The sequence below is a fragment of the Cataglyphis hispanica genome, chromosome 14, assembly GCF_021464435.1.
Source record: "Cataglyphis hispanica isolate Lineage 1 chromosome 14, ULB_Chis1_1.0, whole genome shotgun sequence".
In the NCBI taxonomy this organism is placed as follows: domain Eukaryota; kingdom Metazoa; phylum Arthropoda; class Insecta; order Hymenoptera; family Formicidae; genus Cataglyphis; species Cataglyphis hispanica.
Window position 1 is genome coordinate 6905923 of NC_065967.1, and position 72089 is coordinate 6978011.

Sequence of the window (72089 nt, forward strand, 5' to 3'; positions counted from 1 at the left end):
TTACACATGCGGTATGAAGGGATTTTTTTCTAGGAAGAGTCAAAGAGACGTTTATCATGGGAGCGGACATGTTTAAACCGGCGCATATATACAAAGGCGAGCGCCAATGTCTGGCTGCTTTATAAACATTATAAACAAATAGCGTATATTGCACGTGCGGTCTGGACGTTGAGAATTTTTTTCCTAGGAAGAACCGTTTATCGGCGCAGGTATAAACAAAAGACGAGAAAAGGAAAGAAGGAGACGTAGAAATAAGTTTAAATCGGCGCATATATACAAAGACGAGTGCCGATGTCCATCTGCTATAATTTATAAATACTATAAACAAAATAGACGTCGCATCTTTACAAACTCTCGAACGTTAGAAACTTAAAACTGCGTGGACGCGAAGATAAATAAACGGATCGAATATTCGAACTTTAAGGTCTACACAGCAGACTTAGGAATTTCTAAACAAAAGATAAGGAGAAGAACGACGCATTCACAGATGATCTGTAGCCGAATGGAACATATAACAAAAAAAGAAAGACGTCAAAACCGCAGTATGCGATTTAAGACGGTATACATTGGTCGAAGAAAGTATAGCAGATACTGTGTTATGTGCCAAGTGTTCAATATAGACATGGAACATCTTGAGCAAACTGAACGCGACCTGTTGGAGCTGTCGCACCAAGTCGCTACCATAGGCGAATATTTCGCGTGGGCACAGCGGTGCGAAGAATTTATCAAACAGCTTGAAGAAAGTAGTCATATCAAGCGTCCGTAACTCTCGATCGGAGTTCGACAATCTTTAGTGGCCAGAATCGCACGACTCGAAGACGTAAAGACTCGATTACAGAGACAGTTTATACCTAGTGGTGGTGATTATAGTGGTAACAATATCGCGTTCGAAAACCGCGTATTGACCGATGCGGTGATTAACACAAACTATATCGAACTGCGTCAATTTCTTGAAGACGTCAAAGACATTGTGCTCGAATACGTGCAAAACGTGATAAAAAACATTTTAATGTGAAAGTGAATACTGTGTTCAACGGCGAGTTTGTGACAGGTGACAAGGGCGCAAATAAAAGCATAAATACGAAAAACTATGAACTATTTCGCACATCAGATTTATGCGAATGGTACAAGCGGCGCGTTATCGAGCTCACTCTAGCATCGCTCGACGAATTTCAAGAACGCGACAGTGGGTGGGCTTTGTCGCAAATACTTGATTTAACTATAAACATAAACAAGCATAATCCAATGCGCGCGGAATGTCACGTAAAATTACCGCAAGAAATAATGAAGAAGAAAGTGATGATAAACGTGCAGTCTAATGACAATGCGTGTTTCGCGTGATCAGTGGTTGCTGCTCTACATCCAGCTAAATTGAAAGTGGATTAAGAATCATCGTATCCACATTATACGACAGTACTGAATCTCCAGGACATTGAGTCATTCCAGTGACTGTTAACCAAATTAAAAAATTCGAACGTGCCAATGATATCTCCATAAATGTATATTACCTAGAGGAAAAGAACATTGTCCCGATTCGACTGAGCGAGCTAAAGAGAGATAAACACGTCAATTTATTTTACGTGCAAGATTCACAGGACGATAACGTCAGACATTTTGCGTGGATCCAGAATTTATCCCGGCTCGTGAGCTCGCAATTGAGCAAACATAATGGTCAAAAATACACTTGCGATAGGTACGTATATTTAATAATAAAAAAATGCAACATATATAAAATATATATAAAAGAAAAATTAATTAATTATTTCTATTTTTTTTTACATATATTTACACTATTTTGAATCCGACAACAAGTTGTAGCCGCATACGGTGGATTGTCGAGAAATGAACGAGTGCGCCATCTGTTTATGGAATGAGAAGGCTAAATGGCTCAGCTTCGGCAATTATACAGAATTAACCCTCTATGGGCCGAATTTTTGTTTTAAATCCTGTCCTGATGTTAATTAAATTTAAATAAATTTTGTTTTAAATTAAAAAAAAAAATTTGTTTTAAATATTTAAATTGTTTTAAATATTCACTATGTGACTTTCAAGTCACGCGGCCTATAATGTTCGCATAATTATTTGGTAAAATATCGATAAATTGAAATGTGACCTGAAAGTTACACGGGCCCATAGAGGGTTAACAAAAAGGAACGGCTCCCATTCATTGTTTACGCTGATTTGGAGTGTGTGCTAAAGAAGACCAACAGTGATCCGACGACGTCACATATTTCAATATCATGAGGTATTTAGCGTTGGATACTACATGCAGTGTTTGTATGACAAAACATTATCCGCGTACAGCTCTTATCGCGGCGCTGATTGTATCGCATGGTTCGCCGAACTCGAAAAATTAGCGCACCGCATAAAAAATATAATATCCACGAATGTCCCTATGGTAACTCTCTCGCACGAACAGTGGGAGACATTTCGCAGCGCGACGCACATTTGCGAGAAACCATTCGCGCCGGACGATACACGAGTACGCGATCATTGCCATCTGACCGGGCGGTACCGAGATCCCACGCATTCAAATTGCAATTTAAATTATAAGGACTCTTTACATTCCAATAGTTTTTCATAATTTATCCGGTTACGATTCATTTTATTATCAAGGAAATAGCTACAGCGTGCAAAGGGAGAATCGATGTATTACCGATAACGAAAGAAAAATATATATCTTTTACAAAAAATGTTAAACTTGCGGAAGAGGAATCAAAAAATCATATCAAATTGCGTTTTATAGATTCATATAAATTTTTTTCAACCAGTCTTGACAAATTGGCATCTTTTTTAAATAAAGACAAACTCAAAATTTTAAAATCAAAATTTCAAAATGTACAAGAAGACAATTTCAATTTATTAACATGAAAGGGCGTCTTTCCGTACAAATATATTGACTGCGTCGACAGACTGGAAGATATGTGTTTATCACTGCTCGATTCATTTCACAGTTCTTTGACCGGTGACACTGTATCCGAAAGCGATTACGCACACGCTGAGACTATCTGGAAGCATTTCTCCATTCGAACGCCAAGCGAATATTTAATCTATATTTAAAAACAGCGATCTATATTTAAAAACAGATGTCTTGTTATTATCAGATATTTTTAAAAATTTCCGCGAAAGTTACATTAAAAGTTATGGCCTCGATCCCGCGTATTACTTTACTCTTCCCGGTTACACGTGGGATGCCATGTTGAAACATACAAATATCACGTTCGAATTACTTACTGATATCGACATGGTTATGTTTATCGAACGGGGGATATGCGGCGGTTTGAGTCAATATTCCGGCAGATACGCGCATGCTAATAACAAGTATATGCAGTCGTACGATCCATCGAAATCTTCATCGTATTTGATGTATTTCGATGTAAATAACTTATACGATTGGGCAATGTGTCAACCGTTACTTTACAGCGAATTTCGATGGGTGGATGACATCTTTGATTTTAGCGCGATCGCTTCGGATTTGCCTACAAGTTATATTCTTGAGGTTGATCTGGAGTATCCGCAATATTTTCATGATGCGCACGCTGACCTACCGCTGCTCGATACGCGATAAACCTCCAGGTAAGCGAGAGGACAAGCTCCTGCGATATTATACGATAAGAAGCATTACGTGATATACTATCGTAACCTGCAGCAGTGTACGCGTCTTCGCGTCACAAAAATACATCGCGTATTGCAATTTATTCAATCCGCATGGCTCCGCGATTATATCGAACTCAATACAAAATTTCAAACACTCGCGAGAAATGATTTCGAAAAAAATTTAAATAAATTAATGAATAACGCGGTATTCGGTAAAACTATGGAAAACGTGCGCAATCACGGTGATGTAAAATTATTAACAAAGTGGGACGGACGATACGATGCAGAGGCAATGATCACAAAACCGAATTTTCATAGTAGAAGCGTATTTTCTGAGAATCTGATCGCCGCAAACTTGAGGTAAAATTTAATAAACCGATTTACGTCGGTATGTGCATACTTGATATATTGAAAGTGTGTTTGTACGAATTGTGTGTTTGTATGAATTTCATCATCAATACATGGTACCATTATATCGCGACAATTGTAAAGTCATGTACACCGATATAGATAGTTTAATTTATTACATTAAATGCGACAATATATATGAGAATATGAAACGCAATATTGATAGATTCGATACGAACGATTATCCGGCTAACAACGTGTACAATATACAGCTTAAGAACAAGAAAGAATGGAATTTAATGAAAGATGAAAATAATGGCGCGATCATAACCGAATTCGTTGGACTTAAAGCAAAAATGTCCGCGTTGCGAGTAGATGGTAAAAAGGATATGAAAAAGGTTAAAGGCGTCAAGAGTAACGTCGTTGCGAGAACGATAACGGTTGACGATTACACGCGCTGTTTGAACGAAGAAATTGAAATGACACGTCAACAATCGTGTATAAGGTCAAAATTACATGAAATATATACCATCTGCGAGACAAAAATTGCTCTGAGTCCATACGATGACAAGCGACATATCGTACTCGAAACGACCGACACGTTACCATGGGGACATTATCGGCTATCTTTATAAAATGAAATACAATGTAGCGTAATGTAATGTAACGTATTATAATGCATGTATGTATGTGTGTATGTATCAACTTATCGATGGATCGAGGAAAACAAGAAATATATATATATATATATATATATCTATTTTTTCTTTTTTATATTTTATATGTCATCTTACATATGTGTATATATATTATATTATATTTTAGATATTTTATATGTATTTCATATTTTGCATATGTAAAAATGAATACAGTTTGTATTCATTAAACGACATTGTCCTTGTGTATCCAAGAATTGTGCGATCCATCGAATTCCAGCCATTTCACGTAAACCTCATCACCCCTCCTGCGCAGTACTTTCTCCATGAGGTACTTTCACACATCCGGATAATTAGCGCAATGCAACTCGTACTCGTAGAACGCTCCAGCGATGGATTTTCCGCGGTTGTCCTCGAGTAGATAGGTTACGGGATTAGTACGCTGCACTTTAACGATCTTAAACACCTCGGTGGCCCAATTCAGTGTATAACTTTTTCGAAAATCGTCTTGTATTTGCTAACGCGTACCGAGTCATCTATTTTGAACTTTGCTGAACCCGCTATCTTTATCGCGCTGTATACCGTAGCCAAGAGTTTTTCGGCGATCGCGGATGTAATGTCGACGGGTCGCATACTGATCGTTCGATGCTTGCGCGCGTTGTAATCCGACACGAGCCGCGGCAACTCATCCATCCATTTGTAAAATCCGTTGAACGTAACCATCTTCCACATATCGTTTTTCAGTGTACGATTGAATCGTTCGACGATCGATGCCTTCAACCGAATACGTGGAATAATGATTGATGTCATGTTTTTTCATGAAGCGTTGCATATCGGTGTTGTAAAATTTCTTCTCCATATCGGTTTGCATGTTCCTCGGACATCTTTTACTATCTCGAATTATCTCAGCGATAGCATTAACCGTCTCGCTTCCATCTTTACTTTTGAGAGGTACGGCCCACGCGTACTTGCTCAGCACATTGATGACTGTAAGTAGTGATGGCCTTTGTTGAAACGCGAGTACGAACGCATCTTGACGATGTTAGCTTGCCACAGGTCATCGTAACCTCGCACTATGATATGTCTTCGGGAAATATTTCTTCTCGCTGGAGCATGCAGTTCCTCGACGAGTTGTAGCTTCTCGATATTTTTATCACATTTTAACGCTGTCACTTTTTTTTTTAGCGATGCGAATGGTTTCTCGGCGCGTAATAATATGTATGAAAAAATTAAATTATCATTATATCGCAAAATTTTTTTTTAACCATTCAGTTGTTTATTTCCGTTTCAATAGCGGTTCTTTATCCTCCGTATGCCAATAGCGGTCCATTAGCCGTTTGTAGCCGTTTCTGAGCCGTTCTACAACCGTCCGACAGCCGTTCCTATACCGTTCATTGCCGTTCGTTGTCGTCCATCGTAGCTAACCGTTCGTAGCCGATCTTGGATCGGTTGTTACTGTCCATTGTTATTCGTTGACGTTTTGTTAGCGTTCGCTACTCATTTCTAATCTAGCGATATTCGCACGCCAAAACTCGTTTATCACAATTTGTAATCCTCGCACATCTTTCTCGAACGCAGCAAACTCGTCTGACTCTTTTTGTTGATTCCTCAACGTTTTAACACATTGATCCACGTATAGTTTGTTGACGGCATCGATATCGGCTTCAGGTTGCGCTACATAGCGAATCTTGCGCCACCTCGCGTCATAGTCCGTAGAGACGCAACATAGAGAGTTTTCGCGAACGTAACTTTTCACCAATCTATTATCACTTGTATCATATTGTTATACCGTTCAAATAATCCAAATTTGATATGCATCATCGATGTAAGTGGCGCCGATCGATTGATTAGTTTTGTCGAGGCACCGTTTAATTTATAATAAATCCAGCTTCGCAAAATTCCTCGATGATCGACAAGATTTCGTCGTGACCGTTGTGACCTGCGCGAAGCGTCGAGCAATCGTATACGAACCACCAATTCGTTAGGATCGTCTCAATGCACGTAATCAATCTTATTGTTGATTAGCGACATTCGCGAGACATGAATATTCTTCTTCCAGATTTGTTCTTTTTCGGTTCGATCAACATCAACGGTGCGATTATTTCTTTGTACTTGTATCCTCTGTTGCCCCGTTTTCGACCGTGCGCATCGTGATTGCCTTTATGCGCGCTCAACAGCATGCTCTTGTACGTTTGCTTGTCATCATCTGTATAGATGACGTCATCAGGAGTTCTCTTGAAGATCAACTCGTAAAGACTAGGAGTGCCGGCGTATCGTACGCCGTCGATAATTATGTTATCCGCGTTGTCCACGTCAAAACGTTTATTACCGAACATCATTCCATCTTGACCGAGATAAACACCAAACATGTTGTCTATACCGCTATTTTGATCACCGCTCAGGACAGGCCAGATGTACTTTTGATCCAGTGGACCTAACTGATCTCGCAACATTTCTTGACTTTCCGGCGTTTGCAATTGATTTCGGATGGACGTTACGAGCGAGTCGTCGATGGTTTCGAAAACATCCTCGCGAGCAAGTAATTCAGGCATCGTAGGTACGATTCTCGTTGTTGCGGACGATGTAGAGGTTATCGGCGGTTCGTCCAGTGCAGCGTCCAATCGTTTTGATTTATGCGGTGTCGCTGAGTGATTCGACCAGACGTCAGATTGTTTTTCTATCTTTTTCGGTGTCGCATCCTTCTGACGCTTCTGGATGATTAACGGTTCGATCTCCGCATCGATTTTACTCTCCGGCTTCTTTACCACGATCGAACTAGAGTTGTCGACAATTTTTTGTAGCAGTCCGATGAGAGGTCTAAAGGGTCTATCTAATACGATATCCTCCTCGATTTTATCGGTTTTCAAAGCACGATGTTTCTTGCGAATCGATTCGCTTGTTTTCGCAATCTTCTCGCGTTCACGAATATCCTCGCTGCCAGCCATGTCGGTAGAGTGTCAATTTCTCATATTTTACCACGACGTATCGGGAACGATTAATCGCTTTGCAGTATCGTAAACACGTTAAATCCTTTTCTGTACCGACCTCGTTGAACGAGCTGTCGTTGTCTATCACTACAAATTCATACTTGTGCTGCCAACAATCGCGACACAACGCGCAAAATTCATCGTGCGACATATCAGTATTCACTTGAATGTTATACACATGCTTCAGGTTGGTACATCCTGTTTGAACAAAATCAGCAAGTTCGCATTGTCACGTATCAGATATTTAGGTATTCTCGCGTACGTCTGACAGAGATAAAAGCAGTCGACGCTCGAGTGTCGATCCATTGAAAAGTACTCTCTCATCGCATCTTGCTTATCGCATGCCACATCATCAAACATGAAAATGGAATTTGCACGCATCTCGTTCGGCGGAATGATGTCACTGTTGGTGGAGAATGTAAAATAACCAATTTCGTCGATCGATGTCAGGTAGATATCGATATTTCGGCTGTTGAAGCGATTTTGAATACACGTACACGTTCTCGAAATGTACACCGTGTGGACTTTCTATCGAACTTATCAACACGTTGGTTTTACCACAATTCGAAGGACTGCAAATGATACCACGTATAGTAGTCAATAACATTGTACCATGCTTGCTCATCTCCGCGTTGTCCCCCATCGACCGTAATTTGTCGTTACAATTCGTCACTTTGATTATCGCCAACGTTTGTCGCACGAATTTCATTTTCACACTGCCGACTGAGAGGGCAGTTGGATCGAACGCCTATTTATAGGTATGCGGAACCGCGAATCGCTCAGTAGCAAAAATGTTCATCTTGCTATCGAGATTTTCCGATATTTGAACGCCGAACAATTACAATTGTGCCGAAAATCGTTTTGCTGCGAACATCACATCCATCTGTGGGACAAATTTCCGAAACATATGAAGGCGGATTTGGAGGTTCAACAATATCGTCGCTGTTACGAACATTACAATCAACCGTGGCAACGAATGCACATCGACGGGCCAGCGCCGTTGATAAAAGGTTGCAGCGAATGTCAACGAAAATAGGTAGAGGCCTATTAAATCGCGCGATAAACGCATTTCCTATCGTATTACATATTCCTAGCTACCAATTTTGCGGCCCGGATACTCATTTGAAAAAACGATTGGCGAGAGGTGATCAGGGTATAAATCCATTGGACGCAGCGTTCCGCGAGCACGACATTGCGTATTCTCGGAGCACCGATCTCACCGAGAGACACGCGGCTGACAGGATACTCGCTGAAAGAGCGCAAAAACGCATCATCGCGAAAGATTCGACTCTAAGTGAGAGAGCCGCAGCTACAGCTGTTTGGACAGCGATGAAAATTAAGACAAAGATCAGTATGGGTATGAAGACGAAGACGAAGGCGAAGACAAAGAAAAAGACGGTGAAGAAACGGATACTTCCAACAGCGAAACGAGGCGGTGTATTGCCGATTTTACCGATATTGGCGCTCGGGTTCTTAATCGGTGAAGCGGCCGGCGTGGCAAAAGCGGTGAACGATAACAAAACCGCGCGGCATCAGCTGGAGGAACTACAACGCCACAATCGCGCGATGGAAGGTCACGGGCTTTATCTCACTCCTTACAAATATGGACAGGGATTGTATTTCGGCCCGTACAAACGTGGACAGGGCATGGTAACAAAGAAAAAATAAAAACGTCAAAGAGATGGTAAATATGCCTATGGGCGTGACATACAATTAGAACAACTAGCAAAACGTATGCGTATACATTCTTTAGAGTTTTTATGCGTGATTCTTTACTAATCGGTGAGATACGTCGAAACTTGGCATCGTAAATTTGGATAACATCAAAGGTCCAGGTACTCATTGGATGGCTTATGCAAAGAGAGAGAATCGCGTTATATATTCCGACAGTTTTGGCAATCTTTGACCACCAAATGAATTGGTGCGATATTTCGGGCGGAACGTGACGAATATACAGTACAATCACACACCTGTTCAAACTTACGATCAGAATATCTGCGGACAATTGCGTCTGCAGTTTCTTCGTACTGTTGACGACGATCGGTATGAATTTAAAACATGACGATGCGCCGTTAAGACTCAGTATTTGTTAAATAGTTTTCCCGACATGTCTATGACATTCACGCTGACTGGGAAAAGTAGCGTCCTCGCGGCACACTACCATCCAGCCATAGATTTGAACGACAGTGACTACGAGCTCGGTCTAACAAATTTTGAGACTTATCATACGATGCCGAACGTCAATTCCTCGAATAATAAATTTTATTTCGATGAAAATGACACGGAAATTACGATTCCCGAAGAATCGTACAAGATACATGCCATACATGAGTTTTTGAAACGTGCAATTTTACGGAAATGCCCGCGACGCGTGTTTCGCTCCGGCAATCGTGTTGATAAACGCGGTGATATCCCAGAAGAGGAGACCGTTCGAGCGAACAACGACAAGGACGAAACTGTAGAATACCCGATAGTACTCCGTGCTAATTATAATATGATGAATAGCGTGATTAGGTACGCTTTCAGAATAAACTTTAACAAACCCAACAACATTGGATCGTTATTGGGATTCTCGAATCGCATATTGAAGTCAAGACAGTGGCATCAATCGGACGTACCGATTAATATCATTAACGTAAACATTATCCGCATAGAGAATAACGTGACCGCGAGTGCGTACAGTAAGAACAAACGCGTTCATACGGTACATGAATTTTCACCGAGCGTGCCACCAGGATATAAGATATCGGAAACGCCTGCGCAGATCATTTACCTGCCGATCATTGCGCGGAGCATTACGGATCTAACGATACGCATCGCGGATCAAGAAGGATGATTGCTCGATTTTCGAGGAGAAGAGATCACCATCAAATTGCACGTACGACGGCGACAAAATTAGCATGCGATACATGAGATGCTCGTGTTGAACGACTCGAAGAAGAACGTGAGAGATAATAATATCTTTACGGTATCGATTGATGATACCATCCGATCATCATCATTATCACCATCATCATCATCATCACCATTAAGTTGCTCTAAAAAGACGAGAAAGAAGCTCATTGCTTTGAACATTAAATTTTTACAATCTTTGGGCTTCGCGGTACGAAATATTTGAGAAAACATGACCGACATCCTTAACATTGGAGACGAGCCGATCTTTGATGATCGTATCGTCAAAATCGAGACTCACACGTACAATCTGTACGCCAACACAACGTTTGAACACAGCGACGAATACCCATACAACAACAGGATCTGCATTGCCGTATGAGAGTTTTCTATACATTGAAGGAAAACTAACGCTAAACAAACCAGCTGAAGTTGTAACGGGCCGCTTCACGAGCGGTTCCGAATACGCGCGCGGACAGCGCAATCGGGATCAGGATTCGTGAAGTGGGTTGAAACGCAACAGACGTGAGTTGTTAGGTACGTCGTTTATTTGTCACTCTAGGCAATGGTCAACTTTACAATCGATGCGTGATTACAATAAATCGTGTTACGATGATAATAATACGAGCGTGTGTTATGACGCGAGTCGAGACGGTGTTTTTGCGCGTCTAGTTAAAGGGCCCGGCTCGTGGCGCGAGGTGTGCGCGGTGAGACGGCGCGTGTTGTCACCGCGTGTCGTTATTTCGATATCTCGCAGCGCGAGATATGCTAATTAATACGCGTATGGTGTTCGGCGCGGACTGCAGGGTGCCAGGCCTGCAGTCAGGTAGATGCGTCGATGACGCGGTGCAAGTTCCCAGCGATAATCGCGGGAGTGCAGTTCGGACGTTCGGATAGTCGGAGCGTCAGGTCTCGAGAATACTCGAGGAAAGCGGCGAACTCGTCCACTCTCTTGTCCTGTACGGAGGGTTGGATGGTCAGGTGATAGGACCGTAATGGCTCGAGAATTCTCGAGGAAAGCGGCGAACTCGTCCACTCTCTTTCTTATACGGACGGTTTTTAGACTGGAGTCGTTTCTAGAGCAGATGGTCGAGAATGCTCGACGGAGGCTGCGAACTCGTCAACCTCCGGGCCACTGTCTATAGACGTTGAGGATCGGTTTCTGGATTTGTCTCGGAGCGTACCGCTCAAGCGGATTCAGGTGCCGGTCTGGTGGCGTCTGGTGTTCGGTAGGGCTTTTTATACCCTACCGAAGCGAGCGTGACACCCGCACCGTTCGCATCCCCCTCGGGGTGGGGGAGACGACGCGGGCCTCCGGTAGCGCGCGTTTCGGCGATCGGCATTCGCCGGAAACGTTCGGTGCCGTTCGGCGCTCGCTTTGTTTATGACAAACACTAACGGCTGTGTTTGTCATAAACATCGTGTACGCATGTTTAAAAATGGGCGCTAAGCGCCTCTGCCTCTGCCCGGCTGGTGTTCGCCGGGCGGCAGACTTCCGACGGGTGACGTGTCGGGAACGATGGGGGGATGCATCGTTACAAAGTATCTGATGTAACTCTGGGAAATAATTGCATCGCGTTTATGTTCGATGAGATTCGATACGAACTCGACGGTATGGAGATTGATCGTAACAGAAATGTGGGAATAACTAGCGAGAAGCCTTCACTTGCGCACAGTACAATTGGACACATTGCAATTGCACACTGTGTTATTAGACACATAAAGTTGCGCACCGTTCGATTGGACACATTTCATTTGCGCACAGTTCGTTTGGACATATTTTATTTGCGCACTGTTCAATTGGACACCGTTGCTTTTGGACACAACACATATTTTTGTATAATTTGAAATACACTCACACGCATGTATATGTATAATTTTGAAATTTATTGACATTTATTATTAATTTCATTTGGTTAATAAACGTTTCTTACAGTTCGTTTACACACAGTTCCTTTGCGCACATATCTTTTGCGCACATTTCTTAAGCACGCACACACACACACACATACATACACACACGGAGGGGTGCAAGGAAGCCTTCGGCCCCCCTCCCGCACCTACCCAAACGGTAGGCTGGATGGACCACGATTTACAACTTACAAAGTACATACTACAGTGTCCGATCGGACCAGAAATGTGTGCAAAAGAAATGTGCGCAAAAGAACTGTGCGCAGAAGAAATGTGCGCAAAAGAGATGTGCGCAAAAGAAATGTGCGCAGAAGAAATGTGCGCAGAAGAAATGTGCGCAAAAGAGATGTGCGCAAAAGAAATGTGCGCAAAGGAAATGTGCGCAAAAGAAATGTGCGTAAAAGAAATGTGCGTAAAAGAATTGTGCGTAAAAGAATTGTGCGTAAAAGAAATGTGCGCAAAAGAACTGTGTGTAAACGAACTGTAACAAATATTTATTTACAAAATGGAGTTAATAATAAATGTCAAAAAATTTCAAAATTATACATGTATACATGCGTGTGTATGTATATATTTTAATTTATACAAAAACATGTGATGTGTCCAAAAACAACGTGTCCGATTGAACGGTGCGCAAATGAAATGTGTTCAAACGAATTGTGCGCAATTGAAATGTGTCCAATCGAACGGTGCGCAACTTTATGTTTCTAATATCACAGTGCGCAATTGCAACGTGTTTAATTGTACTGTGCGCAAGTGAGCCGCTCCCATAACTAGCACACTCAAGAATTATGTAACAATATCATCCGATAGAACCGATAGATAAGTGATTATAAGGAACGCCGGTTGAGATGTGCAAATTAATGCGAATGGATACTTTAATTTTTGCGTACCACTCTACGTGTTATTGGGATTTTGAGAAGATTACAAACGCGTAGTGATTAACGCTCGTCACGAATTGATTTTAATACGATCGCGCAACGACAACAATTATCTGATTGGAAATTTGACGTTGGAGCCTGTAATTAACATATTCAAGATACAATGGCGATTGCCACACGTTATATTGAATGAGATCAACAAGCTTTCGATGCTGCATGCCTTGGAAAGCGGACGATATCTCAGCATGGGTTTTTGCTCGTGGGATCTGTACGAATTTCCGCTATTGCAGCGTACAACCAAACATTCGTGGGCCATTAAGACCGCAACTCAGCTGAAGAAACCGCGATACTTTGTCTTCGCTCTGCAGACGAAAAAACGTCATGTCCGAGAATACAAGTCGATTCGACGACTGGAAATTAAACAACGTGAAACTTTATCTGAACTCGGAACGGAATGTTATCCTCACGACGATATAAACTTGGATTTCGATAAAAACAGATGATCGATTCTGTACGACACATACCAGCGTTTCTGCAAAAATTATTACGGATATGAGTATCTCGAGCCAAGTCTCACCGTCACGCAGTTTCTACGCAACAGTCCATTCGTGATCATCGATTGTTCTCGACAAAACGAATCGGTCAAGAGCGCAACCGTGGATGTGAGATTGGAATTTAAATGTAAAAAGAACTTGCCGATGAATACTACTGCGTACTGTCTCATCATACACGATCGTGTAATTTAATTCGTTGACCAATGTAATGCGCAAAATCATCTAAGTGGGGGATGAGACGATATAAAACCTATAATTCATCAAGATCAATCGCAGTTTTCTTCTCGACGTGCTGATATAAAAACGTTATGTCTGTACCAACGTTCGTGGACGTGCAAGGATTCTTTGTCGGAATGAAATTTGTCGTAAAGGAGGTGGCGGTGCTGAGAAAGGGAACCGTTTTGACGCATTACATATTTACATGCCCCATACCATGGAATCTTCTCACGATCCGACAAATCATGTGTTTCCTGGCTGCGAATTACCATGGATTACGATGGGAAGACGGAAACGTGCCGTACAACATGGCTAAACGTTTGATTACATCGGCCGTGCTTGGTACAGAAGAGGATGACGAGATGCCGACTCTCGTGTATGTCAAGGGATGTCAGAAACGAGAATGGTTGGTGGATTTGCTTGAAAATTATGCAAGAGAAAACCTGATTAGAGACTTTGAATTCTGATTATGAAGATATTGATTCTTTAAATAATCTAGATGTTGCTAATACTATAAGATGTGGAAAACATGTTAAGAATTGCGCATTACAGAATGTATTAAAAATATTTAACTAGTGGTCGCAACGTCAAAAAAAATTGCGATATTTTTAAAAATAAAAATATGCAAACATTATTAATATGTTTTGTCTTTTATTCTTCCCACTCTTTTCCTTGCAAATCGTTTCTAAGAATTGTTTTCAATTGGCTGCCTCTCCCTTCTTCTAAATTTCAAAGCATTAATCTCCCCATCACATTATATTTTTAAAAAATAAGCGGCACTTATACTCGGTTTTATACGATCGCGTCAACCGCTCTACTTCTCATAATCTAGAGAAATGTGCCCTACTGAAAGAAGCAATATGAATTATTATGTTCCGATTGAGAACGTGGCGATCGTGGCGCAAAGAGATGTGTGTTTACTTTCTTCTATGCCAAAGATCTCAAGTTCAAATCCAGCCCGAGCTATAAAAATATCGTAGGATTTCACGGTCGCCACCTCTCGGCAGGCAATGGCAAAAACCTGCTGAGAGTATCTTGCCTGCAACGGATGGAGGATGAATTAATTCACTATCTAACGCAGCCGGTCCCAAGCCCGGATTAAAAAAGAAGGGTTCGGGACAAGGCCAGCAACCTACCCCCGATAAAAAGCATTTGACGCTCACAGGACCGATAATGTGCCTCGGAATGGGACGGATACAAAGACGACGACACTGGTCACGAACAGGAACATGCATAAAGACCACAGGGGAAGGAAGGGAAACAAGAAGCAAATCTGGAGGAAGAGCTTACTGAGATGCGGATACTGGAATATCATGAGCTGGAATGGAAGAGAGCAGGAGGTACTGACGGAAATGGAAGAACATAAAATAGACATATGCGCCCTATCAGAGACCAAAAAGAAGGGAAAAGGAGACAAAAGCTATTGTAACGTCCTGCCAATTTTAAAAACTATATTTTAGCTAGTAATTAAGTACCGCTTTTATCCCTACAAAATACCTATAGAATAATTATGTAATCCATTTGCTTTTATTTTAATTGTTAACTAATTTCATTAATCGCTTATTATTTTAGTTCCATATGGTTATTTAGCCTAAAACCTGAATATATTTTAATCCTTTTAGTAATAATAATCGATGGCGCAAGGAATTGAGAATTCCTTGGATTGACGAATCAGGAAGCATTATTTAGAACTAGCTAGTTGTACAGCAGTGACTTTCTAGAACTAACCTGCTGATTACTTTAAGAACGAACTTGCGAGCGAGTTTCATACTCGATAATATCGATACTAATATCTAACTTTTAAGATTTTAATACTTAATCATACAGACAAATATATATAATAATTACTCACTCTTAAATTGAGGAATAAATGCGCCGTACTTTATGGAATCATAAAACGTATATAATAATAATTTGTTGACTATAATTTGAATATTTATAATTATTTTATCCAAAACATCACATATAAAACTTTCAATACTATATCCAATACAATTATACTTTATAAATAATTAAAATCATATTAATTAAAACAGGTTATTATATAATGCGCGAATGCTTCCATAAAGAAATGATTTTAATAAAATTAATATGCTTTATTGTAGTATCGATCAAGCGACCATAAATATAAATTTAAGAGGCTTATATTCTATGGAATCATAAATTATATACATTGCATATTATACAAATAAATTATCTAAAATATCTATATTTTTAAACTATAGAATGCCATAACTTTAATTAAATTGCCAACTTATTATCAGAACTGAAATAAATAGAACAAATGATTCCATAAATTAATAAGCATAAATATTAACCATATTATTAAGGATTTTATATTATAAAATATTAATTAAGCTTAAGAAGAGAATGCGCATAAGAGGCCTCATATCAGTGAAACCTGATATTGCGAGCGATAAGTCGAACGGACATGCGACGGCTACGACCACGAGCGCCGAAACTCAATAGTCAGATAAACATATCGATCGACAATTCTCAGAAGAATTGTTGTTAAAAATCTTTCTTCTCGGAAGTCCTCCACTGAATCATTTTAAGAACCTTCCAGAGCGCAACGCGTGATCTGCACACGCCCCGAAGACCCTTTGTTTCGACAGTATATAAGCCGGCGATTTCGAACCTTCGGGGCATTTAGTTCGGGGCATTGCATTGCATTCAATTCAGTTCAGTCAGTCAATTCAGTTTGGTCAGTCAATTAAGAGATCTTTAAGCATTCGAATCATTTATTCTTAGCTAACATTATTCATTACTAATTCATTACTATTTCGTACAAGTATTTGCTCCAAATTATTCGTTCATTGTTCGTGTACTATTCACTATACCATTTCAATTAATATATTAATTATTATTACTGTCGATTCAGTGTTAAGTTGTGTAAAACTAAGGAAATAATAAAAAACTTTGTGCATACATCTGTGTAATTTTATCCGGCCTACTTCATCCACGACCGAGGTCTTAAAAGACGAGAGAAGGGCTTAACAGAGTACGACCAGAACTTGAACAGAAGTAAGAATTTTCCTGCCACATCACGGTAAGTACTTACAATTACTATAAATCCTCATCTTTCCATAAATATTAGAAACTTTATTTGAATTGACTGACAATCCCTAATATCATTTAATTACCTTTTCATCCTTTAAATAATAAGAAATCCCCTGTCAAGCATAGCATGTGGCTGACAGTTTCCAGTCAGTCAACTTTAATCTATTATCCTACTATTATTTAAACACACCCATAATATCAATACTAAGTAAGATTTATAAATTCCATGCAAAATATATACTACTGTTGTCATTTGAACCCAACTTAATCTTGCAACACTTTGCTCTTTTTCCCGAAAATCCATCGTTGCCGAGCGCTTATGGTGCCCCTGGCGACTCCCTCCTTTCTTCCTAAATTCCGAATATAATTCTTAAACCTCGTTGCCGAGCGCTTATGATGCCCCTGGCGACTCCCTTTTTCCTAAATTTTGACCTCGTTGCCGAGCGCTTATGGTGCCCCTGGCGACTCCTTTTTCCTAAATTTTGACCTCGTTGCCGAGCGCTTATGGTGCCCCTGGCGACTCCCTCCTTTCTTCTTGAATTCTTTATATAACCCTTAAACCTAGTTGCCGAGCGCTGATCGAGGTGCCCTGGCGGCGTTTCCTATCAATTTAAAAATCTCCCACAAGAAATGACAACAGGAGATTAAATTATAATCAAATTTATTATCTAATTTTCTGAACACAACCCAACCCTTGAACCTAGTTGCCGAGCGCTAATTACGGTGCCCTGGCGACATTCGACCTCTTTTCTAAACCTTCTCTTCCTATCAGAAATTTAGAGTCATAATATAATCAAGTATTGATATTAAATAAAAGACCTTATTCCTTAGACAATTCTCATAATAAATTAATTCGATCTAACTACCTCTCTATTATTTAGTGTCCACAATTTGTTAACTATCCTTAATTTCTATCATAATGTTCCTTTTCAAATCTTAATTCTCTAACTCTTACGGTTTCTAATTAATATATATATATCTTAAGTAACAAGCCCCTTGCATATGGTGAACCCGCAATATAAGCGGACTTGCCGCTAAAACGCAACCATAATCGATATCTTTCTTTTATTATAATATTAAAGGTCTATTCTTTAAATCTGATTAACCTTCGAATTACGTATACCTAGTTGCGTCCATATCCCTAAAATACCTAGTGAAACTTCCTAGTAACCAAATAGTTCCGCGCCTACATCATTCCCCTAGATCCACTAGATTAGTCCTAGCTCTCGGCGTCCCTGGGGTATAGCCGGTGGAAGCAGGTTGCCCTATAAAAGTAGAGAGCAATCTTTTTCTCACTAACTGAGGTATAGAGAGAGAAAGAGCGTCGCTGAGACGTAACACTATCCTGGATACATCCTTAAATACAGCGGACCTGAGAAACATAGACGGGCAACAGCAGGAGTGGAAATGTTAATTAAGGACAAATATAAGTACAGCATAGAGGAGACCAGCTATACAAGCGAGAGAATAATGAGAGTGACGCTAGACATAGGCAGAGAAAAAATCCATCTTATCAGCGTTTACGCACCCGACAGCAATAAGAGTAAAGAAGAAATAGACGACTTCTACGAAACTCTACAAGAAGAAATAGATAAAATACCGGAAGAACACAAAATCTCGATAATGGGAGACCTAAACGCGAGAATTGGCAACGCAGTCGTGGACGGGGTAAAACAAAGATTTAATGAAGCACACATCAACGACAACGGGGAAAAGCTAGTTGCTTTCTGTGCGCAAAACAGATTAAGAATAAACAACACTTATTATGATCACAAGGACCAACACAAGATAACCTGGGCAAATACGCGAGGCCAAACATCTATGATAGACTTCATAATCTCGAACAGAGCGGTCCATCCAACACAGGTCGTCGACGTACGATCGCTATCCTCGGCGGACGTAGGATCAGACTACCACCTCGTCCTCGGAAAGATCCGGCTCACCGCACAGTTCAAGAGGAGACCGCCACCCGTGATGGTAGAAAAACTTAACATAGAGTCGATCCAGGATGATACTATAAAGGCTCTGTACGAGTGGCAGCTGAGACAGAAGATAGGGGAGAACAGCATCACAGACGAGGACGATATGGAAGCTGGATGGAAGAAGATCAAGAGCCATATGACTATGGCAGCAGAAGAGGCACTAGGAAAAAGGAGAGTAAACAAAAATGCCGATACACAACACAAGACGTGGTTCACAAAGAGGCAAAGCAACTGGCAAAAGAGAAGAGGAAGGCATACCTCAATTATCTCAACAACAGGACCCCCGAAGAACGACAGAGATATAAGATCATAAGAAACCTTGCAAAGGCGGGAATGCGGAGAATCGAGGAAGAATACTGGGCGACCTTCACTGCTAATATGGAACATGATCTATACGGAGCCCAAAGGAAGGTGTGGGGAATGCTAAGACGCAGAAAACAGGAAGTGAATGAATATGTCCAGTCACAAAAAATCTCCAAAGAAGACTGGATGGAACACTTCAGACGGCTGTTCCGGGAGGATGACGACCGTTTACCGGCGACACCGCCAGAACGGACCGCGGTAAACACACAGATCGACGTCAAACTTGTGGAATCCCTCGCCAAGACACTAAAGAACAGAAGGGCGCCTGGCCTCGATGGACTGCACAACGAGTTGGTGAAATATGGAGGGAAAGACTTTCACTCGGAACTAGCCAAGCTATTCCAGAAAGTTCTCACCAACAGGACCGTACTCTCTGACTGGAAAAAGAGCATAACCATCCCAATATTCAAAAAAGGAGACAAGAAGAAGCCAGAGAACTACCGCGGGGTGACTCTCCTTAGCGCGGCAATGAAACTCTTCACACGGATCCTGGCAAATAAGATATCAGAAAAAATCCCAATGAGTGAAGAGCAGCAAGGATTTAGGAGGAATAGGTCCACAATAGACGCAATATTCATAGTGCGCCAGATAGCCGAGAAGGCCATCGAATTCGATAAACCCGCCTATATGTGCTTTGTCGATCTGACCAAGGCCTTTGACCGAGTCAGGCTCAGCGACGTCACAGATATCCTGACGGAGGAGGACGTACCTGAGGAAATAACATCATACAAGCCATCAAATCCCTGAACTCCAACACCACGACACAGATCCACGTCAGCGGTAGCCTGACAGAGGAAATCCCAATTTCAACAGGAATAAGGCAAGGCGACTCTCTCAGCCCGCTACTTTTCAACCTTGTAATGGACAAGATAATAGCCGACGAAGGAGGGCGGGCTGCGGATTCAGAACAGACAAAGGAGAATTGACCATACTGTGCTATGCCGACGACGCAGTGATAATCTCCGAAAACGAGGGTGAGCTGCAAAAACTGCTACACCAATTCTATTTGATGGCGACACGATATAACATGATGATCTCAGTGCCGAAGACTAAATCCCTCGTCATCGCAAAGGAACCCATCAGGTGTAAGCTGACCATAAACGATGAAATCATAGAGCAGGTCATGTCGTTCAAATATCTGGGAGTAGAAATATCCTCTAATCAGGACAGAAAGAAGGAGGTCCAGGGCCAGATCGACAAGGCGGCAAGAATATCTGGGTACCTAAAAGAAATCATTTGGCGGAACAAACACATGAAGAGGGAAGCCAAAGTAAAGATCTATAAAACCTGCGTCCGACCAATTATGACGTATGCTGCGGAGACCAGAGCAGACATCAGAAAAACCAAAAGCATGGTCCGCACGACAGAGATGCGGACTCTCCGAGCCATCGCAGGGTACACACTCAGGGACAGAGTACCCAACGTGACGATCAGGGAAACCTGCGGCGTCCAAGACATTATCCGATGGGCAAGGCAGAGGAGACGAGGATGGAATGAACATGTATCCAGGATAGGGGAGGAAAGGATGGCGAGAATAGCGAGAGATGGGAAACCGAGCTCCAGAAAACCTCTAGGAAGGCCCCCAAAAAGATGGATGGACAGTTGGACATCTAGGTCACAGGAGGCGAAATGATCGGAAAGACAGGCTCTAAGCCTAATTCAAGAGGAAGAAGAAGAAGAAGACGATTGAAAACGTTAAAATTCCGCCGTGTAAGAAGGAACGTGACAAGTAAGTTTTGATTAACTTAAAACATTTTATATTTTTCTTAAATAAATTTATTAAAATATTCTTTTATTTTCATAGTATTTCATCCGAGCCTCGTCGCGCAGTTACGCAGTATATTTGGAAGATACGCCTTAACCTCGACATTTTACAAATATCTGGAAATTGTAATAAGCGTTGGGGCTATGTCTTGCGTGCAATTGGCTCTTGACGATAACCGGGGCAATCAAATAGTATTGCCTTTTGAAACATGGTAATCGCTGATGCAGAAACGTGCGAACATTGAATGACTTCTACAGACAACCTTCATTGCAGATTCGAGATTTGACAATCAAACTTATTAAAATATCTGATTCGGATATTATAAAAATAACTTTATATATAATAATTTTTTATATATGAATCCATGCACTCTAATACATTTATTCGACTTTGAAAAATGTATAGAGCATATGTATTATTGGTTGTGCGAAAATACGCATATTGTGAACAAAAAATTTAAACAATTTGTTCGATTTTTACAGTGTAATAATATTCATAATGCGATGCTGTAAAAGCGATACATGAAAATGATATATTTGACAGCAAATCTCTCATAGATTGTAAATTATTAAAGTGCGCTATAAATGATTATAAGTATTTTACGATACTTGTAATAAGTGAAAAATACACATATACTTATTAATAAACATTTATATATTAAAATGCTTATCTATTTTTTTTGCTTCCCTTCCTTGCATATAAGATAGATATATATATCCGCGGCGCGACCGGTGGACGAGGGATAGCGTGAGGCGTTCGTAAAGCAGTGCGATAAAGAGGGATAGCGCGAGGCGTTCGTAAGGCGATGCGTTAGAGAGAGATAGCGTTAATGGTTGCATGCATGTGAAAAATTGTATTAATATTAAAAAGGTATTAATTATTTTTACATCTCCTTCTTTCCTTTTTTCGTCTTTTATACCTGCGCCGATAAACGGTTCTTCCTAAAAAAAAAATTCTCAACGTTCAGACCGCACGTGAAATATACGCTATTTGTTTATAATGTTTATAAAGCAGCCGGACATCGGCGCTCGCCTTTGTATATATGCACCGGTTTAAACATGTTCGTCTTTGTATATACACACCGGTCATAAATATGCCCGCTGCCGCGATAAGCATCTCTTCGGCTTTTCCTAGAAAAAAATTCCCTTCATACCGCACGTGTAATAGATGCTATTTGTTTACAATAAATATAGCAGCCGGACATCGGCACTCGTCTTTGAAATATGTCCGCTCCCGCAATAAGCATCCTCTGCCCGCGCGACGTCATATCACCCCGCGCCAACAAGTTCCCCGTGCGGCTTCCTCTCGATCCGCACTCCCCTTAGAGGACCAGGATTAGAACTCTCATAGTATTCCTACGACAAATAACATTTAAATAAAAAAAATATAAAAAGATACATATCTTAGGCTTTTGAAGCTAAAAATAAACTAAAAATATTTAACACTGTGGGAAGAAGAGAGAGTTCAATATAGACAATTAATTGTCGGCAACTTACTGAATAAAAACAAAATTATTACAAGCAATTTTTTAAAAAATATTGTGTGTGTGTGAATTCAATAAAATTTCATGGAAAAATTCAATAGAATATGATAAGTTTTATGATTTCTCATTATATATAATATCAGCAATTATATATTTCTTATTTTGAAGATGATTTTCTTCATCATTACTACTATCTATAGATGTACAATCTCAAAAAGGCATTTTAAAACATTTTATATGAACTTCACTAATAGGAATAAAGGAAATATCATTACTCAATGAAATACATTTAAAAATATGTAAGGCTGAAGATGTAACACCATCATAAAATTTTTTTACATTTAAAAATTTTTTTATTGCTAGATAATATAAATTTTCTGTCATAAATATATTCATATCAATAACAATGCAAACAGATCCATTTTGTAAAATGCAACAATTATCTCGTACATTTAAGGCAATTAAAATGTTATTAAATATAATTTTACGATATTGAAGATAATTATTAGAAGTACATGGATCGGGATCGTCCCATTTGCGCAAATTATGGATCGGACACACAAAATTTCCCGATCGGACACAGGCCCGATCGGACACAGGCCCTATCGGATACGGGTCCGATCGGACACGAGTCCGATTGGACACTGTAGCATGTACTTTGTAAGTTGTAAAGCGAGGTCCATCCTGCCCGGCGGGTGCGTGAAGGGAGCCGAAGGCCCCCTTGCATATATGTGTGCGCACGCGCTCGAGCTTCCTGTTCTTACATGTATTTTGGTATAGCGTCTGTGTCCGATCGGGTCTATGTCCGATCAAATCTGTGTCCGATCGAGTCTGTGTCCGATCAGGCCGGGGTCCGATCGAGTCTGTGTCCGATCGGGCCTGTGTCCATTTGCAACCATATGTGTCCAATCGGGCCTGTGTCCGATCGGGGCCTGTGTCCGATCGGGGCCTGTGTCCGATCGGGTCCTGTGTTCGATCGGGTCTGTGTCCGATCGGGAAATTTTGTCGTGTCCGATCGGTAATGTGCGCAATCGAAACTCACCCAAAGGATCTGCATTATGCTTCATTGATATATGAATAGAAGACTCGATCTTATATAATTTAGCTGTGCCATGAGTTCTTCTATCTGCAAGTCTATTAGAGATTTGTTGGAGAGGAAGACCAGGTTTCCTACAATACTTCCTGAAAATTGTCATATTATTTTCATATCAGGAAAGCTTTCATTCAGGAAAGCAGAAAATGTATCGAGAGGACCAAACCGTTGCATATCATTGATAAGGTGCGAAAAACCATGCACATTATAAGAATAAAATGTTGAAATATAAAAATGTTCTCATCTATCTAAAAATTTTTTTAATGAAAGATCTGCAAAATCCAAATAATACTGTGACGATGAGGGAGAAACTAAAATTCTAGTAGCAGCATGTAAGAATAAAAAATGCGTGTATATCTGTTGATCCAAAATACCATACATTACAACTGGACCTGTATATAAAAGAAATTGACGAAATTCCGTAGCTTTATATTTTGAATATATATAAAGTGATCTGGAACGCTTTACAAAATCAGATGGGCAATACATTGCGAGAATTTCTAACCGTGAAGATATAATAAAAATAGATCTTGCCGATAATTTTGAAAGCTGTGAATACTTTCTGCATGAGTGGCCTTCACTTGGACACAGTCCAAATGGATACGTCTCAAATAGACACGAGATTTTGCACACGGTCCAATTGCACACGGTCCAATTGGACACAGTGCATTTGGACACAGTAATTTTGGATACAGTAGCTTTTGGACACGTAAGAAAATATGCATCGTCTACTTGGACACCGCTCACTTGGACACTGTTCATTTGGACACCGTTTACTTGGACACCGTTTATTTGCCCACCATTTGTTTGGACACCGTTCATTTGCCCACCGTTCGTTTGAACATTGTTCATTTGCCGACCGTTTGTTTGGACACCGTTCCTTTGCCTACCATTCGTATACACGCACGCGCACGCGCGCACACACACACACACGGGAAGGGGGTGCCAGCTTTCGGCCCTCTCCCGCACCCAGCCGCTGGTAAGCAAGGTAAATTTCTTAACACTTACAAAGTACATGCTACATTGTGTGTGTCAAATGAACGGTGTCCAAATGAACGGTGGGCAAATGAGCGATTTCCAAACGAACTGTGAGCAAATGAAGTGTCCAAATGAACGGTGGGCAAATGAACGGTGTCCAAATAAACGATGGGCAAATGAACGATGTCCAAACGAACGGTAGGCAAATGAACGGTGCCCAAACGAACGGTGAGCAAATGAACGGTGCCCAAACGAACGGTGGGCAAATGAACAGTGACCAAATGAACGATGCGCGTCTTTCTGCGTCCAAACGAACAGTGTCCAAATAAACGGTATCCAAATGAACAGTGTCCAAGTGAGCGGTGTCCAAGTAAATGATGCGTATTTTCTTACGTGTCCAAAAGCTACTTTGTCTAAAATTACTGTGTCCAATTGAACTGTGTGTAAAATCTCGTGTCCATTTGTAACCTGTCCATTTTCCGTGTCCAATTGTACTGTCCAAGTGTGTCGCTCCCTTCTGCATACCCAAGCAGATAACAATTTTTTCATTACTCTAAGACAAACCAAATGCATATATTCAAAAGACATTTGAGAAATCATTCCTATCCCTAGGTTACAATGACAATGAACTTGTACCTTCTTTATGATGCTCTTCATCTAAACCTCTAATATATTCCTCGTCCGTAGAGAATGATTACTACCAGAAAAAATATAACGCCTTTCACATCGTATTCCACAAACTATACATTTAGAACATGGGTGGCAAGATAAGTGACTTGTATGATTGAGAATAAAAGCACGAGCTGGTGCATTAGTTATAAAATACCTAAGACGTATAAATAATTTCTTTTTCTTGAAGATTATTTCTCCACTAATAGTTTTTTAATATATGCAATAAATTTCTCAAAAAATAAATTTGAGTTGTATGGTTTTGCAGAACTTTTATATACCCCTACTTTTATTGGTTTAATGTGTTTTATATTAGCAAGTCTACATTGGATTGGCTAAATATGCACTTCCTGACCTATCTAAGTTGCATCCATCTATATTAAAATCTATGTCTATTTGATTTGGAAGAAAATCAATTGGAAAATACGAAAGAACGTCAATAATACTTGCTTCTAGATCGAAATGAATCTAGTTGCACTTTTGACACAATAGTCTTAGCTCGTGAAGTATTTAAAAGTGTTTCAACATCTTTAGGCAAATTATGAAAACAAGAATGACTTCGTAAAAGATAAAATATTATTACTTTGAACATGAGTAAAATTATTATCTATGAAACATGCCAATCTTTCTTGGAATGATATGGCTCAATGGAAGAAGTACTAAGAAAGGAAGCAACATCACTATCAGAATAAAGATGATCAAAATTCTTATATTGAGTAGATATATTAGAAATATTATTTTCAAGACTGGCAGTAAAAAAATTAGATGAGTGCGATGTAGATGTATGTGATGGGCCTGATATTTCTTCAATATTATTAATTGAATGTAACTGTCTCCCAAAATTTTGTGATGAAATATGTAAATTCTTTTTAATTTCGGCAATCATTCTTTTACGTTGTCGCAAACATATATTATTATAGCATATATTAATATTATTATTATAGCATATATAACATATATTATTAGACCTTTTTCGCGAAATAGAACGTTTTAAAATAAATAGTTCCATTATTGTCAATGCGTGTATATGTTATGTACTTGTTACCTTTATATATATCTTTTGTGTCTTATTTTCTGTCTCTACTTTCTGTTCTCTGGATCTGGATTATCTCTGGATTCTCTTTGGATCCTCTCTGGATCCTCTCTTTTCTTCTCGGGAATCTTTAAATACGATTTTTCTTTATATATTATACATATTCTGATTTCGTAGTTAAAATTTTCAAACTTTTTCAAACTCAGCTAAAATGAAATAAATATGTATATATTAATAATTATATATTATATATATATATATATATATATATATATATATATTAATAATATATATTGGATGATTTCCAGCAACGACACAGTGCACAAAGTATCATTCTATTTTCTTTCAATCAATGAACAACAAAGATGAAATAATATTTGTGTCGTACTGTGTCGTTGCTGAAAAGTACCCGTTATAATAATAAAATATATATTTAGGCGTTAAAGAAAGAAAAAGTGATTATTCCATCCAAGTATAAAAAATGCATAAGATAGAGCTCGTGTTTTCTAACCTCTGTATTCTGCATTCTCTGCTTTCTCCCTCTTCTTCTTTTTCTTCTTATATATAGTATCAAAAACACTTGTACAATTTTTGATCTTGATGACACTATAATAATAAAAATTATTGGAGGCAAAGAATAATGTGCACGATAATGTCGTTACTGATTCTCTCACACTCAATTCACGTTTTTTACTTAACAGAAAAATCTTATTATTGGCTATTGAACGCAGCAAAAGCGACACAGTAGCCAATCAACAATTTGCTTTTATGAAGTGACGGGAAGTTTCGGAATAGATGAAAATCATGATTTATGACTTTATTCTGCTGTATTTTTGCTGTTATTTTTTGAGACAGACAACACATGCTCAATTTTTGCCGCATTTCTGCCGTCATGCCATGCCTGCAGATGAGTTCGATTTCTGACGATATTATGACGATATAGCTGATATGTCATGTTATGTTCAATTTTAATTTAATTTTTATTGACGTATTGTGTCAACACGCAATGTTTAAAATCTAATGTTTTATGAATGATGGATGCTGAGGACTTTTGCTTAAATTTTGCAGCATTTTTGTAGCACATCATGATGCAAAGACTATTTATTTTCTATTGTATTTCTCGCCGGGACTAACTGAGACAGCAGATCATGCATGACTATTGCTAGAGTGCTGCCGAGATAATGTGTATCACATTATTCGCAATACATGATTTTGGCAGACTTGGCTAGTAGTAATAAAATCAATGACAAATATAATAATAAGGTTTTAAATGCTAAAAAGATGTAATGAAAGATAAAAAGATAATGGCAGACTAGTTGTGTATCTGCATATTGTCGAAGTTTGTTTGTCTTTAGAGTTAATTATTATTATTTCTTTTTTCAGTGATAAGAATGATGATGAAGAAACTGGCAATAAGATATTGGACTTTTTCGAGTTATTATTTAGCACACCTGTCATTTGAGCCAAAAGTAGGTCATTCTATTTTTACAAAGATCACTCTTGTTACCGTATAATATATATATATATATATATATATATATATATATATATATTTATTAGAAAAAATGATTCCTTAGGTAGCACTGTTCTCTTGCATCAAATCAATATATTTGCTGCTTGTCTAATATTTGAAGATGTTTTTTATTGTCCATCTTGGATGATATCCTAACATAGCTATAACAGATATAGATTTATTTCAATTTTTTTATCTGTTTTAATTGTTTCAAACATCTGATAATTTATGTTATTATGTATACTGATTTATTGAGTTTAATATACACTTCTACAAAGGAATTTCATTTGCATTTATTTAAGGAGTTCCTCTACGCATTTTCAAGCAGTTCTCTCTATCTTCTGTCTATTTACACCACACAAGTCTGAACAAGTATAAAATAGTTCAAAATAGATTCAGATTTTAGTAGTAACATAATGATTAGATTACTTATTTTAATAATAATAATGACTAGAAAACTTATTTTTTCTAAAATATATTTTTAATTTGATTTACGCAAAGAATAACTTATGATTTAACTTGATACCAGATAAGAGATAAATTTAAGAGATGTTTCTTTTCTTTTAAAAATTGTAAATTTTTTATATTTTGACTTAATTTTTCCTTATCAATATAAATTATCACTTTTCTAATTTTTAAAATTATATATAAAATGATATATATTATATGAGTATTTTGTCACGTAAAATCTATTTAAAAATTTATTTTTTAATTGAATATATTATATCTATTTGTTCTTTTAGATTGAGTTATTAAAATTTTAGTTTTAATTTAAACTTACAACTTTAAATACTAATATTTTTCTTTATATAAATAAAGTACATTTTTCAATATATTTATTCACTAATGTAAATGTACATATTATCCACAAGAGCTGTGACTTATGCAAAGGAAAAAACACCTGATTGCACCATTGCATTAATTATAAAACACATTAGGAATTGGTTGCAACATATAGGTGATAAAATACGACATCGGATAAGAAAGATGCAGGAAGAAGGAAGAAACAATGAAAATCAACATTAAATATATTATATATATATATACATATATATATATATATATATATATATATATATATATATATAATATGGCTTTTCTTAGAATCCATTCTCCATAGATGTTAAAGAGAAGAGATGAGAGCACACAGCCTTGACGAACACCCTTTCCAACACTGAACCCCGCCAAGAGGTCGTCATCGTATGAAGGCAGCATTGTTATTGTATAGGGATTCGATCAAGTAAACAAGATAGTCTGGGATCGCCATTTCCTACAATACTTGCCACATTAACGTCTCATCTCACATTGTCGAACGTCTTGGAATAGTCGAGAAAACAAAAGATCGCAGGAACATTGTACTCATAAAGTTTTTCTATCATTTGTTTGATGTTAATGAGCTGGTCTCTCGTTCCGCGCCCGGGAACAAATCCTAACTGTTCCGGAGAAATTTGCGATAGTAGATAATATTTGAGACGGTCTTCTAGGATGTAAAGCATAACCTTACTCGCATGATTAATGAGGGCGATCGTCCTGTAGTTACCGCAATCTTTTTTACATCCTTTCTTGTGGTACATATATAGTCTCTTTCCATTCGCTTGGCCAGCATCCACTTTCCCAGATCTTGTTGCATATTTCATGGAATACATCGATTCCGCTCCTCCCCGCTCCCAGCGACTATGCCATCCGTTCCCGCTGATTTTTGGTTTCTAAGTTTCCCCATAGCATTTATGACTTTGCTCCTCAGTATTGAGGCTCAGTATTTTCCATCCCTGTCTGTGTCGGTTCTCCAACTCTTGTATCTTCATTGGTCATCAGTGTTTGGCAATATTGATGCCATCTTTCCATTATTTTAGATTTATCAGTCAGTATGACGCTCTTATTCTTGACGGGAAGAAAGCGGGGATGATAGTCTTTTGTCAACAGTTGACCTTATGGAAAAGATCTCTGAGTTCAGCTCTGTCATAATGGGCTTCTATCTCTTGACATATTGATGTATATGCGTTTTTTGTGCTTTCTACTTCCGGCATTGATGTTCCTTGTTAATTGTTGATAACTAAGTTGTCTATCTGCATTTAATCCTTGCTCTTTGACCTTCTTTCGCCTATCTACAAGCCGCCAGGTTTCTTCACTTTCATGGTTTTCTCCTGATGATTGGTCCCGCCCAAACGGTGTTCTTAGCTGCCTTCTCCAAAGCCGATTTCGTTTTAAGCCACAGTTCATCCGAATTCAAGGATTCCATTCGTTGGCTCCTGATACTCACCAAGGCGGATGAGACCTCATTTCTGAAGGCCATGCTGTTTCCTAGATGCCACCTATTTGTTAGTCTTGATCTTTTGTTGGTATCTTTAATCTCTTTAAGGCATATTTCGGTTACAAGAGCATTGTGGTCACTTCCACAATCCATATCTGGATATGTTTCCACATCTCTTACAAATATTCTCCAGCGTGATCTTACCAGCATGTAGTCAATCTGATTCCGAGTTCTTCCATCCGGGGATAGCCAGGTGTATAACCGGCGTTTGTGATGTTAATAATTTGTGTTTTCTATGAACAAGCTGTTTTCTGTGCAAAATTCCAGTAACAGCTCCCCCCTTTCATTTCTTGTTCCAATACCATATCTTCCCGCAACTGGTCTCAGGTATTCTTCTTCGTCGGTGTTTCCGATCTTTGCGTTGAAATCTCCGCATATGACTAGTATTTTCCGATTGGGTATCTTCCTGATTGTCTCTCTTAATCTGTCGTAGAAGTTTTCTATGTCTTGTTGTGAAGAGGTTGAAGTGGGTGCATAAACCTGAATAATGTTCAGCCGAACTGGTGTTGCATCAAATCTTAGGATTTGGCAGGATTCTGTCATAACCCAAGATACTATCTTTCACTCTGTTGTTGACTATAATGGCTATTCCATTTGCGAACTATTCATTACTTGAGCATATTATTAGGTTCCCATTTGAGGACAGAAAATGGCCGCTCCTTCTCCAGTGCGTCTCCGCGATTCTCGCTATACCTATCCTTTCCAAAGATTTCCCTAGTATTTGTAATTTTCCCACGATATTGAAACCTCGGATGTTCCACGTGCATAGTCTTAGCATAGATGACTTAGATTTTCCACCATCGGATGTATATTTTCTGTGGAGGGCCCGGTTTTCCACCTCTCCATGGCCAATAGTCCATTTCACACTTATGGTCTTGGAGCCACAGTGCCGATTGCAAATCGGATTGCATGGCGGATCATTCCTATCTCGAAGCTGCATTATGGGTTTTCTTGGGATAAAAATTTCATGGTAGGGTTCCGCTCCTTTCCATGCGCAGTACTCTAGCTGTTTAGATCATTCCGATGTGAAAAAATATTATATTTAAATAATAACATTTTAAATAAATATATTTTTGTATAAAATAATTATTTAAATTTTTTATAAAAATAATATCAAAAAATGCGCCAAAAGCATAAAAATTTATGCTATAAAAAATTTTTATTTTATTGTTTTCAATATAATATAAACGTAAATGTATTTATAATAATAAATTTGTATATATGCTATTTGTATAAAACTTAATAAAATTTAATATATTATATAAATATTTAATATAATAATATTTTTAAAATATGATTGATGCAACTAATTTTCACATAATATGAAATGTTGTACAACACAAATAAATTTAAGACAATATGTTTTAATGCGACCCGGGCACTCCAAGTTTTTATACCTTGCTTTGATGTAAGTTTGTCTTATCGATTTAGAATTTATGAGAAATTTTTTTTCAATAATTATATCCTAAAGCCTTAGATGCGTATATTGTGCATTTAGTTATTTAGAAAATAACTTTTATTTTAGTTATATACTACTTATATTATATTATATATTATACTATATTATACTTATATTATACAATATATACTACTTTAATTATAATGCGAACTATTAAATATAATTTTTCTTAATATTAAAAACAATAAAATAAAAATATTTTATAGAATAAATTTTTATGCTTTTGGCGCATTATTTGATATCATTATTTTTATAGGAAACTTAAATAATTATTTTATATAAAGGTATATTTATTTAAAATGTTATTATTTAAATATAATATTTTTTCACAAAGCGTGTGTATTTGGCGCCTTTTTTTACTTTTTTTTAAAAAGGTAATTTTTTTAGGGATATCATTCTTTTTTTTTCATCAAAATACAATAATTCTTTTTGCTTATATTTATTTTTACATTATATATATTTATTGATTTATTTTTATATTTATTTTTACATTTTTGTTACATATTTTTATATATTTTTTTATAGTTTTTATATTTTTTTTGTTGCGGTACTTTTACACAATGCGTCTCACCGTTACAACGCGTGATCTTTGCTTCGCGCGAGATAAAGAATTTTTTTTTATGTTTCACTATTTGCGATATATCAATATCTCTTATATTAATATCTCTTAATATTATTCCACGATATTTTTATTTCATCTATTGCATTCTTGTATTAAAAATTATTAATGTCAATTATCAATTAAATTAATCTTGCCTAATAAATCATCTTGTCAAATTAACCTGTCATTCATTAATTTCAAAATTTTGTCAAAAGCAAGTACGAACAGTAACATCATGAAGCATCATTAATGCAATCTTATGGCAAACGCTCCAACCGTACAAATTTTCGTACATGCGCATTGAGGACTTAGGCCGGCGATGATGATGGAGACGTATCTTAAATAAAATTTTAGACATTTTGACTTTTCATTATATTATCTTCGTTTATGATATAGGTAGAAAAAAATAATGACATTTTTATTACATATAATTCAAATCCAAGCTATCAATTAAGCACACTAAAAATATGATCGATGCAGCTGTTATTAAGATCCGATAATTTAATATACTCACACTTTTCGCGTGAAGATACCCGGAGTACCTCGCTGCTTCGCATTGAACTTGTCGCGAGATATTACCATGTCTCTTGATTAATTATATAAATTAGAAAATTACGGCAGTCCGTACTTTTTTATAAATTTTTAAATTAAAGAATAAAAAAATTAACTTAAATATAATAATAATATAACTATATTTAATATAATATTTTAAGAATAATATTTTTAATAATAATATAACAATATTATAACTTTTTAACTTTTTAACATTATTTTTTTAAATTTATATTGCATGGCCATTGTTTTGCTACTTTATATTAATTTGATTAGTAGGCTTTTGGTACATTTTATTCTATGTGAAATAAATCATCTAATAATTTTCAAACTTGATTGATAATAATTGTTAATAAGACTTGCATAAGAAACATTTTTAATAACAATTATAACTACAATGCACTACACTCGTTCATGTATACTAGAGTTCTTCTTGCCGCATGACAAAATATCTAATCAACTTATAACTTTTCTATTTCGCTATCGCGTCACTTTTTGCTACGTTATATGTGCAGAAGCCAATATATCTAATAAAGGAGTGAAGGACTTTACACTTGTGTTATACATATTTAATAAAGTGAATTTATTACACTAAACATCTGTTCTTTATCTGGACATCATAACTAAAATATGACTGATTTTACGTGTTACTATAACATTTATTTATACTTCTAAAAGCGATCTACAATATGCTGCTCAGAATACGGGCCAATGTCTCTTAAGTCTCTAGCAGATCAAAGTCTCTACAGATCAAAAATGAAGATTGATGATTAAAGATTGAAATTTGGTTTAATCAGAACAAAAAAGAATTAATAAATTTTTTTGTTTTAATTGATCAAATTTTAATCTTGAACCTTCAATCTCAATCTTCAATACGTAGTCTGATACGAGCTTTAGGGTGTGAATCCATGCAGCGGAATAGCGTAATGCAAAATAAACGAGAGCGAAATAAATTGCGAGCATGACGAAAACTGCGGAACACTCGCAATTGTTCCGCTTTTGTTCCACGTTTACTATCCCACTGCATGAGTTTGCATCCTTAGCTAAAGATATAAATGTTGGATGAAGGTATATAGGTGAGATTATTAAAGAACCGGATTGAATTTTTTTATTTTTTGTGTAACTGGTAATTATCAACAAGTGCTTGTTTTAAAGCTTCAAGACGGATTTATCAATTGTAAAAATTTCATTATTGGATATATGCATCATAAAATGTAGCTCTTGGAGTAAAAGTTATAGTAAAAATTTGATGTTGCCGCAAAAACATAATAAAAATATTAAGTACTAAAATTTACGAATGTAAAATATAAATATAAATGTTGAAAGAAGTTTTTCAAAATGATTCCCTATTGTGTACATAAGTTTTTGAATGATTTGAAAAAATTTAGAGACGAATGGAAAAAGCAATCAGCAATCGAGGCGTTTAAAAACAGTTTCGTAATCGAATCTCGACAAAAAGTATGCAAATTACTAAAAATTGATACAAATGTGACTGTGAAAATGTTAGCTGAAGAATCAGAATATCTCAAAAGATATGATCCGCATTTTATACAAGGATTTGAACGAGTAGAAGATCTGTTCTCAATTTGTCGCTAATAAATGACTAAAAAATTACTCGCTTGAAACATTAATAGTATTCGATTATCTGCCATATTTGCTTAATTTGGTATCTTGTTTTCAAAAATCCATTTTGAGAATATCAATTAAAAAAATTCATTACAATAACATTTTAAAAGGATCCAAGCGGTTTTGACAAGAATGCTTAAAACAATTCTAAAAGAGAATCTCCAGAAATTAATTCACTTAATGTTTGACTGAAAAAACATATTTTGAACAAAACAAATTCAATTTGTCATTATAATTGTCGTTTCAGTTTATACAGCTTCAGTCCGATTATTTAATAGTCACACTGTATAATATTCATCTACATGTATCTAAAATTGTAAAAAAATAATTAAAAGAAGAACAATACGTACATACATATTTATTTTAATAATTAAAGAAGCCAACAAGCCAACATTTACCTGATCAATTATTTTTAATCGTTGAAAATATTTCTAAGAAAAAAATATATTAATGAAGGATAAAGTAAAAGTTAACGCGTTTTGCGTTATTATAATTAAATAATTGTTGGTAATACAACAACAATATCACTACAAACAATCTACTAATATTTTGGAATAAATCTCATAATTTTTATATAATTATTACTTAAGTCATAAATGCGAAATTGGATTAAAAAATTATTGCAGATTAAAAACTTATACAGATATAATTATTATGTAATGCTAATTATCAGTTATGAAGTGTATTCCTGCAGCAAGACGCTTAAACATATAACGTGGATTTAAAAATGTATAAATTGAGAAGCAGAAACCCATTACGAAAACATTGATTATACAAATGAGACTTGAGTCTTGACGTAATCTGAAAATACATAAATTGATCAAGCTGGACTGTGAATACATATTAAGCTCGCATACAATAGGATTACACATATGCTTTTATATAAGATAATTTTTCAAGACACTCTTGTATGTAATTGGTGTACATACAATTTTATGAAATAACTTAATTTGTTAAAAAACAGCAAGCCCACTTTTATGCAATTTAACTTAAGGCATTCAATGAAATAAATATATTGATAATATAGCATATAGTAATATAGCTTATATAAAATTCAATTATATTGTATAATAATTATATGTTTTCAATAAAGAATATTTTATTTTGACATAAGGAACAAAATATAAGTCATCGGCATTTTTTTTTAACGAAATTAGCTGCTTTGCAATAAATGTATATAATAAATGTATTTGCAATAAATGTATGTATGATTCTCTCTCTCTCTCTATCTCCCTCCCTCTCTTTCCCTCTCTCTCTCTTATTTCTTTTATAGATATGTTAATTTCCAAATTATATGAAAATTTAATTAGATATACTTACTCAGCACTTTCAAATTCAAACTTTTATCTAATTCTATTTCTAAATCTGTCGGAAACATATATATATATGCATTCCTCTGAAAAATAATAATATATACACAAATTATAAATAAACTTATTAAGTGTATTTTTTTTATGATGTTTTGTCTTTGTATTTCTTAATTTATATATTTTATAAATATGTACTTGTAATGTAAAACTGTGTTGTGCAAATATGTTGTTCCAATAAAACAGAGCTTCGTATCAACATATATTCAAATTATAAACAATTTATTAAATAAAACATTTTTTGTGTTCATTCTAGATTTGTCATTGATTAACTTCTTGATCGATTTTTGCATCTTATGTTAGATTATACTTTGTAAAGTTACCTCAAGCATACAGTCTATAAGAAGATTTCTAATGATTAAAAAAAAAATATAACATGATACATTAAAATAACTTGTATGAATAAAGACTAATTTCTTTTACTGTATAAATTGAATGTTTTGAAAAGATTAATACCATGGCTCTTATTCTGAGCTCACATTTATCAGCACATTTATAGCGTCACTTTCAGAGGCGTAGATAAATGTAACACGATTAAAATCAATCGTGTTCTCATCGCACATTTATAGCGCCTTTAATTTAGAGGTACATTTATGACTACCGTGTTGTATTATGGCGCTTCAAAAGCGTCTATTTTATATCACTAACTGGCGTATAGACAAATTCTATATAGAAACTAATATAAAATTTATAGAATCATAAAAAAGAAGAAAAAGAAGAAAAAGAAGAAGTTTATTCTATTTTTAAATAATCACAGGCTATCATTTATTTTTCAAACTTTGATTGCATGATCAATATTGTCTAAAGCATCAATGATATTGCACTTAAAATGGGCTTGAAGCTTTTTTTTTAGTTTTACTTTAAAATACAAGATTCTTCTAATCCTAATCAAATAAATAGAATTGTGCTCAGATTTTGGACAGATATTCAGAAAAAATAGTATAAATTAGTATAAATAGAAGAAACAGTCTACGAAATTTTTTGAAGCTTTTTTCAATATTTCGACACATGACATATACAACCTTAATTCAATCATTGTTATACAATTGATTTCATAAATAAAATTACTATAGATCAAGTTTCTGTAAATAATAAAAATTAATAATAGAAAATAATAAAAACTTTTTATAACAATATTAATGATATTTGATCGATTCTGAAATTTCTTCTAAAAATATAGTTGCATAAAGTCCAATAAAAATACATTTCATTACACTATTTTTATTTTGAAGGATTAATTAGGATGAATCTTGCACTTTGAAGTAAAACTAGCTTGAATGGATATATTCAACTGCAATATCATTTGACGATTATGGCCTAATCGATATACTTTAATATGTACTACACTGGCCAATCATAGCCATTCTAAAGAATGGAACTGAACAGTATATAGTATTTATTTTATATATTAAAATATATCTTAATCATAATTTAAACAAGGCCACTTGATCACGCGATCGAAGTTTAGGAAATAAATGCAGTACGTCGCGGCCTGCGAGTATTTCGAAATAGAATATATATTTTTGAAATTTATAATGATCGACAAAAATATCGGTTAATAAAAAAAAAATGTTACAATTATATGAGCATTTGCGTTTTGTGTTGCGTTGAAAGAAAAAAATTTATAACTCATGTCGCATGATATAATGGACCTTTGACAGCCAATTGCACGTAATAAGCATGATATACAACACGATAGTCATAAATGTACCTCTAAGTTAAAGGTGCTATAAATGTGCAATGAGAATACGACTGACTTTAGTCTTGTGACTGTACATTTATCTGCGCCACTAAATGCGGCACTCTAAATATAATATAAATGTGCCGATAAATGTGAGCTCAAAATAAGAGCCAATGTTTTTAGTACAATAGCAGAAATTTTCATTGATCATCAATTATAAATAAAAATTAAACTAATGTTACGTCCAGACCCTTTAGAGTCGGAGTCAGCGGGAGGGCGTAACCTGTTTAACTCCACTAGACAAACGTTAGACAACGAGTGTCTCGAAGTCGAACGAATTGACCTGGGCCTGCGACAGGTCAACGACCGGAAGGGTCGCTTGTACTCGGTCAGTAGGCCGTTCGTTCGATGGTCCCTTTTTCGGTAAAGGAATTAAATCCTTATTACCCGGGACGGGACCTTGTGCGATCTCGGGATACGAGACAGGAAAAGGATTAAGCAAAAAAAAAAAATATTATTGTTTACATATCAAATTTTCACATTTATTGTGTAATAAAAGAAAAATGAGAGCAAGGAACAAATTATTAGGTTTATCTAGTTAAACATTTAGCTTAGTATATATCGCTTATTAACTATTATTTTGTATTTATATGTTTTGTATGTATATGTGTGTGTGTGTGTGTGTGTGTGTGTGTTATGGGATCTCCTCTAGGATACATGTAGAAGGGGGGAATTGCCTCCAGAGGACTTCTATAGGAACAGCGACAGGATAGTTACATCCAGGGACGAACCACGGGATTACGGTGTCTGGTAGGCCTTCCGTCAGTGCAGTCAGCAACTCCTCGAGGTCCACCGGGCCGGGCCCTATGCAAATAGCTCCGTCCGAAAGTGGGTCGTAAATCGAGGGGAACTGGGCCAATATCCGGAAGCAGAAGTAGTCTTCGGAAAAGTTTGGCCAGTGGGATGACGGCTCCCGTTCGGACCGAGACGAGTCTTCGGTCTCTGTGGATACTTCCTCTGCTTCGTAGTCAGTACCCCGTAGTTCGAGGGGGTCTTCCTGGTGAGGGGGGCGATGAGGGGAAGAATAGGGGGAGTCACCCAAAATAATGATCGAGGGGGTGGGCGACTCCGATCTTGAATGGGTAGAGAGGGGTGGAGGAGAAGTAACGGGGGTAGGGGAGCGAGGAGTGTCGGTAGTGGATATGTTTATGTTGATATTAACGTTAACGTCGGTTGATGAATTAGTTTCCGCCTGAGCCCGAGCCAACCTCTTCCTAAGCCGCCTATTCCGACGGTTACGCGCACGCTTCACCGACGCACGGGAAGAACGTTTTCGATTTACTCCTTCCACTGAAGGAGGATATAATAATAAATAAAAATAATAAAAAAAAACGGTTTGGCTATATAAAGAAATCTGAAATAATTCTTGGGGTTTGCAACGAACTTGATAGTTGATAGAAAGGGAGAGTGAGAGAGTGAGAGGATCACGGGTAGCTCCGCGAAACGCGGACGACCCTGGGTGACTTATAAAGAGAGTGAGAGAGTGAGAGAATCACGGGTAGCTCCGCAAAATGCGAACGACCTTTGGTGATTGATAAAGAGAATGAGTGAGAGAGTAAGAGAATCACGGGTAGCTCCGCAAAACGCGAACGACCCTGGGTAACTGAATAATAAGAGAGAGAGATTATGAGAGAGTCACGGGTAGTTCCGCAAAACGCGGACGACCTTTGGTGATTGACAAAGAGAGAGAGATTATGAGAGAGTCACGGGTAGCTCCGCAAAACGCGGGCGACCCTTGGTAACTGTATAAGAGAGAGAGATTATAAGAGAGTCACGGGTAGCTCCGCAAAACGCGGGCGACCCTTGGTAACTGTATAATAAGAGAGAGAGATAATGAGAGAGTCACGGATAGCTCCGCAAACGCGGACGACCCCTGGTAACTGAATAATAAGAGAGAGAGATTATGAGAGAGTCACGGGTAGCTACGCAAAACGCGAACGACCCTGGGTAACTGAATAATAAGAGAGAGAGAGATTATGAGAGAGTCACGGGTAGCTCCGCAAAACGCGAACGACCCTGAGTAACTGAATAATAAGAGAGAGAGATTATGAGAGAGTCACGGGTAGCTCCGCAAAACGCGGACGACCCTTGGTGATTGATAAAGAGAGAGATATTATGAGAGAGTCACGGGTAGCTACGCAAAACGCGAACGACCCTGGGTAACTGTATAAGAGAGCGAGATTATGAGAGAGTCACGGGTAGCTCCGCAAAACGCGAACGACCCTGAGTAACTGAATAATAAGAGAGAGAGATAATGAGAGAGTCACGGGTAGCTCCGCAAAACGCGAACGACCCTAGGTGACTGATAAAGAGTTTCGGAAGTATGAGAAGTAGAATAGAAACGTAATAATAATAATTTAATTTTAATAATAATTCTAAATTGTTGACGATTGATAGGATTCCGAGAATATTCAATAAGATTTTTAGTTGGATGGTTAACCAAGAATTATTTTGGACTATCTAATTGAAGAGTTTAAGCACTTACTATTTATTGAGTGCGATGATACTTGGTTTACAAAACGTAATCCGGTAGACCGTGGCTCTTGAGCTCGTCGAGGGGGAAGGTTGATTCTCTCAGCGCTCACGGTAAAGTTCTTGATTGGTTCACAAAGTCTTAATGACACCAGATGCACTATGATAAATGTTGCCTTGGAATACACTGTGGCGCAAAGTGATTTCGCGAGCACACGATGCACTTTTGAATAATTCTGACCAAGTATCTCGAGGTATGTAGTCGGAAGACTGATAAACTTTTAGAGAACGTTAGAGAGTGTGTCGCGTGGTCTTGTCCGACGTTTATTAAGCCCTTTTGCTCCTCCTCTTCATTGGTTTGTTAATCTATTTTAACGAATAGTTGTTTCTAATCACGCCCTCCGATTTTTCCTAGGGCGTTGCTCTAGATTCTTAGATCATAGGTATTGGTGAAGATCTTCGCTGAGTTTTGACCAATGGAGAGTAGTTGCTATCGGGTGAGGGTGAGGCTTTCATTTTACGGATTGAGTCATGCCCAGTTCGCTTTGATCTCCTAGGTTGACATTTTACTTTTAATTTATGATAAATAGATAACATAAGAGGGTGGTCTGGCAGGCAAGCATGTGGTGTCAAGTGTCGCGAGTTTTTCGACTCCGGATCGTCTATGCATTGTTCTGGACCTCGCTCTACTTTTTGCTTAGAGTTCTTGGGTCTGATATTTGAGCTTAAGCTTGCATATCTCGCTGTCTGTTTGTCGTTCGCTTCCACATGGTTTTATATTTCTAACGCTTGACCGTCTGTTATCTTTTGTTTAAAATTCTCGAACCTTCAGAATTGTAACGTTAAATTTATAGATCCGCTGATTTTCGACAGCGAGATTACACAGTCCTGCTTCCCAGACTTCGCCTGCTTATTTTTTCTGTCGGACGTAGTATTTCTTAGAACGTAAATTTATGTCGCTAACGGATTTTCTATGAAAGAAAACAACCATGCGGTCTGCAGGACCCAATAATTTATATATTAGAGAAGGAAAAAAAAGGAATATTCGTGAAGTCTACCGGACGTAACACTAAATTAAAATGAGTTTTTTTTTTCAATGCTATAAAAAGCTATTTTTTAAGAATTATAAGAATTATATTTTATAATTATAATTATATCTTTCGCAAAGCGTTTTGACATTCCACTTAACAAAATTTTTTATTGCCTCAAAAGATTTCTTTGTATAAAATTATTGAAATGTTTATGTTCTTTTTTATCTTACTGATTCTAAAAAAAGCATCTCTTAAAATCTCACTTATATTAAAATTAAAATATCATATAATCATATAAAATCACTTTTACAAAACTAAGTTGATTTTAATCATCGAAAAAAATATTTTTGTTATATTTTATGAAAAATTAACAATAAGTCATACTATACTTCACTAATTTCGGAGAAATTTCCGATTCGGGCACCAATCCGTCGATACAGCTTCTCCAGAGACTTATGTGTTTATAAAGCAATCTTCTGCCAACAGCACCTCCCAGAGATAAACCTTGATCATCTGGTGATAGTATTGAGAACCAATGAGTTCATCAGTTCCTATAGCCACGGACCATATGCATATCGAGAACCCCACAAGAGCAGTACAACCCAGAAGAAGTCGTCTTTCAAAAATAACCTAGCAAAAATATTAATATAATATTTATATATTTTTTCTTACTTTAAATAATAGATATTTATGAGTAAATTAAATTAGCACAATTCGGAAATATCTCAGAAATTTTTTGAAATATTTAAAATATTTTAATTGGTAAATAAAAATTTAAGAAGAAGATAAGACACAAATATATATTTATATCAAATAAAAAAAATAATGAAAGAAATGCAAAGTATAAATTAAAATAACATAATATAAAAATGTGTGTATATATATATATATATATATATATATATATATATATATATGTACTATATATGTATACGTGCGTCACTTTGTACACTTCGGGTTCGCAGTTACAATGATCAGGCGCGATATGTACGATAATTCAATAGCGAATAATGATAATAAGCAAGTAATAATAATAAAACATAATAATAAGCGCCGGTTTGTCTCGCGTTTGGTTTAATATTAATTAATTAAGTTAAGAGAAGTGAGTGCGGTGACTCTAGTCGGAGCACAGATCGTGCTTTGCTTGTTTAGTCTGTCTCTTATTCAGCTTCCGAGAACTTGGCCATGACTTTTTTTTCTTTGTCACATCTTGCTTCATATTGTTAATATTCTTTTGTTAATTTTATTTTTCTTAATCTAATTTTCCTCCTGTGCTATTTCTTGTTTTAATTGTTCTTGCTCTTGTTTTCAGCTAATCGTTAGCATCAAAGTATTCTATAGAACCTTTTTTTATAAGAATTTTTTTTATCAATATTAACTCATGAATGTAAATATTTTATAAAATACAAAAATTTTTATTTTATTTCATTTTATTGTATTTATTTTTCTGAAAATAATTGTAATAGATTAATAACATTTTTGCATTTAATGTAATATTATATATATCAGATACGAAATAATTTGGATAATTTATAATTAAATGCATAATACAATTTTTTATTATGTGTTTTATAAAAATTTATTTAAATTATATCAGTTTAATGTTTTATTAACCGCAAATATCTCATTAATTCATTACAATTATTTTCAAAGAAACATAAAATAGGAAGTATAAAAATTTTTATTTTTGTGTAAACAAACCGCGTCTGTTAGATAAGAAAAACAATAGACAATAAATCTTGACAGATTGACGCTCGTTTGAAAGATAGGGACTGCGTTATGATATTCGCTGTAAGTACTGATGATGTGATTCAATAGAGCTGCAAGATCGATAGAGATGTTTTTAGTAGAATCCTTAGAAAATATAAAGAAAAATACAATCATTTTTATTTTTGCATGTTTATATTTTTTATTAAAATAATTGAATGTTCATAAAATAAATATTATATTATATTTTGTCTTTTTTGTTTTAAATGCTTAAATATATTCATTGCAACATTATAATACTAATCAAAAATATTGCTTTAATTTGTATTTATTACAGTCATACATATGCTATAAATTAAAAAAAAATATTATAAATTCTGTTTAATAAGCTGAACTTAATGAACTATATATGTTTTTATTAAAATAATAAAACAAAAAAAGAAATGATTCAAAAACTAAAATAAATTTTATCACCTTTACATAACATAATATTTTAATTATCAAATTTTATAATATAAAACAAAAACTTTTATTATTTTTTTTCTTTGTGACCTCACATAACACAATTAATTTTTTTTCTAATCAAATACAGGTCAACAAAAAAAAATTTTGTTATCAGAGTAATCAGTAATTTTAATTTTGAATTTTAAGATAAGAAATCAGCGATTTTTCATTTTAAACTTTAAAATCTGATATGATAGAGCAATTTGGATTGTTAGTATTGTTTTTTATAGCCGAAAATCTATAAAAAACATCTACTATGATTAGAGTTACTTAACAAAAATTTTTTTGTCGACCTGTGTAATCTTTTCATAAATTCTCAATTTACTTAATCATTCTCAATCCGCAATCATTTTTTTATATTATGTTGTTTTTTTCGAATCTTCTTTTCTTTTGTTCTTTCTTATCCGCTACATATTGCGCTATAAGTGTGTTTAACTTTTTTCTTTTAATTATAATTATATAAAATTATAATTATATAAAATGTTTACTTATAATAAATTTACTTTACATGTATATATAAAGTATATTTAATCTTACATTTTTCTGATAGATTGTCCACTTTTTCTTTTTTAATTTCATTAACATGAGTCTAGCCACTGCCAATGATTGCATCCACGGCTCATCCGCAAATAATTCCTAAAGCAAAGAGAGAGAGAGAGAGAGAGGAAGAGGGTACATTTATTTTTATAATTAAATCAACAAAATTAATCTATAATTAATCTCTAATTAAATATAATTTTTATAATAAAATTTTTAAGTGTACAAATATATAACAACATGCAAATGCTTTTTTACATAAAAATAAGTTTTAAAAATATACAAAATATGCCTTAAAATATTCCCAAAATATTTCTTAGAATTTTTACGACTCATGTCATTGTGATAATTCACAATTTCTTTGTACGTATGTTTCAAAGCTTGAAATTTTGTTGAACATTTTAAGCCTGTTACGTCATTTCATATTCTTTGTCTTGCATAATCTTTGCTATTTTCTCTCAGTAGTGTCTCACAGTACATCTGCCGTTATCAAACTCATCTTTATATTCACTATAATACATTCATATTTACTTAAAAGTACCTAGTATCAACTAAATAAATTGATATTACTCATTTTATATGCATTTATATTTAATAACTCTTATGATATTCACTTTCGTTAATAGTCAGCGATGCATTGCAAGGTTGTACATTGTAGGTCGCATAGTATTCCTTTTTTCAGCCTCTTGTAGTAATAATGTTGCAAAAACCATGTCTATAAAATAAGTAACAGTGATGTTTTTATCTTTATAAAAATATCGAAATTATTTATTATTATATTAATGGTATTTGGATACCTTATCCTGCTTTTTCCGCATCTTCACGACTTAGAACTATTTTATATATTCATTGTTGCCCTCTGTGTCTATAAGGCACAACTTTTCCGCCATGTTTTTACTGCAACTGCCTCACTTCGAGTACCGTAGTAGTGAAAATAAGAGACGACAATCTATGAGTCAGTCATGTATAAATACGAAAACTTTGAAAGCTTATTGCCATGTACATCGGAACGGACTCACAGTGCTGCCAGTAATCAGTGAATACCGAAACGCAGCCAGGGAGATCTTATTATAAAAGTGTTCGTAAATTTGAGCAATATTAATATAAAAATATATTAAAATTATAAAAATTGTATTCTGTCAGTAGGTGACCCGGAATCCTCTTTTAAAAATTTGCGATGTTTTTTTTTTTGATAAATTTTGTGAAATTCATACATAAACCCATATATATATACACAGGGTGAACGGTCGATGAGTTGCGCGCCTGGTAGTGTGCGTAAGCGCTCAGATGTATGACAGCTCACCGATGTGCGTTCGGCTGAAGATCGGCGATGATAGGCCAGACTTCACTCAATAATCTCACTCACTCTTTTATTAAGCGTTGTAGAAAAAAATGGTATAGGACTTTTCTGTTCAGAATAACACTTTCTACCTTTCCTTAAAAGGTGTTGCGTGAATTTTCGGACACCCTGTATATGAACATACATAAGCCTTATATAGATTTTAATTTTATGAATATTGATGTAACATCTTAAATATGTAGTGTCTTAGTGTTTAGTTAATTTCTTTATTATCTGTTATTAACATTTATCATTGCTTCTTAACTTCTAAGTAAATCTCTATTTGTTGTCGCAAATTTTAACTGTTATTTTAATCTAAATTTAAAATATCATAAAACATATAAATATAGAGTAATTATCCTAGCGTTTAGTTAAATGTTTAAGATCTCTGTCAAATTTAAATGATATGTGCAACCCTACATAAATAGATTCTTATTCATGTATAATACCTAATTGTACAATGCCTTCATTCGACTTGCCATGTCGTTTTCTGTTTCTCCTTTCTGTTTCTTGGTAGCAATTCAAGAATGCGTATCTGGCACATACGATAAATCGATAATGTCTGCTGCGACGTTCATCACTAGTCGGTATTTAACTTAACTTGGACCAACAACCTGGCAAGATAGAAAAAGGTTAGATGCATAAGATTATATTCTTATATTTATGGGATAAGCGCAAAAGGTTTATCATATTATAGAATATTCCGTTTGTTTATCAAACTAATAAACTTGTAAGGGAAGTCTGCCAAACATTTTAACTTTGAGATAAGATCTAGTTTATTAAGTTAATTTTCTTAAATTAAAACATCATATTTTAAGCAAATTCTTCAATCTTAGTCGTTTTGATAATAAAGGAAAGAAAGAGAAATAATGTTTCTAAAAAATTGTTAAATTGTTAAACTGATGTTTTAACCAGTATCTCGATGCAATTCTAACAAAATTTTAGAAAATTTTGTTGTTTAAAATGGATTCCTACAAAAATACTATAATTAATAATGTATTAATAATTAATAATTAAGAATTAATAATTAATAATTTGAAAAAAAAGTCGGATTAAGAGAAAAAAAAGTTCTGTTGTTTTTACATTTCTCATTATCGTTGTATAAAAAAAGGAAAATAATTTTTAAGTTTTAAAACATTTCTGATGTTACATTACAATTTTTTGTACATATTTTTCTGCAAAATTATAGTTTTTATGGAAGTATAATTGCAATAAAAATCAAATAATCATATTAAACAATAGTTCGTATATAAAAAATAATAAAAACAATCGAGCATGCTGTGTAGATCACAATTATGCGAAAGTTATTTTATAATGTACAATATGATAATGTCGGAATGATTATAAAATATAATTTATTATAAAATATTTATTATAAAATATGGTGGATTATTTTTTCTCGCCGCACGTTTGTATTTTCGTCGAAAAAATTAATTAAATTTCTTTTAACTAATTTCTCAACACTTATTTGCATTATCATTTTTAACTGTTAATAATTTTTTAATAAAGTATGAGCAATAATTAAAATCTTTTCAAAATTGCTCAGGATCATTATCTTAATAATTGTCAAGAATAAGAGGGAATATATATCTTGTGTATCTTATATACTCTCTATTTAAATACTCTCAATGCAATTTAAAAATTATTTGCTTTTTAACATATAATATAATAAAAAATTATCGATGAAATTATAAGCAAAGGTTCTTTTTAATATCCTCTTTTTTTAATACATATTAGGATGGATCAAATATAAACGAGATTCGTTCGAAAATTATTTATTCAACATATATGACATATACGATAAATTAATAAAGGTCGTTTAGTCGTTCTCAGTATTCCAAACATAGTGGTTGACACAATGTCAGTTTGACATTTCGATTTTTCTCTTTTTACTTTTTAATTATAACGTAGGTGCATAATTCTATTTATTTCATTGTAACTTGACTATCATTATTTATAGTATTGTTATTTTAGTTTCACTTCATAAGGACCAAAACCATATGGTCGAAACGTTGTGATAGAACAATCAAACAATAAATTGCCAGTTTGGTCGTATAAACACTTGTCTATTATTTATTCAATTAATACATATAAAAATTAATATAAAATTATTTTTCTACATAGCATCCACTAATGTTCACACATTTTTGCTATCGCAATGACAGTTTCTTTCTTTATCTCTGCTTCATAAAAAGCAGCAGGACGAATATACGAAGTCAATTGCGAGCAAAATTTTCCACCTCATCGTCATTGGAGAAATTTTCTTTCTCTAAGATTTTTTTTAAAAAGTTCAAACTAATCCATCATATGTGAGAATGCACATCAAAAATGCGTCTTCTTCTGCTGCATGACGATCTAAAAATCTTTGAGAGATTTTAGCTCTTATGGCCTTCTAATTTGCATTCAAAATTTGAGGCACTTATTGTGCAGTGATGTTTCATCAAATCATAACTCATTCCCAATCATTATTTGCACACTTCTATAACTTATACCAATCCCTTTATTAAATTCACGAATAGTTATTTCTCGGTCATTTTTAATAAGAAATCGCGAATTTATTCTCAAACATAATTCTTGGATGACGCGCTTGAGTCAAATTTGCAACTTCTTCACGACCTTCACGAAAGCTTATGCCATTTGCATACTCGGAACTTTGATAATGTGTTCTTACCGAATTGTACGCATAATCTGCACAAAAACTTCAGCTGGTTTAGCATGTTTGTTCAAAATTGCGTTCTTTAAAAATTTAATAATTATGCGTTGCGCAACCGAGACAAGCTTCGTCTGTTCACTCATTTGTGTTTATTATTAAACAAATTACTGTAAACATAAACGCGCAGTTTAGAGCGGGTCTAGATACATCTACTGACAACCTATTATTGTCACGACAACAAGCATTAAAGTATCCTGCTCTTATTCGAAGAGTCGTTCATATTTGATTGATTTATAACGTAGTCAAAGTCATCGGAGGGATATGTTAATGTAAATAATTACCTACTTACACTTGCTGGCAGTATCATTTTTTTCGTAAATAAATATAAATCTTTGTTAATAAATATTAAAAAAATATTAATATTTTGACTTTAAAACTTGCTATAAAATAGCTGACTCTCTAATAAATTTATTATACTAAAAAATTTTCTGTGAAAATATCTTTGATCGAATTCCTCAGAAATAATACATTATTAAAATAAATAATTAAATTTTACTAATAACTGTTTAAAAACACATCACTTCTTTTAAATTAAAGTAAATTTGATATAGACATTTTGGACCAGATAAAAATGTAATAAAATTTAGAAAGAGAGAAAAGTGAATGCAAGATACAATTATTACGCAGTGAAACTAATGATCACTGATGATATTAAAATTCAATTTGAGATTGAAACGAAAGAATAAGTGGTTTGAGATCAAGACAAAATTTTCCGAGATTTATTTCGTATAATGATATCAACTACGACTACTGATTTCGGCAGGCACAAAATACGTAGATTCAAAATCGCGATAGATAGAGAAATGAGAGGGAACACCTTTTAGCATCTATGATTGCAAGTATATATGTGCGGGCGTGCGGGCGTGCGGGTGTGCTGGTGTGCGCGTGTGTGTGCGCGCGCGTGTGCGCGCGCGTGTGTGCATGTGCGTGTGCGTGTGCGTGCGCGTGCGCGTGCGCGTGCGTGCGTGCGTGCGTGCGTGCGTGTGCGTGCGTGCGTGCGTGCGTGCGTGCGTGCGTGCGTGTGCGTGCGTGCGTGCGTGCGTGCGTGCGTGCGTGCGTGCGATGTGTGCGTGTGCGTGCGTGCGTGCGTGCGTGCGTGCGTGCGTGCGTGTAGTGCGTGCGTGCGTGCGTGCGTGCGTGCGTGCGTGCGTGCGTATGTGCGTGCGTGCGTGCGTGGTATTGATGCGTTGCGTGCGTGCGTGCGTGCGTGCGTGCGTGTGTGCGTGTGTATGTGATGTGCATGTGTGTGTGTGTGTATGTGTGTGTGTGTGTGTGTGTGTGTATGTGTGTGTGTGTATGTGTGTGTGTATGTGTGTGTGTGTGTGTGTGTGTGTGTGTGTGTGTGTGGTGGTGTGTGTGTGTGTGTGTGTGAGTGACATCAATGTCAACAATCTGACAGTTGGAAAACCTAGCGCGAATATAACACATCCTGTCGAAGACCGTTTTACAAGGAAAGATATTATACAAGATCGATAATAAATATAGCTTTAAATCAGATAAAGACAATAATAATTGAAGAGTGTTTTAGAATTTATACATTAGCTAAAATGCAAGAATTATATGATAAATCAATTTTGTCTAAACAAATCGGAAAGGTATACATAATAGATACATCATATAATGTAAACAATATTGTAAACAAACAAATTATAACTAAATATTATGTCAATACTACCTATTATATAAAGTTTTACTATAGTAACTATAAAATTGCATAATGTGTAACGAATATGTTGTTACTATTTAATTAAATAATAACAGCAATAGGCTCAGGGTAAGAACAATTAAGTGGGAAAACTGACAGATAAGAACCAAGACGCGGGTATCGGTGTGCAAACTTATTATTATTAATTAATATATTTTAAAAATGTACATTTTAGATCGTTTTTTGGTCCATCTTTAGCATGGATATAAATATAAAGATTAAATTGAAATTGTAAAACTTGACATACACAATATTTGAAGTTGCAATCAAATTTAAAATTTAAAATAATAATCATATAAATAGTACGTGTTCCTAAAAAACGACTTAAAAATATCTTATCGTCTTTTAGACGATCTTTAAGATGTCTTTTAGCCTTCTTATGCTGTCTAGGCAAAATGGATGCTCACTAAAACCGTCGTGGAATTTGTACAAATAAGTGGACAGCGTCCAAACGCGTGTATCGTGCCTAAACTTACATCGTCGGTGGATTATAATATTGTATAATTTATATCGTCGGAGGATTATAATATTGTATAATTTATATTGTAAAACAGCAAAACAATATAAATTATTCGTAATCCACCTATGGTACACCATGGTGTGGCGATAGTATTTGGACGCTGTTCACTTATTTATACATTCCATGCGGGTTTTAGTGAGCCTTTATTCTATTTATTATTATTTTTAATTTGACATTTGACTGCAATTGCAAATATTGTATATGTCAAGTTACAATTTAATCTTTATATATTTATATTTATGCTAAAAATAGATCAAAAAACGGTTTAAAACATACATTTTTAAAGCACAACAGTTAATAAAATTTAATAATAATAGTGTAAGTTTGCATACTGATATCCATGCCTTGGTTCTTATCTCCCAGTTTTCTCATTTAATTATAATTTAATTGTTTAAATATTATTATTATGATATGATATCATGCACACACATACAATTAATGCTTCAAAGAAATGGAAAATTAAAATACCGATAATTTTTAGTAGTTAAAATATTTTTAAAATAAACATCTTTTTTCGCGTAAAAAGCAACATATTACTTTTAGAATTAACTTTCTTTAATAGTCCTTAACCCAAAAAATCTGAATTATTAACTTGTTAAAATATTAATGTTTTAGTTAAGGATGTATGTTTCATATATCGAAATACTAACAAAAGCATTAAAATTTCATAGATGTTCTACTATTTCTTCTGAATATTTGTGCAAAAACTGAACACAATTCTCTTAACGGTTTGGAAATTATTTAAATTTAAAGTTATTATTGATTCTTATGGAAAATCGCCTATTGTAGTACTTATTGACAAATTTGACAAGGAAAAAATATTATCAATAAAATAAAAATTTTCACATATATTAAGGAAATTCTAATAAATATTTGTGCAAAACTTGATTTAGATCCACTTATTCATTTAAAAGTTATTTACTAAAAATTGTAGAAAAATATTATCTGTCTCTCTCTCTTTTTGCAAATTACTCGTTTTTCATTGTTTTTTGCAGTTGATTTCAAAGATATTCAAGATCAAAGGTTTTTGCTATAAATTAGGAAAAATATTAATTACGACTATTTTCTTTTACGAAGAATTTCATTAAAATCCATATTATTTAGTAATACTTTAATTTTTTTCATAACCCAGATTTATTTTTTTAATTTTTCAAACAGTATAAACGTAAGAAACATGTTTTCTTTTTAATTTTGACAATTTTTTCTACTATTGTACATTCAGAACATCCTTAATAATAATCTTTCTGACATTTTTATAAAAATTTTTGTTTTAAAAACAATATATAATATCTTTCAACATTTAATATGTTGAAAGATAATAATAAATTATTTGCATATATATGTTCTATATAAATATATGTTTTCAATTATTTACATAAATTATTAAAAATATAAAAATATTTATGCTAAAGTAATTTTATTTAAAAAGAAAAATATAGCAATACAATTAATTTTTTTTGAGATAACTGCTATTTAAAGGTCTTAGTTTCTAATTAACTAGATTATTGAAATCTTAGAAATAAAAGTTAATATATAAATGTTAATTTTTTTTCATCTTTTATTATTTAAATGTTATGATACTTTCACTTTTATCTAACATTAAAAATATTAACTAGTTGACCAAATTATCAAAAATATATAAGTCAACAAATATAAAAAAAATATAAAAAATTATCAGCATATTACAAACAATAAATGCTACTAATCAAATAAAATCATAAATTATTAATCGCCATTTATTGTGTGCCATTCATGTAATATTTTATATTGTACTTAAATGGATTTATTCTCTATAAAGTATTCTGTATAATCTAATGTATATATTTAAGTAACATGTATTGTGATTAATTCTAATGTATGCTTTATATTTATGCATTTATTATTTATGTAAATATTTGCTTTTGAATAAATATTTTTAAAATAACCAAAATATCGATTTATAGATTTTGATTTTTATAAGAAAATCTTTTGAAAGAATTTTGTAACAACAAAATATATAAATAACAACAAAATTCTGTTATAAAGAAAATATTGCAAAATGATATTAATTTTGTTAACAAATCGACATTTTAGAACATTTTTCTGATCATCTAAAGATATAATGTATATATATATGATATTATTGTATTAAAAATACAATATTTACATTATTTGCAGATTGCGTTAGACCTGAAAGAGTGCAGTATATGGGAGGAAAAATTAGAACTAATTACTGCTCGCTTTTCGAAGAAGATTAATATGTTAAGTGTTAAAAATCAAAAACTCTTATGTATAACGATTTACGATCATATAATTGCTGCACAAGATTATGATATATCTTCTTATGGTCACGCTTAAAATCATCTGTAATATTATTAAAACCTACACTTACACCTTTCACTTTTCCTGAAGAAGATTATGGTCTACATAAGGTAGTTTTTTTATTAAAGCGTAACACATTTTATCATTTTTAAGATATTTTTTTAAAAGAAATTACTTTTAGATTACTGAAAGTGCAGTGCAAATTTATTACATAAAAGGTTCTCATATCACAATGATAGATAAAATAGCATCATTTATTAACGAAGCATTCTAAAATAAATAGCTCTGTTGATGCCTCACCGAACAAATATCGATTAGTTGGAGGAGGTGCATGAAAGGTGGTCTATGGGTAAAATGCGGTATTTTATAACGGTTTATTATAACTAAACAACGGAATAAAATATAAAGAAAAAAATGTTTGTCTTTTTATTGCGATGTTAGATCTGGAACTAACTTTGTAGTCACGGTAAGAATGTCAAGTGCTCCCTCGTCCGATCCACTTAAATGCGTCAGAGCACGACTCGATATCACCGAAACACTACTCAAAGATCGAATTTTTTAGAAATTTCGATTGCTTGGGTTAGAAACGTCAACAAATACAGCTGCTTAATGATAAGAATTTTCTAACGAAATATTCAACAAACACAGCTGTATTAATAGTAATAAAAATAATATAAATAATAATAATAATATAAATAATCATAAGAAAATAAGACTTTTTCTAATTTGATTACGTATATGGAAGTTTGCCGGGGAAAATAATGTTCAAAGAATCTTTGAACCGATATCGGGTTCATCAATCGACGATCACCACGGATAAAAGTACAAAAGTAGGAGAAACACTTCGTCTAATAAAGACACTAGCACAAATTTTAATTTGTTAAAGTTGAAGAATCCTTACTTCTATACAGTTCTAATTTGTTAAAATTTTTGAGGATCCCTACTTCTAAAAATTAGAATACGTCTTCGGAAAAAATTGGAAAAAGGGAACCTATAAGACTCCAATTCATTATTTTGCAAGTTTTGCTCTTACATACATAATTATTTCCACAGTTTTACTTTGTCTTGCTTTTGCACCGTGAGTCGCGAATTAGTTACTTGTTTAATCAGTGTCCTCACTTGGCATCATCTCCAAAATACCTATCTGCAAACACAAATAGAACATCTAGCTACCAACATAAAACTTAGAACGAAACATCACTAATTCGCCATCTCTCCGCCTCCGAATTATTTTAAAAAAGTAATCAGAAAAAATGACTAAGATGGAGTATAGAAAGGTTGTTTTTGTTTATTTATCCCATCCATATTTGTCTCTTTGTTTTACTTGCTTCTCTCCTAATTTGTTTTTGTCTCATTCGTCATTGGATCGACTTATGGACACAACAACCTTCCGTACTCTTAAAGTATTTTAAAGGAAACAGATTTTATCTCCTGATTATCTAAAGTATTTTTATTTTATGTGACGGTGTTTTGTTCGATTCAATTTTTTTATCCCAGTGTTTCATCCCCTTATGTAAGTATTCCACATCTCTATCTTCTTCTTACATGCATTTATTCATATTATTTGCTCTTAACATAGTTTCTTCTGGTTCATTTGATAGACAGACTTTGCGCTCGATCGGACTTTTCGTTTTTTGAATCTTTAAGTGCGATACCGGAGATTCATCATCCCAAATGCGACATGCACATATACGAACTCTCCTATGTCCAAAATCAACGAGGATTCTTATCTGACACAGATGTTGCAGTTTGTCATCCTCGCATACATACCTTAGCGTATTTTAAAAGTGTAATAATTTTGTAGCGCCGAGTCATTCATCCATTTTCATTTGCGTTGCAACGGCTGACTTAATTTTGCCATTGCGAGTTCACTTTTATTATTATTATATATTTACTACGTTCACTGAAGAGGACCCGAAGAGGGTCGAAACGTTTGTTAACATTAAATTTTCAATGAATTAATTTGTAATTTTTAATTTAAATTGAATCTGTCCATGCACTAATTACCGCGTCTGGGCTCCAATTGGCCTCTTTTCACTCAAAGTGTTAAAAAAGTTTTTTGAATAATTTTCCCTTTTCTTCTTTTTGTCTGGTTTCTTATTTAAATCAAAACAATAAGATTTCAAAAAACGTTTCATTCTTTTAAATCATTAACCCGTTTTGTAATAACCGTAATAAGCCTTAGAAAATTTTAAAAATTTAATGTTAATCTAGCACATATGCGAGTGACCAATTTTATACTTCCGACCATTCTTAACATATATATCTTTATTTACTTATACATTTTGATTTTGATTTTATTTTTCTTATTCTTATAAGTAAATTAAAAATATTTTTATATTGTAATAACCAGTCAAAGACTTAATTTTAAAGATAGAATCTTTTCCTTATCACTCTGAGTGACTGTGAAGTTCTCCACACTTATATAATATCTGCAAAGAAACAAACACAAATACATACAATTACACATATACCGATCATTCACTTCTCAATGTCATATTTTATTGATTTTGCTCATATATTTACAAATAAAATCATTTAATTTATGAATATGAATAAAATGTTACATTTTTTATATTAATTTGAATAATTGTTATTAATCTTTATTTATTCTCAGTCCGAAGATCGCATTAGGTTTCATTCGCATAAAAGAGATAATCTTTAAAAAAATTATCTTTTAAGAAAAAAGTAAAAAAGGCGTCAAGTACACATGTGAAAAATGTGAAAAAATATTATATTTAAATAAAAACATTTTAACTAAAAATATTTTTGTATAAAGTAGCTGTTTACATTTCCTACAAAAATAATGATATCAGAAAATTGCGCAAAATAAATAAAAATTTATATTGTAAAATTCTTTTGTTTTATTATTTCCAATATTATATATTTCATATATCATATATAAGATAAATTATATTTAATAAATCGCAATATAATTAAAGTAATAGAGCATATAGCTAAAATAGAGTTTTTATTTTATAATTAACTTTATTTTAGCTGTATGCTCTACTACTTTAATTTAATTATATTGCGATTTAGTAAATATAATTTTTCTTTTCAATATGTATAAATAAAGGTTTTTAAGAATAAATATATAAGGCAATGAGAGCCAAGCGCGGATATTAGTAGCGCATAAAGTTTATTATTGGAAAGTAAACTTTACAAAAGAAAGAGACTTTGCAAAAGGACTACAGAACGGACGTTTCGGTCATTTTTTGGGCCATCATCAGCGCACTTAAAAAATAAATTGTAATTATAAAGTTAGTGTACATACAAAGTTAACATTTATTCCGCAAGCGCAAACATTTACAAGCACGCAATCAATAATCGAGAAAAAATACATTTAATGAGCACCGTTGTAGTTAATATTTAAAATATAAATGTTGAAGAGGTCAATCACCTTTTAGTTCAGTATTATGTTCAGCAAAAATATAATTCTTTAATTATTTCGATAAATAGCATATACAAATATAATATATATATAGGGTGTCCCAAAACTACCGGACTTCCTCTTAATGGCAGATTCCTTAGAATATTTCAAGACAAAAATCCTAATACAAAAATATCGAGTCTATAATAGTTTTTAAACGGGAAGCGATTATATTTTATGAATGGGAGGGCTGAGATTTCACGTGCTAAGGCACGGCGAAATATAGTAATAAGTGAAAAAAGTGTTTTATAAATGGGATGATTTTTTTATAATATATTGTAATATATAATATATAATATTATGATAATGTGATTATAATTTACAATAGCATTGTAATTATATGTTCCCACTTCTCTACACATTGCATTAATATATTCTTTTTACAAATAATAAATGCGAGAACTAAAGGCATCTCAAAAATGATTCAAGTAAAATTTTGAGACATGTTTTTGAGACATTTGAGACATGAAAAAACATGGCACAAAAAAGAATAAAAAAAAAATTGAAAATTTGGAACATAGAATGTCAAAACACATCATCTAATCATCTCAATCTTGATCTACTCTTCCTCTTTTTTGCTGCCACATTCTCAAAAGTCACCTTCTTTGTCGCTTTATCCTCCTCCATTTTCACCACGTGGTGTTATATATATGTGGTTTATGTATTATATGAATAAGGTTTTTAATTCCTTTCAAAATTTTATCACTATATCTTATCTCATACACACACACACACACACACACGCACGCACGCACGCCCGCACGCACGCACGCACGCACCTACGCACGCTCGCACGCATGCACCATGCACGTATATATATATATATATATATATATGTATATATATATATATATATGTATGTATATATATATATATATATATGTATGTATATATATATGTATGTATGTATAATGCGTATGAAATTTATATACATATGTATTGGTAAAATTTTGAAAAAAATAAATTTTTTTTTTGGAATTTACAGCAGCCAAAATTATTAATTACCTTTTTTTGCGTTGAAAATATTAAATTATGACCTAAATAATATTTTTGATAGAAATTTCATTGTGCATGTAATGCTTTAAGTTGCTTTATACATTTTTCAAAAACATCATATTTTTTTAAATATTTTAGTTTTAAATTATTTCTCAAGTAATTGTCTTGCGACAATACAATCCAAAATTTTATATTCTGAATCAACGTTAAGTCATCTAATTACCTACGGTTACAAATTAAAAACTTTTGGACATTCTGTTCATTATTGCCAAATTTTGCCGCAGATTGCCCGCAACATTTGCACATCATTTGTTTTCGTTTAATTTCAGTTAATAACAAAGATGAAATAATACTGTGAGATCTTTTTATTATTGTATTTCTAAAACTAAACGTTATTATAATAATTTCAGCTTTTTTTAGAATTCCTAAAGTGTCTTTCTACTTTGTATTATTTTGTATTGTTTTTCATCACTTTCTTGTTATTTTTTCTAATTATTAAAATTTAAAATACGAGATTTTCGTACGTTTTGCGTATGAAACATGTATAAGAAGTGCAATTTTTGATAACGATTATTGTATCTCACGTTTGGAATGGTTAATTGCATTTTCAAATTTTTCTTGTTAATTGCCATTCGCAAACAATTAAGGGAAAACATATGAAAATCATAAAAATATGAAAATTGAAAAGCATTTAAGGATAGAGCTATTTGTATGTATATACACATGCAGAGTGTAGACAATAATAACTATATTACCGTATATAAGTAGAACGGGTTAGACCAAATAGAAAAGTTTTGTACTATTTTGTACTATTTTTGCAATAAGATTGAAGAAATTAAAGAAAAATTAATTTTAAAACATCTGCCAATTTGCGCGAGTATAAGCGCGTGGTGAGAAAAGACATTTTAGGCCTAGTTACACCGGTATTATTTTGGCTTTAAGCAAGACTTAAAACTTTTGACTTCTGGCAATATTATTGGCTTTAAACTTTAAACTATAATTTAATTATTGATTAAACTATATTAAATAACATTTTTCTCTTTTTCCATAATGCATACCCTAATGCATTTACTGTGTTCAACTTTCGTCTCTTATTTTAGCAATCTGGTATGTAAATAACATAAGTGCTAATTTAAAATCTTTGATTTTCAATTTTTTTGAAATAGAAAATGCAATATAAAATAAATTATTTATTTATTTAAATTAGTATTTTACACGTGGTATCAAAGTTTATCGGATATATTTTGAATATATTTAAATAGATCAAATAGATATGATTTAAAATAAAAAATGCAATATAAAATAAATTATTCATTTAATTTAAATTAGCATGTTACACGTTGTATCAAAGTTTATCGAATATATATATTTTAAATATTTAAATAGATCAAAGTAGATACGATAATGCAAGGAAACATTTCAATGTTGCAACACACTTCTATTGTGTTTCAAGGAAAAATTTTAAATCATATATCTTGAATTATAATATATAAAACTATTATTAATTTTAAAACATCACTAAATTATACTATTATTTATATGTACACAAAAATATATACTTTATTATAGTTTCTAATCAAAGTTTTGAAGAAATATAGCATCTCGTTGAAATTTAATGATTAAAAATGTTTTCTTGTAATAAATGTCATTTACATATCAAATTAAATAATAATTTAAACAAAAAATTTATCTTTATTACTTTTCAGAATTAAGAATCAGATTTTTTAAATTGTAGTACAATTTAAAAATTCTTTTATTTTTCTTTGACTTATATGTTTTGCGATATTTATAATCAATTAAATAACTATAAATATTATAATCAGTTAAATAACTATAAATATTATAATAACTTACAAATTATTACACATATTAATAGGGGAATTTGACTAATTTATGATTTCATATACATTTCCAATTTTCCATGCAAATCGTGGTCCATCTATTGCCAAGCTATTAGAAAAATCTATATTTTATTTATGTAACTTTTTTTATAATAACTTTCTAATAAATAACTAATAACGATAAAGATAAAGATCAATGACTTTGATCTTCTTAGAAATTAAGGTTAACATTAAGGTCAATTGAAAGTAATTTAAGACAAGATAAGTAAATAAGTAAAAATAAATATTTTTTTTATTTTTAAACTAGATATTTAATTTTGTTATAGTTTCTCGTATATATACTCTTATTTATGCGCTTATCACTTGTCACAAATTCACCATTAAACACAGCGTTTATTTTCACACTAAAATGTTTTTTTATCACGTTTTGCACATGTTTGAGCACAATATCTTCGACGTCCTCGAGAATTTGACGCGTTTCGATATAGTTTGTATTAATCATCGCGAGCAGTCAATATGCGGTTTTCGAACGCGTCATCAATCTCTCACCAAATGAGTCTTTCCGCGTTATTGTTACTACTGTAATTACAACCACTGAATATAAACTATCTTTGTAATCGAATTTTTATACCCTCAAGTCGCGCGATTCAGACAATCAAAGATTGTCTGTTTGCGATCGAGAGTCGCGAACGCTTGATTGCATTTTTCGAGCTGATTGATAAATTTTTCTTATCGCTGTGCCCACGCGAAATATTCGTCTAGGGTAATGACTTGATGCGACAGATCGCGGTCGGTTTGCTCGGAATTTTTCATGTCTATATTGAATACTTGGCACACAACACAGTATTCGCTGTATCTCTTTAAATCGATATATCGACAGCAAGTTTTCAAATCACATGCGGTTTTGACACCCTTGTTCTTTATTATATATTTAATCTATCGCTTTTTTTCTCTTGTTGACCGCAATCTGTCATCCGATAATGATCAGACGACTTGTCTAATATGGCTTCAAAATTATTATTTTCCATTTTTTCACCCAAGCAATACTTTCTGACACAACACAGTAACTGCTATACTTTTTTCAACCGATCTGTACGCTTTCAAATCATATACTTACTCTTCGTTCTTTATTCATGGTTTATATTATTTATAAATTATAGCAGCCAGATATCGGCGCTCGCTTCAATCGCACCATATCCCTCTCCCCCTCATACAGCTAAAAAATCCGTTCAAACTGCACGTGCGAAACGCTATTTGTTTATAATTTTTTAAAAGTCATATATCCGCATATCATCGATACTCGCCTTTTCGCGCCGATATAAACAAAACATGTTTCGACGCAATTCTAAAAAAGTCATTTTCAGCAGGATATCGGCGCTCGTTTCAATCACATCATCCTCTCCCTCTCATCAAATCCCTCGCGCGGTTTCCCCTCGATCCGCACTTCCCTCAGAGGATCAGAGTTAGAATCAGCCTCTATCCCCTACTCTGTTGCATACACCTAATTGTATACGAAAGACTAAATTTATAATATTTTATATTATTTTATTTAAAAAAATAGAAAATTGAAATACATAAAAGATTATATGTATTGTAGATTGCGCTCGTAATACTTAATCTTTTAATATATATTGGTATCACTTCTGATATTATAATGAGTCACTCCATTTGGCAAATTGATTTTTGGACGTACCGATAGATGCGTGACGGCTGAAGAACCGATTATGGTAGCATATTATATCGGCTTAGCATTTCTTAAATTAAAATCAACAGATGACTTAATAATTAAAATTAATCTTGACTTTAAAACTATAAAAAATATCTGTCTATTGGATATTGATGTAGTTTGTTACAATAATTTACATAATTTTATTGTGAATGGATCAACAAACTCTTTAAAAGTAAAACAAATATAATTCATAGCTAAGATACAGGTTTATGAAAACGCTTATAGTTTAAATATAAATTTACGATATAGATGCTCATCTGTCCATAATGAGTAACATTTTTGCACATTTCAAATGTTTTGTGACACTTTTATCGTTGGACCCTTTCAGTGGTCATTTTAAATCTTGAAATTGATTTTATAAAATAAATATTTACACAGCAAAAAAAAATATAAAATAAAAACATTAATATTGAACATTTTAAAAATTTCTTTATTAGTGAAGTATTGCGTTTATTTAATTTATATTAATGTAAACAGTTCTTTTCGATAATATTGTGATAATATTGTGATTTATTAGTTATACCATTATATTTATTGCTTTAAATACGCTGAAGATAAGCTCAAGAAAATGGATCGAAACATTCGCTTTAAATCTATTAAATCTTTGTTCTGTAATAAAATATGCATTTCATTTACTGCCCTAGCTTTCATTTGTCATTTTTTATTTAATTTATAATTGTATTTTCAAGAACCTGTACTTTTAATTTATTACGATTTTTTTATATCCGCTGGCTGAAAAAAATGCGCTGTTCTTTTATTTCTCTTTTTTTATAGTATCAATTATTATTTTTGGACATATAGTAATGAAAGTAATAAAAATGGTGAATCAACTACCGTAAAAATTAACTATTAAAAATAGATTAAAAACCAATTTCTTATAAATGTATTAAGTTTTTAGTTTCTTCTCACGCGCGCGCGCTCGCGTGGATAATTTGTTGACAAATTTTAAATAATTTACTTATTGTAAATCAGTTAGTGGTTGTAAACATACTAAGAATCTTTTATTACGGATAGTATTGCGTTTATTTATATTAATGTAAGAGATACTCTCTCTTATTGTTTAAATACAAAAGATGATTCAAAAAAGGAATCGAAACGTTCTTTTTATGTCTATTAAACCTTTGTTCTATAATCTTCATTTACATGGTTCTTATTTACAATTTTTATTTTATTTACAAAACAAGATAAAAATTTTGTAAATTGAACTTGAATAGAAACTTGCACATTGCTTTCTCCATCATTTTATTTCACACTCACAAAGCTTAAGCTTTTTAAAGTAAGCGAGTATTTTCAATTTTGGCTTCCTCATAGAGGAAGATATACCAAAATTTGCGGAAGTTACAGAGTGTACAAGCATTTCTCAATAAATTCAAAATTTTTTAAAAAATGAATTCTTTCACCGATTCTCAACAAATTCAACACCAACCATCCTTTAATAATATTCTATCCATGTAAAAAAAGTAACTCAATATCTCAAAATTTTTACAAAAGTTAGAAAGTTAGACCGTGTACAAACATTTCTCAAAAAATTCAGAATTTTATAAAAAATGAACCCTTTCATAGATTTTCATCAAATTCAATGTCAACTATTCTTTAATGATACTCTATATATAAGAAATAATATATAATTAGAAATAATAATGAGAAAAGACGTAAAGAGATCAGTAACAAATCTCTTTGATAGATCATCGATCTTCTTTAAGCAAAGAGAAATTGTAACATAAAGAAACAACGTCAGCAGATATCAAGTAAAATTTTTCGGCGGAAGACAAAAAGAAAAATCTATGATGAAACTGTCGATGACACAATTCAGAGTTTAATTGCAGCAACATTAAGAATAATAAAAATGATTGGAAAACAAGAATTTCATAAATCAATCAATCAATTACGAAAGAATCCACCGAAAAAAGTAAGTTGTATAATCACGATCTGAATCATAAGTTAATATCTGATAATATAGACGATCATTAAACATAAAATTATTATTAGGTAAAATGGGAGAAATGTCTCTTCGAAAAAAGAATATAAAAAGGCAAATAACGCAGTTTTCAGAGCACAGTTCTTTCTCGCACAGTACAACTCAGTTTTATTGTTAGTACAATTTTATATACTCTTTCATCTTGTGTGTTTTCGCGACCGACATCTAAAACAAAAACATCTCATTCTGCCAATTATTGGATAGAATTATCCAGAAGTAAGCCAACTTAATTTTCCTTCTATTTTCTCTTTTCTCTTAGATTTAAATAAATTTACGGTAATTATGCATAGGGCCAACTTCTCAGGTCATTTCAATGACATTGATATTATATATTATCAAGGACACAATCCTGAAGAACTTTCAAAATATTTTAATCGTCGCCTATTGTTTATTAAAAAGTTATTAACAAAATAAGTTTAACAAATGGAACGTAACTTTCTGACACTATGTACATTTAAGAAGGAATATATTTGGTGAAATATGTGTGTTCATCACATAGTCATCACATAGTCAATCATAATACTGCTTTCAATACGCTATTTGTTTATTTTCTTCGTAAGTTATTCGCAGTGTAGTTTTAGATTTTTGCTTAAAGTATGACAATCCTTCAGTGAGAGTTAAAATAAAAAATGTATTCAACAAAAATAAGAAAAAGAAAAGATAACATCCAATATCTTAAAAATAAATAAATCTATTACAAATACGTATTAAAATACGTAGTAAATCTGCTCTGCTCATACGTCAAATTAAAAGAAAAGAAGTATTTTATAGTTTCACTATAAGTATAACACACACACACATGCCATATATATTGTGTGTATGTGTGTAAGAACATATATTAATTGCTCCTTCAGCCCTGTTATTGAATTCTATAAATTATAAAAATATCTTGATATACATATAACATGTATTGTACTTGAAAACAAAATAATAGATCATCCAGAATGAAAAACAAAAGAAAAAAAAATATTCTATTGCGTACAAAGCTGGGTTTTTCTCACTAGATTGTCTTGAAGCTTTTCCAATGTGTTTCGAGCTTTTCGAGATCCGCTCAGCGGCAGTCAAGTGCATGCGTACTCAACTAATATTTAAGAATGTGACATATATTGAAATACTAGCAAAAGCATTAAAATTTCATAGATTGTTCTATTATTTCTTCTGAATATTTGTGCAAAAACTAAGCACAATTCTCTTAATGATTTGGAAGTTATTTAAATTTAAAGTTACTATTGATTCTTCTGGAAAATCGCCTATTGTAGAACTTATTGACAAATTTGACAAAGAAAAAATATTACCAATGAAATAAAAATTTTCACATATATTAAGGAAATTCTAATAAATATTTGTGCAAAACTTGATTTAGATCCACTAATTCGTTTAAAAGTTATTTACTAAAAATTATAGAAAATTGTAGAAAAATATTATCTGTCTCTTTTTCTTTTTCTGCAAATTACTTGTTTTTTGCAGTTGATTTCAGAGAATATTCAATCAAAAGTTTTTATCATAAATTAGAAAAAATATTAATTACAACTATTTTCTTTTACGAAGACGTCAAAATTCATATTATTTTGTGATACTTAAATTTTTTTCATAACCCGGATTTATTTTTTTGATTTTTCAAACAGTATAAACGTAAGAAACATGTTTTTTTATTTTTATTTTTTGTTACTATTTTTGCTACAATTTTTTGCTCCTATTGTATATTCAGAACATCCTTGTAACGGGCCGCTTCACGAACGGTTTCGCATGCGCGGATAGCGCAATCGCGATCAAGGTTCGTGAAGGGTTGAAACACAATTACGAGACGTTGGGTAAAATGTACATCGTTTTATTTGCCACTCAATGGCAATGGTCAGCTGTTACAATGATACGAGTCGATACAATAATATTCGCAATGCGTGACGCCGGTCTAGACAGTGTTTTTGCGCGTCTCGTTAAAGGGCCCGGCTCGAGGCGCGGGGCGCGGTGAGACGGGCGCGTGCTTGCCGGTGCGTGCCTGTAGGCGCGAGGTGCGCGCGGTAAGGCGGGCGCGTGTTGACAACGTATGTTAATGGGCGCGAAGTTCTATGCGAGAGTATTATCGATATCTCGCGGTGTGATAAGCGGGGAGCACACACTTTTGCATAAGCGCATAACAATAAGCATAAGGAAATTGATTGGTTCATTTTCTTATGCATATATTTGTGGACCAATCAATTTCTTTATGTTTATGCTCTTATGCAAAAGTGTGTGCTCCCCGCTATAGCATTACAGGTATGCGCGGTAAGGCGCGTACAATATGTGGCCGGGTGGTCGGTGCGAACTGCAGGGTAGCGACCTGCAGTTGATGTAAGCGTCGATATCGGTGACGCGGCGCGTGTTCCCAGAAAAGGTTCGTGGGATGCATCATTGCGCGGAGTTCGGACGCTCAGATGTACGGATCGTAAGGCTCGAGAATACTCGAGGAGAGCGGCGAACTCGTCCACTCTCGGTCCTTTACGGAGGTTTGGTGACAGGATTCGTCTCTGGAGCAGATAGTCGAGAAGTCTCGACAGAGGCTGCGATCACGTCAACCTCCGGTTTACTGTCTTTCGACGGTTTCGGAACGGTTTCTGGATGTGCCTCGGGCGTACAGCTCGAGCGGATTCAGTTGCCGGTCTGGTCCGGTACAGATCTGTGATCTGTCGGACTTTTTATACCCTTTCGGTTACGGAGCGGTTGTGACACCCGCGCCGTTTACTCCTCGGGGTGGGGGAAACAACGCGGAGCCTCCGGCGTGGAGCGTTCGGCGTTCGCCGAGAACGCTCGGTGCCGCTCGGCAATCGACTGTTTGCGACAAACACCGTTGGTGTTTGTTGTTATATTAAAAATTATATTAAAAAAACACCAGCCGGGCGGCAGACTTCCGACGGGCGACGTGTCGGGAATGATGGGGGATGCATCGTTACATCCTTAAAGTCGATTTTATCAAAAACGAAATCTCAAATGAAAAAATTTTATTCTGCAATTTTGATTTATTTTTGTTACCACCGGTTGTATTACGAGAATCACCGATCACCTTATATATATTTTCCACTTTTTTATAGTAATGTATGCAAATTGTTTTGAAATTGTATGAAAATTGTTTAATTAATAAAAGTAGCAAAAATGCATAAAAAGTCACATCTCACCGATTTTATCGCCATTTAGGCAATATTGTATAGGGGAAGTTTTGCTGAGTAATTCTTCGCAAAAATCAAGTGGGAGACGGCAGACGGCATTGGTTTAGGAGATATAAGAAATTAAAGTTTGACAATAAAATTTGTATATGTCGTAATAATTAGTTATCTTTTGACTGAAAAAGTTTGTTTACGATTTTCACACATAAGCGAAGAAGAGGCAAAGTTCCTACACATTCATTCCAAGAAAATTCTAACCTAAGCAAATAATGTTTCATTTTTCCGAGAAATGAATTTTAATGTTTCATTTCTATTATTTCATTGTTTTATTTCTCCGAAAATCGCTCTTTCTCTCTCTCTCTCTCTCTCTCTCTCTCTCTCTCTCTCTCTCTCTCTGACGTAATACTACGTTCTTTTATGACTAAAACTAAGCTTGACTACAACTAACATTTGCAGCAATTTTTAGTTTAATTTTTTTTTCTATAAAATTATAATAATTTAATAATATATTGTAACTATGGAAGTAGATGAAGATTTTAAATAATTCTTTCAACTAGATGAATTGCCCTTTTTTATCATTGTCTGCAATAAAGAATTTCCTGTATATATTCCAACTACAAATAATAAGTGATTCAAAGCACGATATAGAAAGCAAATTTTCAAAATTTTATTCTTGTCTTAATTGCAGAACCTTGCGGCTTTTCACTTTAAAATCGTGGAAAAATTCTTGATCGCGAATGTGTTAATTGACATGACAATGAATAAGGATGGAAAATTGACCGAAGAATATCTGTTGTTGGATCATCGGAACAGCTGTTTGTACTCCAACATGGAAATGGAGAATAAGACGGAAAGGTATGCCTTGTATTACACATTGGCGCAACTCGACGTTTCGAAAAGATTTTTTGATAAAAACATAGTTTTCTCGCATGCTGATTTTGATGCTGATCTCGCGACCATTCTGCATTCAATGCCTTTTGACGAGTTTTTCGCGCGTACGGATAATACTTTAATTTTTTCGCGTTTTCTCGAATATGGACAAATTTACTACACGTTTGATACTGATGACAATATAAATTATATCTCGAAGAAACACATAAGTCGAAGGAGACGATATGTTCAATATTCCATCGAGTTTGACTGTGCGTAAGATTAAATATTTTTTCAATCGCGAGTACACTCAATAGGTATACATAACTGAACGTGATAAAATTTTGAAACAACATGGTAGTGGTGGTGGTTAACAGATTTCGAACCGTCAGGTTCTTCTCCAAGTTGATTTCGTTGTCGCGTTCGTGAATAAAAAGTGAAAAAAAATGAGATCGGTCATATATTTGCTCATTTATATAAGCGTAATATTGCTCGAATGATACTTTTTCCAAAATATGTCAGAAATTTCGTTAAATTTTATGCAACAAATCGTTGTCATTACAGTTTCAAGGATAACAAGTTCAAAGATTCACCCGTACAACAGCAAGAAAAACGATTCAATTTTGAGTGTATGATGCAGGCAGTGATGGCGAAGAATACGAACCAAAAGATTTGGATCGGTATACTATCGGTGATGATGATACGGGAATCTATACGAAATGGAACGTCGACCACTTGGTATTGGGATGTATGTACAACTGGCTGATAGATTGCGCGTATTTTTACCTTTGCGTGGAGAACTGCAGAGAGAGCCGTAATAGATGTCGCGACATCATGGACGATTTTGTGCTTCGGTATCAAAAGACGATGGAAGGCAAATATGAATGTACCTTTCCGTGGGGTAAAAATTGGTACCAATTCTCGATCACTTCGACCTTAATGCTCTTCTATTATATGTTAGTCAGTGAAAATGGACGGAAAATAACGATTGATATGATACTATCAATCATTGTGACGCCAATGAAATTGCTTGGCCAGAATCGCGATCAGGCTAACAGCGTATACATGGCACTATCATGGGTAGTGGCGCATTATTACAACACAATTGAATCTTGTTCCCAAAATTGCGACTACAAATACGTCGTTGAATATATAAAATTGCAGCCCGTCAAAAATAAAAAAGCAGGATTATACTATGATTATACATATATCATGCATGGGAATGTTTTAGCCTATGGATATTTGTCCCAGATGGTAAAGTTGAGTTTTCCGCTCCTCTCTTTTGACAATGATATGGCAGACTTTACGTTGAAATGGGAAAAATGTCGAAAAATTTTGGCTCAGTCAACGATTTCTTACGGACCAGTCGGCTTCTACACTCGAGATTGTACGTTGAAAACATTTTCAAACAAGGATAGCAAACTCGGTATAGAAGTCATTCCCACGTATTTGTTTATTCGTATGTACGGTGACGATTATTCATTCGCGGTTCGTGGACAAAATTCGTGGATAGCATATTACGAATCAGACAAACTGAGCGATGATATGGCGCAATATTGGGTACAATATAGAAATGTTCATTTTGCTAATCAAGAATACAAACCTACATTTCCGGATATTGGATTCTTTTACGAAAAGTACGCTAAAGAAAATCCATATGAACCTGTAAAAAAACGTTGTAAACTCGCAGCTCCTATTACTAAGGAATTTCTTACAAAACCTAACAAATGTCCAATTGTGAATGCGGGGTTTGTGTTTTCGTACGCCAATATTAGAATGATGCGACATTTTTATAATTGTGCTGAAATGCGTTACACTTGTAACCCGAATAGCGAGCGCAGCCGTTTTAGCGTAGACGAATACATACTTTGCGATTACAATAATCATACCATAGATATATGGATACGTATACATCGACACACAAATTATGATATGATCATCTTTATTGAACGGGAATATTTATGGGCACAGGAGGATCCTAATGTATACATATATCATCTAAGATGGGATTGTAAAAACCGCACGCTGACATACTGTAGTAGACAAGCCGTGCAATATCCTACCGATAAATGGGATCTATGTTATCCGAAAGGTATCGAGATAGTTAATACGAATAACACGATTATGCTCCTTGATCACGGAGAACCTAAATTAGTCATGTATCCCGAATTCGTACAAAGAATTGAATTCCAATTTCAAAACAGTCTATCAAGATAAAGAGTACGAATTTGTTTTTAACGATCAAATAAATCAATACTGTTTAGCCGGTTTATATATTGATAAAAAATAAACAAAAACAGCCACTGTACTTTTATTGTTTTTAAAAATAAGAGAAGAAGAGTATTGTTATCATATTATAGTGCCTTAAATGAGGCGTGGGGATTTCGGGATCAGTTGCGGGATAGGAATTAGAAAATTGGGGCTCCGCCCAAGGAGTCTCACTTGGTTTTGTAGATTTAAGTAGCACATATATACACATGATTTATTAGAAATATATATATTGAATTAAAGATTATATATATATATATATATATATATATATATATATATAAATCTTATTTCACTCCTCGCTCTTCAGACCGTTTTGCTTATTGCAATTTCGGGTGACTTCGTGTGCGCGTGTTTGATATCGCGTTATGATATCTACATATCATGTCTGATGTCGCGATGTCTCGCTATTACAATCTTCCGCAATTTTGTGGTACACTATTCATTAATTACGACTGTCTGTCGCCTGTTCGCAGTAGTTTTATTGTCTCCCCTTCGATTAGTTTTTGAATACGGGAATCGCTCAGTGACATGATCAAATATGGTTGTGTCGCTTAACTCGTATCGGCAAGCCCAGATACAAGCAAAGAAAGTTTACAATGACAGGCCGTAAAAAACATAAACATTAGCGTGCTATTGTTTATGTCGCAAGACCGCACTGTTATTGTAGCAAAAATTATTTTGCGTATTATGACGTACATATAAGCAAAAATAAATTATACAAGTATTTTAAATTATAGATCATTTATTTAATAATTAATTAATATATGACGGAGCCTATTATTATCATGGTAATCGGACCTTTGATTATTGTATTACGCGTTCTCAATCCGATATTCTTCGGCCCCCCTTGCACCCCCGTGAGTGTATATGTGTGTGCGCGCGCGCGTGCTTCCTGGCCAGCATGTACTTTGATATTATTCAAACTTTTTTTGTTAATAACTTTTTAATGGACAATGACTGATTAAGGCTAAAACTTTTTGAATGTTATTTAGGATCATGACCTTGACAACATATATCAAGGTCAAAGTCATCGGAGATGCTTTCCCTCATCTTTATTTTTACTGAGATATATGTTTAACTTTGATTTCCTCGGAAATTATTATTTGTACGGTGAAAATGTGTAGAATCTAAAATGTTTATCTCTATAAGATCTAAAACTTTTGTCTAAAACATTCATCATGATTATTCATATTTACTGAGATAAACGTAAAAAACTATAATTTTTATGGGTTTTTTATGATTTTTATCATGAAAATCAAGTAGTCGCCAATTTTCACTATGATATTCGTAATCAGTGCATCAAAATACGTAAGAATACTGAGTTTCATAAAAATCGGGTGTGAGTATTCTTTTCGGAATTACACTCAAAACTAGATTTAATATGTAAATAATTATATACATATACACATAAAATGTATACACAATAAATTGCTCGCGCGTAGCGCGCGTTTAGTATTCTAGTTTTTGTAAAAAAAACAATAGAAATTTAATTAATAAACAGTAAAATGTGTATTAAAGTAATAAAGTAATTTTTTGCACATTTTTTAAACATATTTTTTAAAACGTTATTTTTTAACAATTATCAAGATGAGACAAATAAAACGTTGCAAGTTAATATCGAGAAAGAGGTGGTTGTAGAAAAAAAGAAAGGAAAACTGTTTAGTATCAAAGAGGTCATATGATGAGAGAGATTTTCTTATCAATTGATATGTTAACAACAAAATCAAGATCAAGGTCAAGATCATTTCCATTTTTCAAATGGGATTATACGGATTTTATTTATATGGATTTTTTACGCAGCTTTTTTTACCGTTACTAACGAACGAAAAGATGAATCCAACAATCTATACATAACATCGACATAACGCCACTCAAAGTCATTTCAAGATCATAAATAAAGTTTATTGGGCGTTTGCAAAAATGTATTGACGTCGATGACGTAGACATTTTGAACATTTATTAAAATAGGTAAATAATATTAACTCAAATAAAATAATATTAAGATTTATTGATCATGCTATTGTTACGTACGGTAGACTTCACGAATATTTTATAACTTTTTTTCTTTCTTCTCTAATATATAAATTATTGGGTCCTGCAGACCGCATGGTTGTTTTCTTTTATTGAAAGTACGTTAGCGACATAAATTTACATTCTAAGAAATACTACATCCGACAGAAAAAATAAGCAAGCGAAGTCTGGGAAGCAAGACTGTGTAATCTCGCTGTCGAAAGTCAGCGGATCTATAAATTTAACGTTACAATTCTGAAGGTTCGAGAATTTTAAACAAAAGATAACAAACGGTCAAGCGTTAGAAATATAAAACCATGTGGAAGCGAACGACAAACAGACAGCGAGATATGCAAGCTCAAGCTCAAATATCAGACCGAAGAACTCTAAACAAAAAGTAGAGCGAGGTCCAGAACAATGCATAGACGATCCGGAGTCGAAAACTCGCGACACTTGACACCACATGCTTGCTTGCCAGACCACCCTCTTACGTTATCTGTTTATCATAAATTTCAAGTGAGATGTCAACCTAGGAGATCAAAGCAAACTGGGGATGACTCAATCCGTAAAATGAAAGCCTCACCCTCACCCGATAGCAACTATTCTCCATTGGTCAAAAAACTCAGCGAAGATTTTCACCAATACCTATGATCTAAGAATCTAGAGTAACGCCCTAGGAAAAATCGGAGGGCGTGATTAGAAACAACTATTCGTTAAAATAGATTAACAAACCAATGGAGAGGAGGAGCAAAAGGGCTTAATAAACGTCGGACAGGACCACGCGACACGCACTACGTTCTTTTCATTTAGAAAATTTTACCAGTCTCCTCATATACTCGGTCGAGATTATAGTGCGAAGTGTGCCGTGTCCTCGCGAAAAGACTTTGCGACATATAATTATCTTAAGGACCCAAGACTTTATCGTGAACCGATTCCTACCCTCAGTGTATTTCGAGTTAAGATTTTATAGTGCGTTTAGTGTTATAAAGACTGTGCGAACCAATCAACAACCTTATTGTGAATACTGAGGAAGTCAACCTCCACCCGACGAGCTCGAGAGCCAAGATCTACAGGGTCGATCACGTTTTTTTTCTCAAGTCAAGTATCATCGCACTCAATAAATAGTAAGTGCTTAAACTCTTCAACTAATTAGTCTAAAATAATTCTTGATCCTATTATATCGATCATTAACAATTTAGAATTATTATTAAATTTAAATTATTATTATTACATTTCTATTCTACTTCCCATACTTCCGAAATTCTTTATCAGTCACCCAGGGTCGTCCGCGTTTCGCGGAGCTACCCATGACTCTCTTATAATCTCTCTCTCTTATACAGTTACCAAGGGTTGCCCGCGT

At 34.1% G+C, this 72089-nt stretch overlaps 1 protein-coding gene and 1 pseudogene across 1 annotated transcript; one reads left to right on the forward strand and one right to left on the reverse strand.

Moving 5' to 3' along the window:
* The first annotated feature begins 20477 nt into the window (after positions 1-20477).
* On the forward strand, positions 20478-21080 carry LOC126854663 (uncharacterized). Its single transcript, XM_050601601.1, has one exon. It carries the CDS (start codon positions 20478-20480, stop codon positions 21078-21080), a length of 603 nt encoding a protein of 200 aa, XP_050457558.1.
* Positions 21081-35192: 14112 nt separating this feature from the next.
* Positions 35193-45766, reverse strand: LOC126854664 (uncharacterized; annotated as a pseudogene).
* Positions 45767-72089: the final 26323 nt, after the last annotated feature.

What these genes read in the sequence shown, in the direction of transcription:
- LOC126854663 (XM_050601601.1), top strand. Translation starts at nt 20,478, where the DNA reads ATGATCTCAGTGCCGAAGACTAAATCCCTCGTCATCGCAAAGGAACCC.